Genomic DNA, 72089 nt, shown 5'->3' with positions numbered 1-72089 from the left:
TGTTCTCCATGTGACTCAAGGAGCCTTATCGAAATATGGTTCTAATAATAATAATAATAAATCCTCTCTCAATCAGCTGCATTCATGAGTAACACATTGGAAGAGGAATATCGAGGCTGTGTCTGAAAGGAAAAGAACTCTGGTATTCACAAAATATAATTTAACCGTCAGTCCTAGCATAATGCAGAAACAACTAAATAAGCGTTATGTAACATCAAATGTTAGAATGAGGTATTGGGCAAAGGTATGTGTATAATTTATTTCATGGAACATCAAATGTAGAAACAGAGTTTTTTTTTCCTTCAACCAAACATTTAAAAAAAAATGGAAATTTCCAAAGCATGACATAACTGCCCAAATCTGCGTTGGATATAGATACTTGGATAATGACACTCAAACAGTGACACTAAGAGTGAACAATCACTAATCCTATTGAACACATGTACAATTTGTAAAATAGTCATGTCAGATATTGTGATCATACTCATGTTGAACTATATCAAGTCCAAGTAACATAGACATGGAACAGTTGTAGCACTGACACCATATTCAACCACACAAGCATTATCATACTAGAGATTTAAATGAACATTAGTTATCAAATTTCGTAAACAGTAAGCAGTAGAGTACTAGCCTTGTATGTTAAACTTGTTGAATGTACAATATCTCATAAGAAAGTTTACCTTTAATGTTATCACAATAATCACATCCAGAGAGAATACACAAATCAATGAACTGATCCATAGTGAGTCTTAGCTCTTCAAGAACCTGAAAAATAAGGATGAGAATAAATACAGTAATTCAATTAGCAATAAGCAGAATAAATATACCTTTGAAACGTCAAATTCCATCACAGAGATTTTTTTGGAACTAGGATCCATTAAATGATGGAGAAACCTTGGTACCCCAAAAGTTAAAGTATCCATGTTTTCTGAGGCAACCGCAAACACCTAGAGATTGATAACAAACAAATACGTTTAGGATATTAAAGTTAAAAAAATAAAATAGAATGTGTTACATTGCATCATTTTACCTTGTCACTTTTGCAAAGAGCTGCGCATTGAGTTTCTGCTTCACAGGGTGCCTTTAGATCAGAAAGATGAGTTTAGCTTCTAAAACTAGAGATACAATACTTGTATATTAAGCAATTGCATGCAGCTTTAGGAAATGTTTGCAAGAGAAAGTAAAATTGTGTCATTGTTAGTTCAAATTCTTGTAGCAAGGATAAAGAATTCAATAAGTGAAAGTGGACTAGTTTACCTCAATAGTAGGCACACCCATTAGTCTTAAGAGACGTTTACAATCTTCATTATGTTGCTTGGTTACCTGTGAAAAAACTCTACAGTCATCTACTAGAATCAAATTCTTCAAGAAAGTAATTTGAAAGTTCAAAATATATTTAAAGAAACTCTATGTTACATATGAAGAAAACAAATAATCAGCATGCTAACTTTATGTTGATTGCATCATAATCAATAAGATCCTCATGGTAATTTCCAATAAAATAGCAATATCAAAGATTACCTTGACAGTCCTTTTGCTGTACTTTTCAATTCCCTCCAAATCACCAGTCTACAAACAACAAATGTAACCAAGACAGCAAAATAAATTCTAGCACACTAAGGAGTCCCAATAAAGGTACTTGTTATGCACAAGCAATGACCTCAATTGTTGTGTTCAGATCGTTAGTTGCATCTTTCCTCTTTAAATATCTAAAGAATAAAATAAGCTTAAAGATTATCATTATCTTGCAACAAAAAAAAAAGGAGGGGGACAATGACAAAACTATAAAGACTAGCCTTTTGGCAAGTTCTTGTTTCTTCAACTCTGGAGGTTGACCGTCAAATACATATCTGGCATAAAAAAGATGATAATAAAATATGATGGCTGAATGATAAACAAAATGATATTTAGACATGCAAATGGACTTACACTGGCTCGATACCTGCTTCTAATAATCTGATAGTTCGATTGAACATCCTTTGCAAATGACTTATCGGCCATACAAAATGTCAAGAGTTAGAAGAAGAAATAAAAAAGTCCAACTCATGCATAGATTTTTCAATGAACTCTACAAATTCTTTCCTAATTCCAGGAAGTCCTCGAGAATCACTATATGCACCTGATTGCTCGAAAGAAAGTTGAGATTCTTATCAGAATGACTAAAACAATATTTACTCATCAACATGAAAAAAATAACAAGGCCTGCAGATGATGTTTTGGGTTTGTTACATATAAAGATACAACTAAAAACTGGAATATGACACAAATGTTATGAAAAGGTCAACATAAAAATTGCTTGGGTTACAAATGCACAAACAAGTACAGAATACATTTCTTTTCCAGATCACCGTTAACAAGAGGAAACAAGTTGCAAAGCAGTTTAGCTTGAGAAACAGACTGCATCAAAAAGGAAAAGGTTTAAGTAGACTGCGAGTTGAAAATTGTAGGAATATGTGAATACCTAAACCACCCGAATTCAATGAAAGATAATGTTTAGCTCTTGCAATGACATCTGCTGGGAATAAAAGCCCGACATTAGGGTCATCCAATAGAAATGGAGCTTGGCACAATGCTACCACCTGGAGAATAGTATAGGTAAAAAATTACACCATTAAAAAGAGAAATCTAATGGAAAATGTTTCTTTATCTCAGGGAGCACAGAGAAGGAGAAATTGCTCCATGTACAAGGAATTTTTGACTTGTGAAGATGATTTTTTTCTCACTGAGTTCCTTAAGTCAAGCAATAGAGAAGAATGATCAACACTTTGATACAAGTAGTTTTTAAGAAAGAATAAAGAGAAAATGGAAACCTGACGGGGAAATGTTAATGGCTTCTATCCGAGAGCATGAGGGTTCCTGACATTTGTGAAAATAATCTGCAAACAACAAAAAAAACCAATCTCATGGAAAGTAAGTCCAACTTGTATCTTGTTTCTTAAGAATAAATTGCAAGGGGAGTGCAGTATTATAACCTCAAATTTTAATCTCACAAGTGGCATCCCAACAAGCTAACAATAAAAAGAATCAAAGGCATATGTGCACTTCATATCTTGATACAAGCAATAAAGCAAACATATACAGTGCTAAATAACCCAGGAAGATATCTTCAACCAGATAACAAGAATGGAAAAAAAACAATCAAAGTCAAATCTTTCAGGAATCGAAATAAGAGTCTCTTTCAATAAAATTTATTCTATTTAACTCAAATCATGTTGTGGCACAATCAACAAAAATTGTGTATGAGAAAGTATCATAACCTTCTTCCCCTCCTTCTGCAACTCCGAAGCCCGCAGGTAAAGCTCCCCTTTGACAGCATATGCAACTTTCTTCACATTCACATTCAGCAACTCGTAGTCCAGCTGCTTCGGCGCCATCCTAATACTAATTAATGATTTAAAATCAGAACTTCTTATCTTAATACTGCCTAAACAACAAAAGGAGTATAGAAGAGGTCACATGCTAATTTTATGATGGAAAGCAGATCAAACTTACTTGGACATCAAAGATTCTGCTGCCTTCTCCAGGCATGGAAAAATTAGCCTATTTTGACTGAAACTTGTTGACTCTCTTTGTTAGAAAATGGGCAGTCTTCTTGGAGCATATAATGTAGAAATATGCATCTCCGACTCTGCTGTAGTTCTATAGACATGAACAGAAACAACAATAAACAAGGATGCCATGGCTAAAATCCTGATGCCTTTACAGTCTGCTATAGACCCTGCAGAAGAAGCTTGCTTACATGCGAAACAGACGTATGTTTTTATGTTCTTCTCTGATCTAAGAAGTCATTAAGAAAAACTAGAGGAACAAATCTCATGGAAAATGATCGCCATATTCAATTAATGATACGATTAAGACGATTTGGTGAATTATTTTTTTAAAAAAATGACCCTAATTCGATTGAATCTGAAGCAGAGGAAACCCTAATCGAAGGAAAAAAAAGATCGAGCGCAGACCTGGAACTCGGAGGTGTGGTACAAGCTCATAAACAAGCGGAGGGCACTGGCCTGGAGGAGCATGGGCTGCGGCTTCCCGCCGTCATCCTCCTCGCCTCTTCCCAGCGGTGCGAAGATGTCGTGTGTGTTGCTATATAGGGAAACAGGTTCAAAGAACCCTCTGCCAAGGCCAGACGATGAAGCGACGGCTTGCCTCCCGGAGAAGGTTATGAAGACCGCATCGTCGCTCCTGTCAATGACGAAGTTGGCGCTACCTACATTGGCACGCAGGCAGCCGGTCCAGGCTTGTGCCAGAAGAGGGGAAGATGCAAGGAGCGCACCAAGGACATGGCTCATCTCGAACCTTTAGGAGGCAAAGGTAGACAAATCAAGAGTGAGGGTGAGAATGAGAGAGAGAGGAGAGCACACCGTTGTGGAGGAAGATCCAGTGGTCGACGGGATGGCGTGAAGAGATTGTATGAGGAGAGGGAAAGAAAATTGCCCTAGGTTCGGGAGCGCGAAGGAAAAACACGGCGCCGAAAAGAAAACAGCGAGGGGGGGGGGGAAATGACCAAATTCAATTACAACGGGTTTTTTCAAAACTGTTGTCGTAGACGCTAAAAACGCGGATAAAGACAACGGTTTATAAAACCGTTGTAAAAAGTGTTGTCGTTTTAAAAAAAATTGCTCAATGACAACAGTTTTTCCAAAACCGTTGTCTTTTATATTTAATGGGGAGTTCAAAGACAACGGTTTTGGCAAAAACCGTTGTCTTTGAGCAAATACGCAACGCTTTCTCTTAAAACCGTTGTCGTAGGGGTGTTGTCGTTTGCAGTTTTTGTTGTAGTGCCCCCTGCACACCCACGCGTGAGAGAGTCTCTCCTCATGCATTTGTTCACATCCTCAATACATGTGAATCAATATAAACCAACCAATAAGCCTTGAAGCTTCCAATGTGGGACTAAAGTCTTATTCTCAATGGAGCTTCACTCTTCTTCTCTGGATTTTCCCCCGTGGTTGATTGACACAGTTCTAATCGGGGCGGAGGGGGCCTGCACGTGTTGAGTCTGTTGCACCTCAACATTTCGTTCTGTGGTCATCTCAACAGAATAGAATATGTTTCAAGATTGTTTGATACAAACAATCTGTTGCCGGAGATATACAAGGTATTAGCTGAGTTTAAATTGCTCTGAATTAAATTCAACTTATAGTCGAGATGACCTGAACGGATAATCTTAGGCTGCTAGTAGAGGCTAGTTTATGCTACGAGCCGAAGAATTGCCGAGTAAGAAGATCGGCTGAGGTGCTAATCTGTGTTTTTGAGTGGGTAGGCCGACTGAGTGGAGGGCGGATCGGCCGAGAGGGCAGGTCGGCCAAGCACAAGGTGGATCGGACGAGAGGGCAGGTCAACCGAGTGGATCGGCCGATCGGAGGGAGGATCGACCGAGCGAACGAGCTGACTGAGGCCTGCGGGAGTCGCAATTTCCTTGAAACAGATTCGCCCCCACCTCCGGCTGTGCTTTGAGGCTTACTCGGGTCGTCTGTTTCCCAGGATACAACAGTTTGATCGTGAACCCCACCAAGCACTGGTGGTCACGGCAAACTGAGTGACACCCGATCGCTATCACAGGCACTCTACCGAGCAGGAGTTGCACAACAGAGGAGGGGAATGAGGTGGAGAGTTTCTGCTTGCTTCGCTACGTGTGTGCTCTCTGCCTGTGATCGCAGCCTCCTTATATAGGAGCTCAGATCAACGACAACGTTAATGGTCGATTAATGACCATGACTAGCCGAGCAGTGAAAAGTTTCACTCATTATTACTCGAATGTTTAGATTCTGCATTAATCTCAAACTTAATGCACCCTTTACATAGTAGCAAAAGGTTAGTTGTTCCACTTGGGCGAATTTTACCCCGATCGGTCTGGCATTCGGTGCACGCAGGTCGTGCCCCGCACACGAGTCAACATGGTTTAGTGCAATTCGGGCCCTAGATTTGCACCCCCCCCCCTGCGCACCCACGCGTGAGAGAGAACCTCTTCCCATGCATTTGGTCACATCCTCAATACATGTGAATCAATATAAACCAACCAACAAGCCTTGAAGCTCCCAATGTGAGACTAAAGTCTCATTCACAATGATGCTTCTCTCTTCTTCCACCTCTTATTCATTCATATATTTAACAGATAATCCATCTCAGGAAGAGTCGTAACTTCCATGAGGCCAGAGAGGCAACCGCCTTAGGGCTCGACCCAACGAATGACTCAATTTTTTTTATTATACCCCAAAAAAATGAGAGGCAAGGACCCTAAATGACCGCTAAACCTATTCTCACGACTCCAAGGCACACACCGACACATGACTCTTCTTTGCACGCAATTTCTTCTCACGTGTTGCACTTCTTTGCATGTGATTTCTTCTCTAGTATTCTTTCTACCAAGGCACGGATCCACTGAACAAGAAGTAATCCTAATTTTATTCTTCTACCATCTTATTCATCTTGCAATACGCAACACTAATTGTATCATAATCATGCAACAACAGTCATTTGTGTAACATAATCGTGTTGATTCTATAAAATATCGAAAAATGGCGAATAATGATAAGGGAATTTTTCGAAATTTTTCTGAAATTTTTCAGAGACCGTATGGACAAGTTTACGGGGATACAATTGGGCCCCGGGAAAGCCTGTTTAGGCTACCCATTTAAGCGAGGAAAAGTTGAATTTGTTTTTCATTTTTTTTTTTTTGTTTTCGTCGAATTCTTTCCTTCTCCCTCGCGCACCCGAGCCCGCACCCCGTTCCTAGCCCGACGCCGCCTCCTCCTATGCCCTAACCGTTCCTTTCTCCTAACCAGCGCCGGACGCCTCGCGATTTAAAGCTCTCTTCCTCTTCTCGGCTTCTCTTTCGCCAAACCCGACTCCTCTTTCCTTTCCCTTCCTCGCGTGCCATAGCCGCTGTCATTGCACGGAGCAGCGCTACTCCTCACCGTGCCCTATTTTTCCCTTCTTGCGCCGCCCCACAGCCGACGCCGGCAGATTAGAGCAACCTCAGCTTCTACACGAAGGAGCCGAGCCCTAGTCTCACCTTCCGTGCCCTAGACTCATCATCGGGCCGACCTTTTTCGTCCACCTGTTGTCGACAGAGGGAACGAGGGGCTCCGTTTCAGGTAAGGTCAGTAGGTTGTTGCTTCTGTCTAGTAGGTGTTGATTGGGGATGTTTGACATAGAGAGTAATAGCTTCTTTGCAGTGTCGCCAACAGATTTGTGGCAGCAAGATCTTTCGACTAGCATTGTCCAGCATCTGCATCTCTTGGCCATGTGTCGACGGTGTATTACAGAACTTAGCTAAACTGTACGATTTATTACAGGACTTTGATTCGAGACAGTGTCTCGACGAGAGATCTATTCGGATACGATCCTCTTATCGGAGGCGGATACTTTGAATTTATGTCATTTGATATGCATAGTAATGTTTTTAACAAATAGCAATGATTGTGTTTCTTATTTGCTTCGGTTGATCACTACCCGATCTGTTACATGCTTGTTTGTTTATTTGCTATGCACATCATGTTAGTATTTACCTGATTATACGTACTTATAGAGGTAGTGACACAACATGTTATTTATTTGTTCAGGACCTAGGGTTTTTGATACCTTATCTGATCTGTGTACCTTTGATTTGGTTCATTGTCCTATGGTACACATTTTATATTTATGTATGAATATTGATATGCTGTTCAGGATATTGCCATGTTTAGTGTCATGCATCATCTCGCATGATTGCATGCTGTGCGATAGTTTGCTCCATTTTTGTCGAGCACATCGCCAGTTACATATATCTGTACACCACCACTCATGGGTTAGTGGTATATCAGACAGGTGTGTGGCAGCTCTGCTGTTTGGCTTCATTGGTCTGGTGACTCAGCGTGGTAGTCGGCAGACGGTTCTGCTCTGTTTGGCTCCGCTGGTTTAGTGTAGCAGCGTGGTAGCCGGCAGGCGATTGGACTTTGTTTGGCTCCGTTTGTCCGCTCATGAGTAGTGTGACGCAGCGTGGTAGCCGAAAGAGATTCCTCCCCGTCATCGTGTACCGGGAGATGAGAGCATTGAGCTTCCCCATTTATGATTTCGGGTAGGAGGATAGGTGTACTCCGACAGCATCCCGTCTACTCGGTCACTCATCAGGGGTAGTGATGGCAGAGTACACGGTTGTCACAGCCCTACCCACTAGGTCTCACCATTGTGTGTGAGATGGCTGACTAGTGTCAGGGGTGACCATGACATTAGCATCATATGCATGATGCATTTATTGCTTGTGTTTGCTGCATTTGCTTGCTGCATTTATATGGATGCATGTGATTGACATGCATACAGGATTTATGATACTCTCGGTCTGACGACCCTGTTGTACTTATACCCTGGTCCTGGTTAGTACAGTTTTCTCCTGCTTATTTCAGTTGCATTTATCCTTCTTGTATCAGGAGACTATACGCATGATTAGTGCTGATTGTTATTTTCTTTATTATGCATATCAGTTGATACCCGCTGAGTGTTGGACTCACACCCTCCTCCGTTGTTATTTTCAGGTTGATGATGTCCGGAGAGTTCCAGTCGCTAGTCCCTTGCCATCCACGAGGACGTTTATTGGTCTTTTGTTATGTTTCTTATTGCACTATCTGGACTTATATTAGTTTACTTTATGGATATTGTCGATGAGTTTTATTTGGATTTGTTTTACTACATGCCTGCCTAGACGGCAGAAGAGGTGAGTGGATTTATTCCGTCGGATTTGTGCTTTATGGGTGTAGTGGAGTAGGAAATATGTTTTGAGCTTTATGGGTGTAGTTGAGTAGGGTTATTTTTGAGTCTTCTTATCACTGCTCTAGTTTGTTAATTATTAACTGCGTGGTGATTGCATTATATTATTGTTATGTTTCCGGCCGTGTTGGCCGATGTATATGTAGCCCAGAAGGCATTGTAGAAGTCTCAGATTGTCACCCGTACAGGGGAGGTGCTGTCGAAATTTCTTCGAACAGGGACTTTCCCGGGGCGTGACAGATTCCCACGATGGTTCTCTCACGCGACGCAGGTCGACGATTGGCCTCTTCTCGTGTGACCTAATTGCGCGGTGTGGTGGTTGTCGCACACTACCCTAGTCGCTCGTACGAACTATGACCTAATTGCATGATGACTACTGCTTGTCACCTTGCTACTACCTGCAGCCACCGCATTGGCCTTAATATCACAAGATACACTAAGGTGGCGTTTGGTTCTCTCCTAGGAATCAGAATGGAATGAGTATCATAGTACTATGGAATGAGAATGAGTATGAGCTTGGGTATCATTCTTAAAAATAATGTTTGGTTAGTTGAATATTTTCAATCGAAATGAACTTAAATTTTCTTTTTTACCCTTAGAGGAAAATAAGAGAAAAAATTATATGGAAGATAATTAAAGTTGAATGTGAGAGGAACATATGATGAGAGAGAATGATGAGAGAGAACGTGATAGAAGAGATTGAGAAGAGAAAAAGTATGATGAGAGAGAAAATGTGTTGAGAGGGAAAGAGTGATGGGAAAAATGAAAAGAGAGAAAGTGTGATGAGAGAAAATGAGAGATTGAGAAGAGAAAGTATGATGAGAAAATGTGATGAGAGAGAAAGTGTGATGGGAAAAAATGAAGAGAGGGAAACTGTGATGAGAGAAAATGAGGAGAGAGAGTGTGATAGAAGAGAATGAAGAGAGAGAAAGTGTGATGAGAGAAAATATGGTAAGAGAGATTGAGGAGAGAGAAAGTATGATGAAAAAATTAGAGAATGAAGAGAGAGAAAATAATGAGAGAGAGTGTGTATGATGAAAGAGAATACAGAGAGAAAATGATAGAGAATGTATGATGAGAGAGAATGAGGAGAGAGAGTGTGATGGAAGAGAATGAAGAGAGAGAAAGTGTGATGAGATAAAATATGGAGAGAGAGTATGATAAGAGAGATTGAAGAGAGAGAAAGAATGATGAGAGAAAAAGTATGATGAAAAAATAAGGAGAGAATGAAAAGAGAGAAAGTAATGAGAGAGTGTGTGATGAGAGAGAATACAGAGAGAAAATGATAAAGAATATGTGATGAAAGAGAATAAGGAGAGAGAAAATGTGATGATAGAATGAGGAGAGAGAAAGTATGATGAGAGAGAACAAGGAGAGAGGGTGAAATGAAAGAAAAATTAAACAAATATACTAAGGGTATTTTCGTCCAAAACTTAATTTTTATTCTCATTCCATCAAAATCCAAGGGAGGGGGTGAGTTTTATCCATACCCAAATTTTTAGGTTTCATTCTAAAATCTTGATTCCATTCCCACCAACCAAACATAAAGTTTGGGAATGAATCCATTCCCTCATTCCCAAACCTCTAAACCAAACGCCACCTAAATGGACTAGCAATGTTATCGATTGAGAAAAAAATAGTTCCACAATTTGATTATGTGAATTTGATAAATATTTTTACCTCTAAAACAGTTAAACGAGTAGTGTTTGTATAATTATTTTAAATATTTATTAACTTTTTATGTAATATATTATTTTTAGTTTATTTATGTATTTAGTATATATATATTATTTGTAAATTCAACTTTATCATTATTTATCGCAACGAAAGGTTCATTTTTTACTATGCGCTTCAGGCCTGTCAAATATAGGTATGACTCTTATCTCGAGTCTTATCGTGACTGTGAGGAGGCCGCCCTCACAGGCTTAGCTGAGATGGTAAGTGGTAGCTTTATTGTCGGATGAGATCTTAAGTTCTAATCGTGAGGCTGGCGGGGGTACAATTGTGGGATAGACCGAAGGCCGATGACGACGACAAGCAAGTTGTCCTTGACAGGAGGCCAGATCCTCTGGTCCAGAATCTTCTGGACCAAAGGAAGCCTTGCATATTTATTGGTGGAATGAACTGGACCCTATCTATTTAACAGGTGGGGATACAATTTACTCATCTAATGAATATGTAAAGATTCACGATTGATCCAGAAATCCTAGACCAGAAAATCCCTGCCCCACAACAGTGGTTCATAGTTCACAAAATTATTGGTCGTCGTCCGCAAGGCCTATTCTTTCCCACCTCATCCAATACTTACGCAAAGGATCCTCAATGGCTGACGTGTCTACACCGAAGCATGACGTCTCCCAAACCACAAAATAAAATCTCTTTTTTTATAAAAAAAACAAGGAAAACAAAATTAATTGCAATCGTGACTCATTTAATTGTGGACCCCACACTGTGTCTAGATATTCATTTCATTTAGGTTTTTGAGACAGAGAGATAAATAAATAAAATATTTTACGGACTGCATTAAAATTTGGCGTGCAATTAATATATTAATTTAATTTTGTCGGGCGAATAATTATCCAACCAAGTTAGGTCACATCATGGAGGATTAAGGTTTTTTATTTGGATAAGTATTGTACTAATTAATATATGATTAGACATTGTTTAACTTGGATTGTCAGTTATCAGAATATTATTATTTTTTTAATTTGTATTGATGCTTCCAAATAATTGTGACGATTAGGAAGGAACTCACGTACCCAATAAACGAATCCAATTTATTCATCTAACAAACTGAATTGATAATGTTTGGATAAAAAATTAGAAGGATCGCACTTTTATTGAAATCGTTAAAAGCCGCTCTCTCTTTTATTTATTATCAAAATAGCACTTCAACCCTTCTTAATTACGTATCATTACTCATAATATTAATCAATATTGATTAGAGATTGTCTATATTATTGTAAAATTCAAGATAAAATGCTCTTCCATTATTATTGATGCGGTAGAAATCTAAATGCAGAGCTGTAATTTTTATGAGGTTAGAGAGGCAATTGTCTAAGGACCCAACCCAATAAAGTATCCATTTTTTTATTATATAAAAAAAATAAGAGACATTGATCCTAAATGGCTGCTAAACCTATTCTCACGGCTCTGAGGCACACATTAATGCATGACTCTTCTTTGCACGCAATTTCTTCTCTAGTGTTGCTCTTCTTTGCATGCGATTTCTTCTCGACGTTCTTTCTACCAAGGCACAGATCCATTGAATAAGAGATAATCATAATTTTTTTTCTTTGACCATCTTCTTCGTCTTGCAACACGCGACACCAATTGTATCATAATTGTGCAACAACGGTTGTTTGTGCGACCTAATCGTGTCGATTCTCGCAGTGGCTATCTCATGCGACACGGACTGGCGGTTGGCCTTTGCTTTCGTGACCTAATTGCGTAGTGTGGTAGCTGTCGCACGCTACCTCGGTCTTTTGTGTGAACTGCAACCTAATTGCATGGTGGTTATTGCTTGTCGCCTTGCTACTGACTGCAGTCACCGCATTGGTCTCAGTGTTACGGGATACACTAAATGAACTATCAATGTTATTGATTGAGAAAAAAATAGTCCGATAATTAGATTATGCAGATTTGATTAAATATCTCTAAACAGCTAGATGAGTAGTGTTTATATAATTATTTAAATATTTATTAACTTTTTATTGATATAATATATTTATTTTTAGTTTATTTATGTATTTATTGATATATATTATTTGTAAATTAAATTTTATCATTATTTACTATAGTAAAATGGTCACTTTTTAGTATGTTTTTTAGTATGCGCTTCAAGCTCTGTTGAACACAGGTACGACTCTGTCTAACTGCACCATGTAGCGATAACATGGTGGTAGAAATATACTTTGCACCGTTAAGCGATGGCGTTAAAATTTTCTTTTCACTTTTTTCTCTTAACGTAGTTGACTCAGTGAAGAATTATACGTATTAAAGAGCTCACCGGGAGTTGTCCGATGATGTCCCTTTGATGCTTAAGTTCTCATGGAGCTCCGAATTGTATAATAGAATGAAGTGAAAAAAAAATAGAGTAAAAGAGATGATATCCGATCATGGATAAAAGTTCAAGGGATGCATCTGATGGAGAGAAGCTCAAGGGATATACCTCACTAAAGGGCATCATTGAAATCGTCGTGTCACTTTGCATTATGGTAATTGACGCGTTCATTTGCATTATGGTAATGGTCATGTACCTCAACATAGATTTTTTGGATCATTTTTTGATGGTTTAGAGGATGTGCCACTCTCATTTGCGGTTGGATCACGATTGTAATCCGGTCGCAAATGGTTGCAATCCCTTATAGGATTCACCGTCTCCACCATGTTATAGTTTTTATTCGGAGCGGGTGGCCGGAGATCGCCAGAAGGCCTCCGGCGGTGGATAAGTAGTCAGATTACTGGGCACCGAACGAGGGTGTCCTTCGGGCGACCTCCGGCCGCCCGCTCCGAATAAAAACTATAATCTAGTGAGGACGGTGAACCCAGAAAAGGATCATAACCATTTGCGATCGGATCGCGGTCGTGATCCGACCGCAAATGGGAGTGACACATCCCCTGGATCACAAAAAGTGATCCAGAAGATCCTGCCTCCATGTACCCCTTCACATGCCGAGAGGTTGAAGCAGCGGCAAGTCGAGAGGTCAAACTAGTTCGGCAGGTTGGCAAGTTGAACTGCATGTTACGTACCTCCACCTTCTAATTTGTTGGTCTGACTCGAGCTCAGCTTTGAGTCGGATTAACTTGGATCGATCTTGACTGAGTCATTAACCTATAATAATAATAATAATAATATTATTATTATTATTATTATTATTATTAATTAATTAATTATTTGGTCGACATTTTTTTAATTTTTTTCAAAATATTTTTCGGACTATTTTTTTTTTTTTTTTTTTGATAAAAGAAGGGTGTTAATGATAAATGAGAAAGATTTTTCAAGTGGTTTGTCCAATTATTTTGCGCACGATATACGAAAAGCATATGACAACAAGACCTCCCAAAAGAAAATTTAAAACGAGGCTCCAATCACAATACCATCGACGATATTCATTTATCGCTTGTGAAAAATATGTTATATGCCCGATTATTTTATTCGCCTTATTTCTATTTAGTGAATTTGAGGGGTTTCCGTGAATAAATGCACGTCATCTGCTCATCTTTAGTACGATCAAAAGATTCTACTCTACGCTGCCGGAGCACCTTTGTTTTTTTTTCCTTCGTATTTCTACCCACTCGTCCACCCGCAATGCAGGCCCCGGTCCCCGACTGTGGTCCCATCTGTGCTTATCCAGTGAACCAACCACGAGATGGTGAGAGACTGAGCTCCATTTTCAGGTTGGAAATAAAGGGTCGAGCTCGCCATCTAGTATGCACGTCATCGCGTTCGTGAGACGGCGTTCTGGTGAGCTGTCACTCATAACAGTTGGTAGCTAAGTAGTTTCCTACTCTTATTCGTACCTTCACGGTGATTGGATAGGAATTCACGGGTTCCACCTGATTCCCTCCATTGGAAGCTGGGTATGTTCGTAGTCCATTTTGTCGTTTTACCTGTCTCTTTTTCTCTCTCCCTCTCTGTCTGTCTCTCTCTCAAATTCCAAATCGAAGCTTCTCTCTCTTTTCCTCCCTTTCCTTTTCCCTTTCCGCTTCCCAATTCCTCCTCTTCTCGCGATCACTTCGAATTCTATCGCCAATCGAAGCTCCTCGTCTTGCGAAGATGCCTTCGTGGTGGAAGGGGAAGCACAAATCCAAGTCGAAGTCCGTTCCGAGCCCTCGAACGGAGCCGGAGACGCCGCGGACGCCGCCGGCGATGCTCGAAGATACGTTTTTAGACGCGAGGCACGAGAATAAGGAGAAAGCTAATAGCTTTGACGACTGTATCGTCTCTAGAAGGAGTTCGGAACATCCAATTGTCGGCGGCGGTGGCAGGCGAGGTGGTGGAGTGGGGTCGGGATTCATGTTGGGTCACCCGCTACCGCTTCCATCCATGATCCCTTCACAGAGCATATCGATGGGATCGGCCTTGGCGTCAGCCTCGGCCTCGGCCCCAGCGTCGGCATCGGCGTCTGCTTCAATTTCCAGTGTTAGTTCCTCCGGGTCGTCGGATGAGACGCCGGATCTTGCGTCCTCCAGGTATCCTGTTCGTTTTCAAATATACTTTTCGTCGTGGCCTGTTGGAGGTAGAGTTTTACTCGTTGTCTATGTGAAAAGGATTTAATTGTATTTGAAATCTCTTCTATCTCTGAGTGTTTTTCGTTAAGGACGTTTTTTTAAAGATCTCTAGTGTTCTATCCAAACTCAGAGCTCTGATGTGAGGATTCTCACATATGACCATCAGTCTCAGCCCTATCATTTTGTTAATGCTCCATGTAATCAATCAAACTTTATTTTTCATGAACCATGAATTTGTCGGTTTCGCTCTTGATTTAAGTTTAACGCGAGTGAATTAGTACAAGGAATGCCTCTGTCAAAATCGAGTTTTCCGTTCCTGAACAAATCTCTACTTTTAACGCATAGATCAAGGTTTGTCACCTAATTTGTGTCCTTGAGATTCAATCTGTCTGCTTATTGAAGGTATTCTGACCCGATCATGGGAGGCAAACGTGGAGTATATGATTTGCAAAGGCATGAGCATGTGGCTGAAAGCAGGGAACTTTTCTTATTCACACCAGTCATGGAGCATCCAAATGGCGAAAATGCTTATTCTCATAGCCAAACTTCTCCAGAGACAATATTTAGTAGAAGAACTGCAAATCCTTCCCCTGGTCTGAGTGGAAACCATTTTTCAACTTCACCTATACATCCCAGTTCGTTTGGTACATCCCCGACCTGCTGGCAAAATCATTTACCCAGCCCACCTCATCCGCTACCTCTTCCTCCAAATTCTCCAAGCTGCTCTTCACATTCTCCATCTTCTTCTTCTTCACGCTCTCCTAAGACACAGTGGAAGAAAGGAAAATTACTCGGCAGGGGTACCTTTGGCCATGTATATCTTGGATTCAACAGGTACTATGTGTAAATTTATGTGCATCTCCTAACCTTTATCAACTTTCCACTCATCAAAAGAAATTAAATCCTGTTTTGATGGATGGACTTACATATTATGCCCATTAGGAGTATTATTTATTTACTAAGTTTAGTTCTCTTGCAGTAAAGTCATGCATTATTAGATTGTGATTTGACATTACATTTATCTTCTGTGTGCATGCTCCAGTGAAAGTGGACAGATGTGTGCCATTAAAGAGGTCAAAAACATTTCTGATGATGCAAATTCCAGAGAATCTCTCAAACAGCTAAACCAGGCAAGCTTCTCATCTCTTGTTTTGTCCATTCGTGATTAAAGTTCTGCGATTGTCATTTGCATACAACTTCTAGTCATTATATTTAAGAAATTTACTTGAAAATCACTATTTCAGGAAATAACTTTGCTTAGCCAACTCTCACATCCCAACATTGTGGAGTACTATGGCAGTGAGCTGGTAAGTTCACCATCAGGAAATCATCCCTTACCTGTATGAAATTTGATAATCTTCACAATGATAATGACTAAACAAATTAGATTTATGACTGTTTACTGAGTTTTGGCTAGTTTTACTTAGAAAAATTGCTTAAACACATCATGAATTTTTGTTTAATATGTGTTGCGCAGATGGAAGACTCCTTATCTGTTTTTCTTGAGTATGTTTCTGGGGGTTCTATCCACAAGATACTTCAAGAATATGGTGCTTTTGGGGAAGCATTAATACGTAGCTACACTGCACAAATACTTTCTGGACTTGTTTACTTACATGGGAGGAATACTGTACACAGGTATTTGGCAACTTGTATTTCTAGTTGCAATGAGCCCCTTGTGTGTGTTTTCCCCTTGTATTTTGGCTCAAGATGCAATCTGTTCTGGCAGAGATATCAAAGGAGCAAACATACTGGTAGATCCTAATGGTGTAGTCAAACTGGCTGATTTTGGCATGGCCAAACATGTAAGGTTCTTGCTGCTATTTTGTATGTTGGTTTCTTAAAAATTTCGAGAAGATAACTGATGTGATTCTCCGTTTGCCTGTCCGTTTGCCTCTAATGTTAAAAATTCTGTTTCTGGAAGAATCTTAGGTTCATAGATACAAGGAAAGGGTTTTGTTTAGGAGAAACCATTCTCATCTGATGTCTTGAAAGGAAACATAAGAGAAAGAAAGGTGGACAAAAAATATACATGCTACATATGTTCATTATAAGTCGCAATTCAGTGAATGGAGTCGAAGTGGCTAATTAACAGCTAAATAAACCATAATGATCTTCTGCAATTGATAACTTCAATCTTGGAATACACAAACATGTCATATTATTTAAGTTCAATCTCAGAGGAGCCAGTTACATTGGATTAAAGGAACTAATACTGTTGAGGTCAAACACAAAGCTAGCTAATGCATGGACCACAAATATTTATTCCTAGGGTTGTAACGAGCTGAGTTGAGTCGAACAGTAAGAGGCTCGAGCTCGGGCTCGGTTCGTTATCCTTAAGCTCGAGCTCGGCTCGAGTTCGATACGAGCTTTAGTTCTTAAGCTCGAGTTCGGCTCGTAATAAAATTAAATAGCCTGAGTTCGGCTCGAGCTCGGCTCGAAAAAAAAGTTTGTTTAAAAATTAAATGAGCTTAGTTCGAGCTCATTTAAGATAATTAGCTATTAATTAATAATATATTATTATATTTATTATTTATGTGATATATATATATATATATATATATATATATATATATATATATATATATATATAAACAAGCCTCTTAACGAATAGGTTCGCGAGCCTCTAAACGAATATGTTCGCGAGATTACGAACCAAATACTGTTAAGCTTGAGCTCGACTCAATAATGTTTTCGAGCTCGAAATCAGGCTCGAGCTCGACTCGTTAACTTAATCGAACGAACCTTTTTTTCGAGCCGAGATCTGAATAGCTCACGAACGGTTTGGCTCGTTTACGCCCCTATCTGAAACTATGTTTAACCAGGATGCAATGTATTAACTTCAAGAAGTAGTCTTGGCTATCTTTTATATTATTAGTCATGTACTTAGCATTTTATTTGCGGTGCTTATACTAAAGTTCTCTTTGCTCTGCTCACTTATCTGTTTTTTTTTCTCCCTTTTTTATTCTATTTTTGACATTGTTTATCTGGAAACAGATGAATGCATATACTTCAATACAGTCATTCAAAGGAAGCCCTTACTGGATGGCTCCTGAGGTAAACTTATACATTAATCTTCTTCGTAGCAATAAAGTTTGTACATAGTTATGCACTTACACTTATCTCTTGGAATTTATGTAAACCACTAAATGCTCAAATCCTGATAACTTCTTATTAATTGCAGGTTGTCATGAATAGTAGTGGCTATGACCTCACCGTGGATATATGGAGCCTGGGTTGTACAATTATTGAGATGGCAACTTCCAAGCCCCCATGGAGCCAGTTCGAAGGGGTATGTTATATTTATTCCATGCATTATTTTGAAATAAATAGCCAACTTTGATTTTGTTCCAACCTTTCACGATGTATTAGATATATTTTCCTAATTGTGTTTATGTTCCAATCAACAGGTTGCTGCAATATTTAAAATTGGTAATAGCAAAGATTTACCAGAAATCCCAGGCAACTTTTCTCCTGAAGGAAAGGATTTTTTAAAGCTATGCTTACAGCGTGATCCATCTGCACGTCCCTCGGCTTCTCAGCTGATACTTCACCCTTTTGTTCGAGACCAAGGGACAACCAAGATTATGAAGACGAATATGGTCAATGATGTGTCCCATTCTGTGCCTAATGCAAATCAAGTAAGGGTAATCTTGGAGAAACTTGTTCATCATACTAAAACTTTTCTCATTTTATGCACTTCATGCTATGCACAAATATCCTCTATTTTTGGAATTAGCTCTTAGATTGAGTTAACTTGGTGAACTCGATCAGTACTGCCCTCATATTTCCATTGAAAGGCAAATGTTAAAAACCATGTGTCGGAAACTAATTCCCCGCACAAGCTTCTTGACAATTTTTTCACATAGGCAATATTGACGTTGCTTCCTTGATGCACCAACAGGGCACTGTGGATTTTTATTCAAAAAGAAGTACTTCTCCAATACAGGACAGACATTATAGTACAAGATACCAATTCGGGTTGCACTCGACATTTCCTCAACTGTCCAAGAACTTGAGGTATTCAGGTTCAATGTTGAAGTTGAGATTCATATTTGTTCCACGACTGGTATTTAATGTTTTCTTCTTGCAGGGATTTGCCTAACATGAGAACAAACATGTCATTACCTGTCTCCCCTTGCTCCAGTCCATTAAGGCAATTCAAACAGTCTAATAGAAGTTTCTTACCTTCTCCTCCCCATCCAGCAGCCAACTACAGCCCAGTGAACCCCTTGCTCTATCGAACGAAGCCAAACTATAATCCTTAAGATCCTTGGCTCGACATTTACCCCCCTGTTCAAGGCCCCAATGCCCCACGGTTCGCCTAGATGATCGAACATGGGTTTGTAAATACTGAAGCTGCTAGGTTCAATGAGGACTTCAGGTTTTGGATGGATTAGAAACTTGTTTCATTCCCTGTTCATCCATTCTATGTTGATCAGATTGCTGATTAGGCAGTGCCAAGGGAGGAGATCTTCCATTGTAGTCTTGTAACTGGAGTGCTAAGTTTTGTGCCTAGTCTTCAATTGTGTGCATAGCACATGTAGCGGTCGCACTATTAGAGGTCACCACATTGTATAGAGCAAAGTTGTGTTCATAGCTTGTAACTAATGTTATTGGAGAAAAAAAATGGAAAAAAAAAGAATAGAAACAAAGTTGTGGTCATATTTTTTTTTTCATAAATATAATATAACAATAACTAAGTCTTATCTCACTAAATTTTATTCGACTAAATCATATCTCTTATATGAATCCTCGTACACCATTAAACTCGATGTTCTACTACATTATTATTAATATTTAAATAAATTTTATCTCATTTTATCATTTTTAATCAAGTTTTTTTTTTATCTTTCTCTATTAACCTACATATTTATCTTGGTCTCATATTATTTCATTGAGATATTTATTGAATGCTTAAGTAGGTATGCATACCCTCTTAAGCGTGTTTATTGGAATGGTTCCTTAATAGACATAATTTTGATCCTTCTATATATATATATATATATATATATATATATATATATATATATATATATATATATATAATCCTATTCATTCTTGTATGTCCATATATTCACTTTAACATCTTCATATTTGTAACTCATATTTTGTTAATATGCTCATTTTATAGTCCAAGCTCTATATAATATAATAGTTTTAATTGATGTTTTATAAAACTTTCATTTTAAGATTTAAAAGATATCTTATGATTATAAAAAATATTTGATGTTTTCTTTCATTTCAATCATCCTATCCTCCTCCTTTGAGATAGTAATTAGACATCCATCTCACATTACCTAATTGAGATATATATTGGATACTTAAGTACATGTCCATATCATCTTAAATGTATCTTTTAGAATTTTTCCTCAATAGATGTAATTATGATTTTTTTATAATGTTATTATTTCTTATCTTATTTATCCTAGTATATTCTCACATCTACTTTAACATTTTCACCTTTACAATTCTCACATCTACTTTAACTCAAACATTTAGCTCCCTATAACATAATAAATCTAATCAATATTTTATAACATAAAAAAAATATTCGTCGTCCTCTATTTTAATCATCCATATATAACTCTTCACCTACTATCTTAATAATTCATTAATATAGTAAAACAATAAAAATATATAGGAATAAAAAGACTAATTAGAATGTCAATATAATGAATTTAAGGTTAGTAAAAAATGATTTAAATAAAAATAATTTATTTAAGGTTTAAAATAAATACTCAATTATTTTTGTATTATGATTATATGAATAACAACAAATTGAACGCTCATCGTGGGCTCCACTCGTGTTTTATTTTATAAAAACCCGCGTCGCCTCGCCTCTAAATCACTCTCCCCCTCGCTCTCTGCTTCTTCTAGCTCACTGCGAGAGATGGCGAGCTCACCGATCGCCGTCGCCTTAAAGGCAAGCCTATCTGCGACGGGGCTTGACGGAGGAGGACGCGGGTGAACTGACTGCCTCATTGAGCATGAGGGCTCGTCGTAGACTCCACTCGCGTTAACGACGCGCTCTCGGCAGCCGCCTTCCACAGCTCCGGCTCCGCTGGATTCGCCTCCAGCCTCCCGCCTCAGCAGGCCAGACATCGGACTCTCCACACGCACGTTTTCATCGATCCCGCTCGGATCGTTTTCCTTCACCCCCAAATCTCTTTCTCCTATTACCGGTTTAATTAAGTTCGATTGAATTTTAGATACACCAGAGACGGAAGGTAGCTCGATCAATCTGCGCGGCGGCTCCTAATGTTGCATTCATGGTTGATGCCGGTAATGATCATTCGCCTTCGCCGTCGCCGGTGTTTGTTTTCTCTTTTTCACAGCATTTTTCGAATTTTCTAATTTCAATTATTGACCTTTAATTTCATGTTCTAGTAATTGGACTAACATCTAAAGAACGATCGTCTTGTTTGGATCTAGCTAACTCCATTTCCCTTTTATGAATTAAGAATAATTTTCCATATAGCTTTATTACTTATGGAGTAGTTTTTGGATCTGATCTAGCTAGCAAACATTAAACTAGTAGCACTGTGATTCTATCATGTCGATCTTTCGCACAATGATTCCGATCTGTATCTCAAAATACAAATAAGGATGAATATCTCTATCGGCCACAAATGGTGGATCGCCCTCTCACAGATCCTAGAAGTTTTAAGTAGACGAATGATTTTGAAAGAGACCGATTGTATAAAGTATTCTAATGCTCAAGAAGTTGGTAGATTCCTATTGGTATTAGTCAACCAGTCTCAATCAGTAAGCTTAAATTATACTGATATTTGATGGATTGTAGGTCATAATGATCGAACTTGTCTAATAAAATAATCCGGCTCAATGGTTTTTTTTTTTAAGTTAACATTGTATATTCAATTTACATTGATTAATTTTGAAGATCATCATGAAAGTTTTTCACCGGATATTAAAGTAAATCAAAAAGTGCTCGCAACGGACTGCCAATCAACCCGGCATTCTTAGGTCAATCATCCATTAAAGAAAATTTATCCATTAATTTACCAAAACCGAGACTTGATATTTAGATGTCTGAAAAACTGAAAAGACATTCTACCGCTGTACCATTGCTCTGAAAGTACGTGTTGGTACAATCAACTTCCAGCATTTTAATGTTTGATAATATATTTAAGTTTGGTTAGTTTGACAAAGGGTTGATTCAAACATGACCTAACGTTTGAATGTGAGTGAAGTCTAGCCGGTCAAAATTGACTAGATGATCAGCAAAGATAAATCTAGTCAGGACCATATGACTAGCAAGGGAAAGTCTTAATTGAAGGTTAGGTAGGGTGAGAAGTTTACCGAGTGTCATTTGTGTAACTGGAGGTTACGCAAATGAGAAGTCTACAAAATCACTAGTGTTGGATCGAAAAGAAGCTAGAGGGGGGAGGGGGGAGGGGGGTGAATAACGTTCGTCGCTTTTCAAAAAAGAATCGAGAATACGCAGCGAAAAAGAAACACGAAAGTTCAAACGCTAACACAAATAATTTTTTACTTGGTTCGGAGCCTTCGACGACTCCTACTCCAAGACCCGCACTTGTTGAGTACTTTTATCGGGCAATCAGTATCACTTCGAAAATAAGTTACAATGATTTGAGTACAAGAATTGAAACGTAAATATTACCGACAAACAGAAAGGAAATTTGAAGAAGTCTACGTCACTACAAGAAAATGAGGTTTTAGAGATAGATTTTTAAAATAGAATTGAAATTTATTTTAGATTTTAATAAATTAAACACAGATTTACAACAGAATTACGATTCTATTTTACATAAATAAAATATAATATATGAAATTTAAAATGAAATAAATTTATAAATACTTTTTATAAATAAAAATAAAAAAAATAGATAAAAAATTATATTTGTCTAAAAGATATGTTTTAAAAAAAATTAAACAGATACCATTTCATTTTTAATTTATATAAATCAGAAAGAATTTTATTAGATAATTATAAATTTATTTTATTTTAATAAAATAAAAACCGCTCTCTCCTCAATCCCTAATCATCTTCTCTTCTTCGTTTGACACCTGCCCTGGTACTGCATTAGTTGTTAGTGGTCTTGCACCATGGACGATGCCAGGGGCGTAGCCAAGTGGAGACCTAGGGTGCGACCGCCCCTCTGAGATTTAACCAAAAAAGGAAATACCGACCGTCAATCTAACTTTCCCAATTCCTTCCATCGTGACTTTCCTCATGTGATCTTCTCTCTCGATCTCCGATCTACTCATGCGATTTTTCCTCAGGTAGATAGGCCTCTCCCCTATCCCACTTACCCCCAATCTATCTGCAATGCAGCAGAGGCGCGACCTTGCCGTGCCAGCCGCTGCCTCGCAGTGAGGTCACGAGGTCGGGGCGACCTCAGCCACATGCTCTCAACCTCAACTGCATGCCCTCAACCGGGCCGCGGTACTGATCTTTCAAGTTGCATTCCACTGAGTTAGGGTTTGAAGAATTTCATCAAGACAACTAGAGTCCTTTTGCTCAAAATGCAGAAATATGATGGAGATTACTATCCTGAGGTATTGGACTTTATCCATTTTCATCGTCTTTGTTATTTCTCTCTTCAAATTGTAATATTTTGCTTGTTAAAGTGCAGACTTTTCATGAGATGTTCATTGTCAATGTTGGTACTGACTTTAGGCTCCTTTGGAACACCATTAAAGGTTTTCTTGACCCAAAAACAACTTCAAAGATACATATAAGTTCTCTAATATTGAAAGTGTCTTATTTTATGTTATTTATTGCAATACGTTTTGATTACTATATCATGAAAGTATTGGGAACAAAATTTAAGAGTGCATTGCTTGGACTTATCAACTATTGATAGGGTCATATCTTTCTCTTTGTGATGCTGCTGATATTTGCTCTTTTGATGGTTAAATTACATGCTCTTCGAATTTCAGCAAACTTCCAAATTTCTTGGGTGGCTTATGCACTTACTCTAGTGAAGGTGGATGTTTGAAGTTTAACAAAGGGCCGTGGAATAATCCCAATATTATGGAGGTATATTTATTCACATCTGTATCAATTCATTTCTAAGACCTTTCAAGAATATTTGTGCTTGACAAATATGTTTATGGTGATATTACTCTACATGATTCATTCTTTCATTCCATGTCATATTGTTTCGTTGGTGTTGAAGCAATCACTATTTTATCCTTAAAATAAGTAATGTATTTTTTTAAAAAAAATTTGCTTGTACATAATGCTGAACCAACATTGTTAAGGCATACTAGATGAATGTCAGAAGGAGATGAAGCCTTTGTAGGGTCGTATTTTTTGAAGATAAGATTTTTATCTAGCCTTTTTTTTGCTCCTCATTTTTTTTGGATACATTGTGTAATGCCCTTTATTGAAATTTCTTTTATCCTTCTTTTTTTTTTTTTTTTGATGAAATATCCTTTCTTCTTCATCATTAGGGTAGAAGTAGCAGTACATGGACAATTGAGTCTGGATCAAATATTGATGATCAAGTTCCTAAAACTATTGGACATAGAGGTCTAGCTCTAGTTTATGAAGAAGTGAGTTTCCCTTCACTATATGATTTTCAATTCATCATATTCTGCTTTATTTGTTGGAATTCTAGTTAGCCTTTCACCGCTGATGAAAAATTGCAATGATTTTGTACCACATATGGTTTGAAGCACATCTAATTCCACCTAATCCAATCGAACTATAGAATTCAGATTATTTTGATATTGGATGGGTCCAAGGCTTAAAAAAATAGTGTACCAATAAATAATATTAACATTAACACCTACAACAAAGGTCTATTAAATAGTCAAGAATCATATGGTTTTAGTTTTTGTGACTTTTATTATACATTTTATGTTGTATTAATTTTTTAAATTTATTGAATTCACCCTCCCCAGTTGAAAATCCTAACAACGCCAGTGATATGACGCCACCTTTAATGAAGCTCAACAATGGCATCGCCTACTCCAATACCAGTCGATCCAAGGCTACACCCGTCCCACCGATCTTTCATGCAGTGCATAGCCTCTTTGGATTAATCACCTAGCGTCTCATGTGCCGGCAGTGAGGACATTTGGCATGCTCGATCAAACTACGGTGGGTATGCTTATTTCCCTAATCGCCCAAATCTCTCCTATTTATTTATTCCTCTTTTCTTTTGTGCTGCTTTTGCCTAACCATTTCAAAAATTTTTGTAGGAAATATTCATGTGCCTCTTCTTTATGGCTCATTTTATATTTGTTTAGTTAATGAGGTTTGATAAAATTTAGCATCAATTAGGATGTTTTCTTAACAAAAATAAACAGCTTATTCATTTTATTCTTTGTGTTCCATGTTGGTGATTTTTGACAGCTTGAAAATCGAAACTAAACAAAAATAAAACAATGCGGTAATTATAATCACTCACAGTGATCTCCCGAAGACGCCGACGGTCGAAGAGGGCAATCGGAGTTAGAAGCACAATCACGGGGCAATCGGAAAGTGCTCCAAAGTTCACGAGCCAAATCCCAACCACTGGGTGTTCTCCTCTGCTCGCTGATCACCTCACAAAGCTCTCTGATCACCTCCACTGCGCTCCTCTGATCTGATTGCCTTGGACGTCATCATATATAGCAAGCAAGATATCGGTTACCAATCGATGCCTTGATGATTGCTTTCAATGGAGGAAAATGAAGGTGAATGGACACCCCTTCATCTTCCTGACGTTGCAACTGATGCAACGTCTAACATCTCCCACTCGTCCAAGTCAATCCATATGGTCACATAGACCATGTCAGTCACATAGACTACAAGGTGATCATGTCACGAAAACCAGAGCGAAATTAGTCACAAAGACTAAATAAGTCACGTAGACTTTATGAGGATCAAGTCACGAAGATCAGAGCAAAATTTAGTCACAAAGACCAAATAAGTCATGAAGACTTTATGAGGATCAAGTCACGAAGACCAGAGCAAAATTTAGTCACAAAGACCAAATAAGAACATCCATTCCATACATTAGGAAAATTGGTTCGTGCGACAGCAAGCACAGTGAGCATTCAATTGCTAAGAAAATTGTCACACCTTACTTAGCTGCTCCATAAAACGAATCAGATACATAAATGTCCATAGAACGAATCAAAGACATAATTGGCTTGCTTTTACCCCACATTAAATTATTTACATCATTATGAACATCTCTAATCCCTCATATTGACTCAATGTCAAGAGCATGTTCAACATCTCCAATCAAACAAATTATTCACAATTACATTTTATATACTGAACTAAAAATGTAACTGGTACCAGTGAATAAATGTCACAAATGTAAATCAATCTTAATCTTCCTTTTTAGCTAGAATTTATTCATTTTAATCCGTCGCTTTCCTAGTTATGCTCCATAGACCGAATCATCCATAGCCAATAGGAAACATGCTAAAGTAGCATACACTGATCAAAACTTCAAGTAGACAGCTAAATAGTCACTTAGGGTAAGATTGAGATTAACTTATAATCTCAAGGGTCTCACATAGTAGAAAAGCAGGGATCCATTCTCCTACTACCCTTCTTGTTGCCATAGCACATGTAGTATGAATCACATGCTACGATGTTATTCTCTTTTCCAAAAAGAGCGCATGTTTTTCCCAAAATTTAACATCGTACAGATTTCAATCTAGACATTCCCAATGTCTAATCCTGAATTCAACATATGAATTCTAATCCGGTCTCAAGCAGATTCAGTAAATGGTGGGTGCATTTACTCCAATCATTACACAAATGATCTCTTCTTGATACAAATATCAAGACGACCTTAACTTATGGGTATGTCTCTATTCACAGCTACATAAGTTGTCCCATAAGCAACGGTCTTACCTCTATTTGTACTCAACAAATAGAAATGATTGTCCATGTGAGTGGACCAATCTCAATCCGCCAACATGCTTATCGAGACTTTTATTCGAATGTAACAAAGACATATACACTGAATATATCATGACATTTTTCATTTATCACAATGTCTTTACAATTAGTTACATTCTTCGAAGTCCCAAAGACTTCACATGCTCATGAAATGACTCTTTAGTCAATGACTTAGTAAAAGGATCATCAAGCATATTTCGTGCAGGGATGTACTCAAGAATAATCTTTTTCTTGTCAACAATATTCCTTACAAAATTATACTTAATTTCTATATGTTTGTCTTTGCTGTGATATTTGAGATCCTTTGAAAAAGCTATCGCAGCTTGACTGTCACAGTACACAGTAACAGGACTCCCACTATCCTCAGCAATCTTCAAATGCTTCAGGAACCTTCTTAGCCAGACAACCTCTTGCACAACCGCTGCATAAGCCACATACTCAGCTTCCATTGTCGACAAGGCTACACAAGCCTGCTTCTTGCTGTTCCATGAGATGTCGCCACCATTCAGCAAGAAGACATAGCCAGATGTGGATTTTCTGTCATCAAGGTCCCCTGCCCAATCTGCATCTGTGTAGTCACTTAGGCTCATATCTGATCCTTGGAACCAGAGGCAATAATCAGCTGTTCCTTTAAGATATCTGAATATCCTCTTCACCGCTTTCCAGTGTCTCAATCCTGGGTTTGACTGGAAACGACTAACTAAGTCAACAACATAGCTTATATCGGGACGGGTACACAACATAGTGTACATCAAACTACCAATGGCACTGGCATATGGTTTCTTCTTCATTTCGACTATTTCCTCAGGAGTCTTGGGATACATACTTTTACTCAAGACAGTACCTTTCGCTATAGGCGTCTGTCCAACGTTGCAATCTGACATATTGAAGTGTTGCAGCATCTTAGTGATATAAGCTTCTTAAGACAAACCCAAAAGCCTCTTTGATCGGTCTCTAACGATCTTCACTCCTAGGATGAAAGCCAACTTTTGACTTCTATCACACACTTTATGTCACTTCCAGCTATTAGCATATCATCAACATATAATGATAAAATGATAAACTTTTCTTTTCCTTTCTTAGGTAAACACAATGATCTTCATTGACCATTTCGAAACCATAAGATAATATTACTTCATTAAATCTTATGTTCCATTGTTTTGACGCTTGCTTTAGCCCATATATAGACTTCCGAAGTCTACATACTCTTTTCTCTTGGCCTTTAGCAACATAACCTTCTGGTTGTACCATATAGATTTCTTCGTCAAGATTACCATTAAGGAAATCCGTTTTTACATCCATCTGATGTAATTCCATGTCATATTGTGCTATTATAGATAGGATGACACGTATTGACACAAACTTCACAACTGGGGAGAATGTCTCTTCAAAGTCAATACCCTCCATTTGGGTATATCCCTTTGCAACTAATCGAGCTTTGTATCGATTAATCGATCCATCTGCTTTCCTCTTTACTTTGAGAATCCACTTATTCCCAATAGCCCTTCGGCCTGGAGGAAGATCGACTAAATCCCAAACTTGATTCTTTCTCATTGACTACACTTCTTCATCCATTGCAATTTTCCATTCTTTTCTAACCGAGCTTCTCAAAGCTTCCTCAACTGTTCGAGGTTCCTCATCATCAACTGGGAGAATTATCAATGTCTCATTCTCTATATCAAACCTTCTCCGAGGAATAATCTGACGACTACTTCTTCGAAGGTTAGACTGTTGAGAAACTGACTCATTCAGTGAAAAATTACTCCTACTCGGTTGACTAGATTCAGGCATCTCATGATCTGTTGATAAAGAAACATTATCCTCTTCCTCTATCTCATATAGAGGAATTGTCTTATCAACTTCACCTCGTGTTGGGAACTCAGTTTCTAGAAAAGTAACATCTCTTGACTCTATTTTAGAGATGGTTTCATCTTGTCGCTCACCAATAAAAATATAACCCTTAGAAGTCTCAGAGTACCTTATAAAGATACACTTCTTACTTCTGGATCCTAATTTTCCATATTTGTGAGTCTTATCATGAACGTAAGCAGCTGACCCCCAAGGTCTCAAATTACTCAAATCTAGCTTTTTGCATGCCCAACGTTCATGTGGGGTAGATGGAACTGACTTTGAAGGCACTTTGTTAAGTATATAGGTCGCAACTAATAATACATCTCCCCAATAGGAGATTGGCAAATTAGCCTGCGCCATCATAGACCTAACCATTTCAAAAAGAATCCTATTTCTTCTTTCAGCAACCCCATTTTGCTGTGGAGTTCCAGGGACAGTTAGCTGTCTAATAATCCCTTTCTCATTACATATTGTCTTGAACTGATCAGACAAATATTCTCCTCCACGGTCAGTGCGCAAGGTTTTAACCTTACATTCCAACTTATTCTCAACTTTGTTCAAGTAACGAATAAAACAATCCAATATTTCAGATTTGTGAGAAATCAAATACACATAACCAAAGCATGTGAAGTCATCGATAAATGTAATGAAATAAGAACTCTCATTTCTAGCCTTCATATTCATTGGACCACAAATATCCGAATGAATTACTTGCAATGGTGATTCAACCCTAATAGCCTTACCAAATGGTTTTCTAGTCATTTTTTCAGCAAGATAATGCTCACATATAGACAAGTTAATCTTAGCATGAGTGCCTAAAAGGTCCTCCTTATCTAATCTATTCATTCGTTCTTGTCCTATATGTCCCAATCTAGCATGCCAAATTTCATCATTAACATCAGCATTACTAGTAAGAGCAATGTTTGAAAAACAACTATCATTATTATTTGGTTCTACATCAAGAACTATAAAACTATTTGTTACAAAACTATACCCTATTAACACAGAGTTAAATCGAAGTTCCATACAACGACTATAAAAATTTACATTGTAACCTAAATCAAGAAGACAAATGACAAAAATTAGATTCCGTCGAATCTCAGGAGCATACAGGACATCATGTAGAAACAAGTGCCTCCACCATGTAAGTTGAGCTTGCAAGTGCTAATTTCTTTTACTTCAATTCTTGCATTGTTTTCTACATATATCCATTTGTTGCAGTTGGTACCCGATGGTACTCCACATATGTAGCTCGATCACGAGCTACGTGGTTCGTTGCTCTTGAATCTGCAATCCACAAAGGATACGAATCAGCTAACAACACTGTACTTGTAACATATTGCTCGTGGAAAGAAGACAAAATGGATCTACCTTTTTAGGCTCAGTACAATCCCGAGCAAAATGGCGCTTCTTGCCACAGTTGAAGCAAGTCAACCTGCTCTTAGGTTTTTGTCCATATTTCTTTCCTTTCTTCTTGATTTGGTTTTTCGCAGCAACAACATTAGCCTCCTTTTCTTTCTTAAACCACTTGTTCTTATTCTTGGAACCAGAACCTTCAGTTAGAAAAGCTTGACCCGAAATCCTTGCGGATTCAATCCTTTCTGCCTCAAGTTCCACATAGCGTGAGACATCAGTGAAAGTCTTGATACTCTCACTATAGGCCAGGTTATGTTTCATCGTTTCCCAAGAATCAGGAAGGGAACAGATAACTGCCTGAACCTGTTGTTCATCGGCCAACGCATAACCAGCAGTCTTAAGTTCTCGAATCATGTTACCCATCTCCTTGAGATGTTGGACCATGGTAGCATTCGAGCGCTTTTTACAGCTATCAAACTTGATAGTTAGCTGACGAAGCTTACTCAGACCGACTCCACTATACTTCTCTCTAAGGGCTACCCAGACAGCATGAGCAGATGGTAATGGCTCATACTCAATACCAGGTCATCCACCATTGAACTAATCAATATGCTCTTAGTAATGGAGTCCTTCCTTTTCCATGCCTTATAGGCATCAAGGTCACGTCTGTGCTGTGTTGTAGAACCATCAATCGGTTCCTCCATGATTTGATTTACAACCTCTAGAACTTCTTGTTCCTCAAGAACGTATTGTATCTTGAGGTGACAGATTTTGTAGTTATCCCCATACAATTTCTTACCCTTATTGAGTTCAGCTATGATGTTTTTAGTTGTCATGATCTACATAAATAAACACATTATTTATTATTTAAGTATAATTCATATATGTGTAATTATTTATTGACTCAGTGTAAATTAGAGTTAGTTTACAAAATCAAGTGATAACAATGTTTCCACTCATCATTTATATATTCTAATCTAATCAACACTGATCAATCATATTACACATATCCCATCTAATGAACGAATTATTATTAAAATGAACTAATCATTTTTCATATGAACTAATCATATTGATGTATGAACAAATCATATACACATGAACTAATCATGTCATGAAATGAACTAATCATTTCCAAGTTTGTTAACATATAATATAACTTTTCATTATTTAATTCTGTTCGTACATAACGAGAGAAATTATTACATGACTCAAAAACTAGATGAGCTTACATTGTTCGTACATAACGACAGTAAATAGAACACTAATAAATTAGATAAACTAGCACTACTCCCACTAGGATAAATGCTAGAGCAGTGGGTAATTGCATCCCGTTCATCCCGGATTCTATGATGGGTGGATCAGCCTCAGATGTATCCATCAGATCCATTTCTGGATCTTCTACACATTATTGAGGATCCTCCTCTGATTCTTCTGGATCCATCTCTAGATCCTCCTCGGGATCCATCTCTGGATCCTCCTTAAAATCTTCAGGATCTATTTCTGGATCCTCTTCAAATTGTTCGAGGTTCATTTCTGGATCATCTTCAGATTCTTCGGGATTTGGATCCTCCTCTAAATCTTCAGAATCGATTTCTGGATCCTCCTCAGATTCTTCGAGGTCCATATCTTCGGGATCTGGATTCTCTTCAGATTCATCAGGACCCCATTCCAAATAAAGTAACTGTCTACACATCTCTGAATATGAGATGTGCCCATCCGACTCATCCCAAAGTTGGAATGCTATCTGCCTTAGATGTTCCGATAATGAATAAACCAGAGACCATCTTCTTTCTATTTCCTGGACTGGATACCCTTCTTGCTGGAGATTCCAGAACAATCAATCATGCGACCAATAAGCCTACCGACTCCGTGATCCGGGTCATATTCCTGCTTCTTGATCTCCTCCCATAGCTCATGTTGTCGTTCATAGCGACCAGTCATCGTGTATATCGTTCTTTGTATCTGGAACAGACCAGTAACAAAAACCGGTCTAATTCAATTCCCACATATAGAACAAAATATACAGAATGCACAAGCAATTAAGGAAAACAAATTTCTTTATTTTGGGGAGTCTCATGTGACTGACACATTGGATCGGTCAATCAGGAATCCAGATCTTTAAGCTTAATCTATTATCCTCATTAGAACTAATCTAATTGGACTAATGTTTTGTTATTGTTTAAGCTCATTTGAGTCAATCTCAGACTTATTGATCAAACTTAGGTTCGTTTGATTCATCCAATGCCCATTGGATTAAGTCTGACCCATTAGAACAAATCTAATTTTTTATGATCAAATTTGACACAACAGAACTAATCCAGTCATATTTGATCAGCCCAACTTCTGTAATCAAAGTCACCACAATTAATTTAGTAATAAACGAACTAGTTAAACCAACAAATAATTTGAACTAGATCTTGATATCATTGAATCAATTTGGTCTGCTTAAATTAATTAATAATTTAAACCGGACCTGGATTTGATCGACCAAGTTGGTCTGGTTCCATTTATAGTAAATTAAACCATAAATTAATTAAATATTTATTTATTAATTAATAATACATATCTATATGAATTTAATTAATTAATAAATATATTTAATTAAACTTTAACCATACTGTTCATATACGTGAAAAGAAATTTTTTTTTAAAAAAACACATGCACGGTTTTATACGTTTTTCCTTTTTTTTTTCTTTACAATGCTTCGTCAAAAACACTGTTCATTCCACTTTTTCTTCTCTTCAATCTATTGAAGCAGTTTCTTTTCTCACTGTGCTTCGTTAAAAGCACTGTTCATCTCGCGATTTTGAATCGATTGGAATACAATTTCAATCGATTCAATCCAATTGAATCGATTGGTTAATCGATTCAATTGATGAACAGTATCATCTTCTTCGTGACAGAAGAAGAAAAACACGAGCTTTTTCGCGTCGATTTCCATGCTTTCAAAACTATGCTCTGATACCATTGTTGGTAATTTTTGACAGCATAAAATCGAAACTAAACAAAAATAAAACAATGCGGTAATTATAATCACTCACAGTAATCTCTCGAAGTCGCAACTGAAGACGTCGGTGGTCGAAGGGGGCAGCCGCTGTCGGAAGCACAATCACGGGGCAATCGGAAAGTGCTCCAAAGTTCATGAGCCAAATCCCAATCACTGGGTGTTCTCCTCTGCTCGCTGATCACCTTGCAAAGCTCTATGATCATTTCCGCTGTGCTCCTCTGATATGATTGCCTTGGACGCCATCATATATAGCAAGCAAGACATCGGTTACCAACCGATGCCTTGATGGCTGCTTTCAATGGAGGAAGATGAAGGTGAATGGGCACCCCTTCATCTTCCTGACGTTGCAACTGATGCAACGTCTAACATTCCAAAACTTGATTAAACTTTTGCTAACCTTGTCATTGTTTCATATATTACATAATGTCATGAGATGTTATTTCCCCATAGAAATACCAGGTTTCAATTTGATCGATTCAATAATTTTTCTTTTATTTTGTTTCATGAAATATGTTGACAAAGTGTAGTGTATATGAATAACGAAAGCATATGCAAATCTCAATCACCAAAATGCGTTGACAACGTTGACACTAGTGCTATATCCTATGATATCTTATGATCATTCCAATGTGTTTTATAGTGTGTTGACATTTAGACATTCTTTGTCATGCTTCAACAAATTGAATACTAGTAAACTTTATTTTTTTCATCACCAATTCTTCCATTCATTATCTTGCATTCAACTAATCCAGCTATCATGATTGTCATTTTTACAACTCATACTATCTTGTAAAAGTTATCTTCTATTCATGCGATTGTTAAGTCATAGATTTTAGCCCTGACAACATCGACATGACACAATAACTCATAATTTACCTAAAAATATTTTTTTTCAAATTCTTCAATTTACATATATAATCCAATTTGTATCTCATTTGTTTTATTTTATATTGACATATGTTATATATGATTGTAGAAAAAGGATTTGGGACGAGAAATTTTTAAATGAATGCATAAAAGAATGGTACCGAGTTTATTGACAAAAAATTGGTATTCGTGAAGAAAAGCTTATCAAGGAAGGTAAGAATATTGAAGAAAATCTCAAGAAGATGATTCATAAGATGATTCAAGAGAGGAAATATATAATCATTCATATCCATTCGTCTCCATGCGCATCGTAATAGATGAAATACATATTAAATTATGTACTTGGATTTAAAAACTTATCAGTATTTTACTATTTGATTATGGTGAAATTTATTTGGATGACGTGAATATTTATTCATTTCAATATTTAGTGTATGATACTTTTGGATTAAAAATTAGTTATTTTAAATATTTTTAATTTATTTAAAATGTGTGAGTGCTTCTTGTAAAGGTAATATATAAATAAGAATAAATAAATAAATATAATAAAAAATTAGCTATTGATTTATAAACAGATTAAAATTATATTTGAGATGCTATTTAAGACGGATTAATGACGGATTTAAACTAAAATTTAGGGACGGAATTTGTATCGGAAACTAAATTCATTTGGTCAATTTAAAAACAGATTTATAAACTGGTTTCTAATTTGTTTTAAAATTAGAGACGAAATATTTTCGCCTCCTAAATTAGCAACGATGCTTTAAATAATGGATTTTAAAGATAGAATATTCCGTCTTAAATTTTCTTTAGAGACGGAAACTGGTTGTTAGAGATAGATTTTTTCGTCTCTAAAACCTTGCTTTCTTGTAGTGTGTTCTTCAAACTTTGGAGTAGTCTTTCAGTGTCGTCGGAGCCTTTTCGGAGTAGCGCACGAATATGAAAGTCGTAGCAGATGATTGTCTGAAGCTGTTGGTCGAAGGCCTTTATATAGGTTCATTTCGAGTGCTTGGAACCCCTTCAAGCGCCCGGACTATTGCTGACGGGCGATCTCTCATCGAAACTTGATCCGTCAAGTTTATCCACCTCCGGGCGCCTAGACTGTTGATGTGGGTTTGGCCGGTTGGCACGCTCTAACTCAGCTTCTAGATGATTTTTCTAATCCGTGCGCTTGGACCAACCCCGGGCTCCCGGACCACCCGGGTGCCTGGCCAGGCCACCTTGGCAACGCTAGTCCAGGCGCTCGGACCTAGAGTGCTCTGGGCTCCCGGACCGTCCGGGCACCTAGATCGCTCTAGGCGCTTGGACACCTTCTTTTCCACCTATTTTCCATTTTTTTCTGCAACAAGGTTAGTACACAAGCAATAATAAGGGAAAAGGAAAAAATATCACTTTGACAGTCTCTGGATTGTCCGACCCTGACCTTCGGTTTCGCTGAAACCCATGGGTTGGACCGACGCCTACTATTCCCTAGATCAAAAACACATCCTCACTGGATCTCTCCTCCAGTTGCTTATCTCTTACTCACCAACTGTAGTCGCTTAACTTACCTGTGACCCACCAAGTCTTCCCGTCAGTTGTTAGGTCCCACGAACCCAACTGGACTTCGGCCGGTTGTCAGGTCCTGTGAACCCAACCAGACTTCCCGCCAGATATCGAGTCCCGCGGACCTATCTAGACATCGCACCAGCTAGCGGGTCCCGTAGATTTAGCTGGATTTCAGCCTAGTGTCAGGTCCTCCAGACCTGTCAACTCCTGCACACTTGATAAAATAATTAGACCACAAACACGCTAACTTTAATCTACTTGTCATTCATCAAAACGTTAGTTAGATTATTAGTATAAATTGCACGAACAACTAGTCCTAACTAGATGTTAGGAAGGTGAGAAGTCTACCGAGTGAGTAGTCCTAACTAGAGGTTAGGTAAGGGAAAGTCATAACTAGAAGTTCGGCAGGTGAGAAGTTTACCGAGTGATTAGTCCTAACTGAATATTAGACAATGGTAAGTTGAAGCGAGATTAGAGGACTAAAGGCTTGACAAAGGAGAATCCTAAAGGAGTAAACATTAGGTGGTGAAATCTTAAGGAGTAGACCTTATTGGTAAAGTCTTTGATAAGTTGACTCCAAGAAAAATGCAAGTCTAGTAGGTTACGTTAGACTTACAGTATTAGGTTGAGTTACTTGTTTGTATTTGTATGCTTATCTTGCAGGAGCCTGGAGTTGGAAGTAAGATTGGGGAAGCAGACACACACAAACTAGATGTAGTCAAATCAAGTCCGAAGTGAATTGGACTTTATCAAGCATCCCGGACTGCTTCAGGCACCCCTATCAGATCCAGTCTCTTCAGAAGTCCGGACGCCTCTATCAGATTTGGTCACCTTGGCAATCCAGGTGCCCCTATTAGATTTGGTCATCCGGAGAGGTTTTAGGCGCTTAGACCAAGATACGATCGAGTCAGACAAGGCGCAACTGAATCGGATTGGATGAGGTCGGAATCCAGACCCCCAAAAGACTTCCAGATGCCCGAAAGGACTTTATAAAAGAGCAATGAAAGCATTCAAAACAGCTCTTACTACTACTACTCTTCAGTGTTGAGCTCGCAATTCGCTCAAAATTATACTCATGCGACCAGGAAAGCGCAAGGAGAAGCGCGTGACACTTAGGACTTCCAGACTTATCAACAAGAGAGTTTGTTTGCATTTTATTATAAGCCTTGTTCTTATTGTTTACCTATTTTTGCTTGTATTAAATTTGTATGCGGCTTCTCTACCTCTCAAAAAGTTTCGAAAAGGAGAAGAACTAGTAGACGAGCGTCTTCCGTGATTAGGACTTAGACGTACTAACTCTGGGGTTGAGAACCACATAAACCGTCGGTGTTCCTTTCTTTGTATTTATTTATATTCCGCCATTTATTAACTCTGATAGAAAGACGAACAACAAGGAAATACACGAAAACGATCGAATCGAGATTCACCCCCTCTCTCGACAGTACAAAATCTACAATTGGTATTAGATTTGACTGGCTCTTGATTGGACTAACCCCCAAGGGAGCACAGAGGCTACGGATTTTGGAGAAATAAGGTATAAATTTTAATTATGTTATTTAAGTTCTATATTATATGCTCTCACATGAAGGGAGAGAGGATACTATAAAATTAAGTGTCATACTCGTAAGATTATTAATAATAAAAGAGGAACCATTGATAGAAACTTGAAGGAGTAAAGAGCACATCGTGTACTTCAAGTGCCAAAGATCTGGATATTACAAGAACAAATATCTGGAAAGGAAGATACAGAAAAAAAAAAACCCTACTAATTAGGGGTTGAGATCCCAAATACTTACTTTTCAATTTACGAATATACCCCTAGAATACATAATAGCTGGGATAATGTGCATGATAACTTTAGTATCTCTATAAATGGTCATGACAATTTTTTCTTTAATAATTCTGAAAATATCTGGTAAAAGTAGAGAATAATTTAAAATTAATAATTTAAAAAATTCAAAATTATTTATTAATAAAAATAAATTCAAATTCAAATTCAAATTTAAAAAATTTAGAAACTCTGAATTTAAACCTAACTAATAAAAATCAAACATAAATATTTCAGAAATAAATAATAAATTAATTAATTCAAAATATTAAGATAAGTCAAAATTTAAATCTTAGAAATTTAATATTAAATAATCAAGAAAATGGTCAAATTAATATAGATGTAGATAAGATTATTTATAAATTGGATATAATCTTTTTCAAGATAAAAATAATAATAATAATTTTAAAAATTCAAATCTAATTAAATTAAATAATTATAATTAAATAATAATCAAGATAAATTTAATGACTCAAATTATAATCTTAAAACCTTTAATAACTCTGAAATTAAATAATTAATTAATTAACCAAGATAATCTAAAAATAATTTAGAAAAGTTAAATTCTATTCAGATAAATTTTAAAATTAAATTTTAAAAACTAAGAAAATACATCTACTAATATTAATTCAAATATAAATAATAAAAATTAAAAACTAAATATTAAAATTAATTATAATAAAGTAATATTTAATTAGGAAAGAATGAATAATTCTAAAAATTTAAAATTAAATATAAAAAATTTAAAATTTAATATCAAAAATCAAGAAAATAAATCCATAAATTTTTAAATCAAACCTTTAAAAATCCGAAATTAAAATATTATCATTCCAGTAATTATGGAACAAAAATCAATTAAAATCTAAATTCAATAATCAAATCCGAAAACACGAAATTAATTCCAAAAAATTCTAAAATAAATAACATAACTTAAGAAAATAAATTTACAAATTCTAATAAGTCAAATCCAAATTTAAAATATCCAAATTCAAATTATATAACTAATTAGTATACCTAATGAAATAATTAAATTAATAAAAATTAAAAAGTGTAAAAGTAGATTGATACAAATGTATCAAATTAAAAAATGTGATACATTGGAAATTAATTAATAACTGGTTGACTTGATTGACACCTACATAAATATCATGCTCATGCATATTTTGTCTCATCGGGGCGATGCGATGATTAAGATATAGGGTATTGTTATATGAGGTTTTGAGGTCAAAACTCGACGTGACCGAGTATAACCTCTCCCATGTCTTGGTCATTTGCACTAATGACTAGTAGCCACCCGTGATTTACCTCCTTCGTGTTGGCCTAGGGACGGATTGACGGGGGCGCTGGGGACGAACGAATCACCTTTTGCCACATCCTCATGCATATTTTAATTAAATTTTTTATTTATATCATGCCCATCAAGTCATCATGCTAGCCTTACTTTATTGCTTAATATAGAATGATTAGACAAGAAAAAGATAATTTAATTTTTATCCAACATAATTATAGGTGGGGTGAGATGATAATATATTAGAAAAACTTGATATAGGTAGTGAAGTGGGGTAAGAGTACCCTACTTGATTTACTTAACTAAGTGGAACTAACTAAAGCTATCTCGTTATATTCTAAACTAGTTATATCAGGATTTTATAATAAATAAGTTAATTATATAATTTTTTAAAAATACTTTTCTAAGAAAGTTCTCTAATATCCAAGAAAATATATGTGCCTCACCACGGTATGAAAGTCAATTTTTGAAATATGTATTTAATTGACTAACAGCTAAATCTAAATCTAATACAAGATCAAATAATCTATAAAATTTAAAATTTTAAATCATGTAAAAATTGATTAAGCATCTCACAAAATTCATAAGGGTACTATGATTTATTATACTAAAATACTTAAAACTAGTGAAATGATCTTAAATTAAAAATATTTTTAAAAACTTTCAAAATTTATAGATTATTTTCTAAAAGTTATTTTCAAAATAATGATTCTAACATATTAATATTTTAATAAATGTAATGATTGATTGTGTGTATTCCCTTAATAATTTTGTAAAAAACTTATGTATTTTGAAAATTCTGGATTGTTGACCAATATTTAGAAGTGTATATCTCTAGGTCAATACTAGAACCGTCTCTTAAATATTTAGGTAGATTTTTTTTATAATTAATCAGGATAATCAAAGTGTGTCGTGGAGATACTTTTAAAAATTCTTGATAATGCTCTGAAAAACTTTTTAAACAATATCTGTAATGTTTTTTTGAAAATATTTTGAAAAAAATTTAAAAATGTTTTGAAAAATCATGAAATGTTTTGAAAATTCTTAAACATATTTTAAAAATTCTTACAAATATTTTTGAAAACTCATGAAAATATTTTAAAAAATTCTTTGAAAAAGTTTGAAAAAAAAACTTTTGAAAATTCTTTAAAAAAGTTTGAAAATCTTTAAAAAAATTAATAAATCTTTTGAAAATTCTTTGAAAAAATTATGAAAACTCTTTACAATACTTAACAAAAAATTTATTGAAAAGTATTCCAGTACTTAGCAAAAAAAATTAAAAACCTTAAAGTACTTAAATGTTTTTTTTGAAAACAATGTTTTATTTTAAATATTTTAGGTGTTTTAAAAAATTAATATAAACCTTAATTATATCTTTCAAAAAATTTCCATAAAGTTAAGTTGAAATCTTTTGGAAATAGTTTTTGAAAACTATTCAAAAATAATTGTTGGTGTAAACTTACAGAAAACTTAGGTAAATCTGTTTGATATATGATAAAGAGGGAGAAGAAACCTAAGTGGAAAAATCTAGTAACCCTCCTAGATTGATAAAAAGCTTTAAAATTCAAACTTAATTGAAAAATTAGTAAACATCAAAAAGGGAAAGATTATTGGTACAATCAACCTTTAGGATTTCGCTATTTGAGAATGTACCTATGTCTGGCCAATTTGATCGTCGATCCAAATAAAACCTATTGTTTGGATGTGAGTGAAGTCTAGTTAGGTCAAAATTGACTAGATGACTAATAAAGAGAAGTCTAGTCAAAGACTAGATGACTAGCAAGGGAAAATCCTAATTGATGATAAGTCTGTCAAGTGATTAGTCCTAACTAGAGGTTAAGTAGGTTAGAAATCTATCGAGTGACCAATTCTAACTGGAGATAGGTAAGGAAAATTCCTAACTGGAAATAGGCAAGGGAAAGTCCTAATGGGAGGTTAGGTAAGAGTAAGTCCAAGCGAGTCTGGAGGACTAGAGACTTGACAAAGGAAAATTCTGGGGAGTGAACTCTAGGTGGTGAAACCCTAAGGAGTGGACCTTAAGTGGTAAAGTATTGGAGAAGTTGACTCCAAGCAAAGGTAGGTTAGGTAAACTTATAGTATTAGGCTAGGTTACTTGTTTATATTTGTATGCTTGTCTTGCAGGAACTTGAAGCTGGAAGCAAAACTGGGAACAGATAGGTGCAAACTAGATGCAATCGGATCAAGTTTGAAGTGGACTGGACTTGATTCAAGCATCCTGGATTGCTCTAGGCTCCCCTATAAGATTTAGGCGCCTTGAAAGTCCGATCGCCCCTACCAGATCCAGGCGCCCCGACGGTCCGGGCGCCCCGAGCGGGTCCAAATGCCCGAAGAGGTTCCATGCGCCCAGACCAAGATGTGATTGAGTCGGATAAGACGCGGCTAAATCAGATCAAATGAGGTCGGAATCCAAGCGTCCGAAAAGCTTCCAAGCACCCGAAAGGGCTTTATAAAAAAACCCTTGATCAGAACATTCAAGACAACTCTTACTCCTACTACTACTCTTCAATGTTGTAGTCGCAAATCCGTTTAAAGTTTTGCTCGTGCATCCAAGGAAGCGCAAAGAGAAGTGCATGACACTTAGGACTTCTAGACCGATCAACACGAGAGTTTATTTGCATTTTATTATAAGTCTTGTTCTTATGGCTAGGGATGACCATTTCACCCGAACCCGATGGAGGATCCGACATCTGACCCGAATGGAGGAGGTATGGAGGGGCTATCAATACCCGATACCCGACCCGAATACCCGATTAAATAATATATATACATATATTAAAGAAAATTTTCTTTTTCCAAATCAACTTACTATTTTTGTTAATATTTGGAGGAGACTATATAAATGTTTAATCTATTTTTTTTAATTATATATATATATTTTTTAATAGGTTGTTAATTTTAATATATTTTTGTTGAATGATAATAATTGGATAGAAAGAAAAAAAATTATAATTATAGAAAATATCCGATCATTTAATGAGTATGGGTATACCTATCGGAGATCCTATACCCGATGGGTATGGGGACGGAGGATATAGAACCCGATCCGAACCCGACTCATTACCATCCCTACTTATGGCCTTGGACGTTATAACTCTGAGGGTTAAGAATCAAGTAAATCATTGGTGTTCCTATCTTCGCCTTTATATATATACTTACTAATTTTATTAGAAAGACGAACGATGACGAAATGCACAGAAACCAACGGATCAAATCCCACCACCCGTCCGCCCGCATTGAGCATTGATCCTATTTGAATGATGATCCCACATTCAATCTACTGACATCAGTTGCAATCGAATGTCTAAAGCTTTAGATAGTAGCATGTCCAATGAAACAGTTTGGACGAGACTAAAGGTATTTTAGGAAAAAAATGCCCTCTCTGGTAAATTTAAAATACTTATGAAATTTTGAAAACTAAAGTACACCTTTGTCCTTTGGAAAATTTCCAATATATTTTTATTTGGTTATATTAAGTGATTCTCTCTCTCCCTCTCTCTCTCTCTCTCTCTTTTTAAAAAAAATTGTTTATCTCGTAATTTTGGAGCACGCCCATGTTTGCCTACCCAAGGCATGTTGTGGGACGAGCCCTTGTTCAATGGTTGCTTGTCTCGCTAGCGGTGCATGAATGAACATGGCATTTTCAGGTGGATCCTTCAATGGTTTCCTCATCTTAGTCTTCTCATGGAGTATTTGAGATCCTATAGCCCTATTACCATATTTTTTATTGATGATTCACGTATTCAGTTTTTACAATCCGACTAATCCCAGAGACCAATCTGATCGTGTAAAAATTTTCCACCAACTATCAAAATTAATCGAGATGTGCAAATGGATCATGACAAACGGACCAATGTCATAAGTAATTCGAACTCCTCAACTATAATATATCCTACTATCATATAGATCTAGGAACCTATGGTGAGTGGAAAGGTGGCCAAAGAAGTTGAAAAATCGTTCCGCAAATTCAAGTACCACGAGAGCGAAGCTCGGTGATATTCGGAAACGATGGGAAGAGGATACTGAGTATTGAGGAGATACATCGGCAATTTGTTCATTGCTCCATAAACCAAAGACAATATTGCAAAGCTCTTTGACCCGAATGCCTTAAATGGATGGCAATCGGTGATTTCACTGACAGGTAAACACTCATCCATCCAGGCTGCTTTGGATTATCATATAAAAAAATTCTATTTCGATAACCATTGACGTCCAACTCGGACGAGGTTGAGAAATCAACAAAATTCTAACCAAAAGACAGGTATCTACATAAAACTAAACCTTCTTTTAAGGCTTTCACACAGTACAAAAATCATCTACTTAGTTTCGACTACTGTAGGTCTTATTTTATGAGAAAACTCATTACTTAACAAACTTCTCGTACCAACTTGTATTAGGACGTAAACAACTTGCCCGAAAACAAGTAGAAGACATTAAAATATCTGATTTTCTGATAGCTTTATTGTTGTGAGGATATGTTCAAAGAAAGTAAATTACTTCACTAAATTCATAGATTGACAAAGCATATACAATTTTTCACTCACAGTTTGTCTTCTGATGAAGCTTGATTTTTCCTATTTGCAGGTAATAGAGCAGGGTGGATAAACCGATACAAAGGGAGTCGCCTCGTCACTAGCTCCCTGCCCGATAGCCATTTCTGCCACCTGCATAACTATTTATCCTTCATGTGCTTCTCCTGGACTGCAGCAGTTGTAACCAACAGTTAAGGTACGGCATTAACGTAAAACCATTCAGAAATACAAATCACCAATTTTAATTTTGCCCAAAAGAATGAACCTCCATTTGCATATGCCACCGGAAGGAGCATCTTTGCCTCACACTATTTTACTAGCCCAAAATAACTTCTACAAAAGTGGTTTGAGTCAAAAACACATTTATGAACTAGGACCATTCTAGATCATGAACTAAAAGTATATTTAAATTCTCCAGTCTAAATTCATGACTCTAAACTATTTTGAATCACCAAAAGCTCCAAATCACAAATTAAGTTCAAATTTGATCTCCCCATACTCCCAGTAACACATATTATGTATTGAATAGCCGAGATATTTTGGTTCGAATAATAAATTAAGACTAAATTTGTATTCCTAAAAGTATTGAAGAGCACAAATTTAATCTTGGTTTATGATCTAAAATTGTTTTGATATTGAAATTTTTCCCAGGGCCTTTACGAGTAAAATGAATCGACTTGCCTGGAAAGACAAGACAGACCAACCTAGTTGGTCTGGTTTTGAACATTTGAATGTGTTATGGGAAATATGGAATAGGCAAGGAAGAATTATTCTTAAAATAGAGCAAGAAATGATTATTCCTTATGAGTTTGGAATAAATATTCTGTATGAATAGTAGTCGATGGTGATTTTGCTACCAAATATAGGAACAGTTATTCCATGAAAATTCATAAGAAATAGAATAGTTATTTTATGAGCTAAATGCATGGTAGAAAAACTGAACATTAAGCTATATAAGAAAATGATATGGAAATTATCATCGATCAAAAAGGATATCTGTAATAGTCCCAATCTAGTGGCGCAGCTGCAATTTTGCTAAACTCCACAACGCTACCCTGTATGTCGTTGAATATATATCCATTGCTTTTGTCTATCTGCTTCACAAGATTACCAACACTTTCTTTGTCCTGAAATTGAGAGTTATGTAATGTCTAAGAGTTAAGGAATGAGTACAATGGGGGGAAAACGAATAGGTAACTTGCTTGAATGTCTAATGTTGAGAAGTTGACGAGGCCAAAATCTTCGATGACATCACATAGCTCCTTGGTGAGCTTCCTGCAGAGTAGATAAAAAAAATAACACAAAAATGTGAAAATCGAACCAATGTTCCAATACACCCCACTTGCATTTGTATTCTTGAAAAATATTGTTTCAACCAATGGGAAATTTGTTCAAAATTGAGGGCAGTGAAAATCTCTAAGTTACAAATATTTTCAGGTAAAGAGATGCAAGTGGAATGAGGATTCACACAGTTTCAAATCTTATTGAATGTCAATCAGCATGAGCCAAATGTACCATATCATTCTAGTTATGGAGAAACTGAAACTACGTTGCCATGAAGGAAATTCCTCGTCAATATTATCATTCAGTACCAACCATGTATCTCTTGGTATTGGGAGATATATATGTGCATCCTAAACCTGGCCACAGTCCAGAAAAATGTTTGGAAAATCTCAACTCTTAACCTTAACTGTCGAAGCCGGTTATGGTTCATGGTTCAAAACCATTGGTTTATGATTCAAGTTATGGTTCATCAATGGTTTGACAATTCAAAAAATATCAACCCTTAACCCTAACCTTCTTCTCGCGAGATGAACTCGATTCTTCCATTTGAATTGAAGTTGAAAATGATTGAGATTTGAAAATTGAAAAATGAGAGTAGAGGAGTTTAGGCATAGCAAGCACAAAGAAGAGAAGAACCCAAGATGAGAGTACGTAATGAAGGGCCAAAGGCAATTTCAACTTCATGTTGACTTTGGATCGACCAAACTGATCCGGATAGAACCTACAACCATGCAATCCTAATTAGAGCCATTAGGATTTAGTTAGGCATTAATTGATGCCAGTTGATCTAAATTTAACTCTAAAACCACTCAATGTGACCAAAAAAGTTAGATTCACAAACACCAAGGTGGCACCAGTTCAGGGTTAACACCAAACTTGATACAGAAGAGAAATTTTATACTTTATGCACCAAAATAGTTTATGTTCAGAGACGATACTTTGAGTATAGGGAGGATATGAAATCCAACAAATCATAAAATTTCACCTGCACAAACTTAAAAGGGCGCTTGTAATGAAAGCTGAATCTTGTAATAACAGACTAGTTTGCAATACGAAAACATTTAGGGGGAAGCAAAGAACTATATTCTTGCCTTATAAGTTATAAAGCATTCTAGATTAACAAGTATCTAGATATGCAAATGTATTTTTAAAATATTTCAGAAAAAAAAGGAACAAGGACACTGAAGTTAGCAAAATTACTCAATATAGATACCTGTATTTTGACGAACGAGGGTCCTGATCAAGATGATACTGCAAGTAGGATAGATCTTCAACATCCATATAATATTCCAGGTTATAAGCTGCAGAAGAAGTTAGATAACTCTAACTTAATCATTATAAAGGCTTATGTATTTCACTATAAATGCACAAGACATAATTTTGTACACACCAAGTTCTCCATAGTTCTCGATCAGATCAATTTTGGAAAGTACATTTATGTGTGGCAAATCCAGATGTAACATGGTTGTTAATGAAAGCACCAATGCGCTGACATATTTCCCAGGGTCACAGCATAGATGAGCATCAACTAGATGGACGGCAGTCAACTGAATGGGATGAAGAAATAATAAGTGTTAATAAATGCACTGCAACATAAAACAATTTAAAACGAGAGATGGATGCAATTGATCATCACGTGTGCAAATAATATACCCGAAGATCCAACGTATGTACAAGTTTAGTGATGACATTCTTTGCATTTGAATGAAGAGAGAAAAGCTCAACCTGGCCAGGAAAATCAAATAGAAAGTAGTGGTCTGCAATTAAGAAAAGATAGTTTAGTCTAATGCTGGAAAAACTGATATTTGATGAAGTAATACCAAGATCTTTCCACTTTCAAATATCCTATATATTTAATTAAATTGACTAAGAGAAAAATATTCATCAGCGTCAATGAACATGCTTAAACACCAAGTGAACAAAAGAAAAAAGCAAATGCTTCGATAGATTGAATAGAAAGTAGTGGCCTCAAATTAAGAAAGACAGTTCAGTCTAAATGCTGGAGAAACTGATTATTGATGAAGCAATAATTAGATATTTCCACTTTCAAACATCCTTTTATATTTAATTAAATTGACTAGAAACAAGATATTTATTGATGTCAATGAACACGCTTAAACATCAAGAACCTAAAAGAATAAACAAATGCTTGGATACTTCTTAAGACAACCAAAGGATCCACTGTACCTCTAGCATGGTGAAAGAGAATCATAGCCCATGATAGTCAACCATTACTTTAGTAACATGCAGACATATTTTTGCTCAGTATAGCATTGACTTATATGATTACTTCATTTCCCCGGGAGAAAAGTTGTTAAAACAATTTCAGCTTTTTACCAAACCACATAGCTAATTTTGCCAAATATCCAAATCAAGTCCCTACTTTCAAAATTACCAAATCACATACTCAATATCCATTTTACCCCTTCGTATTTATCCCAATCGATTGCTACAATATAACAATCGATGGGTTTTTTTTGTTAAATACACAATTATTTTTAAAGGATCGATTTGTGTTCAAAAAAATACTGCTCTCAATATATTGTGTCAAATTAATGTTTGAGAGCATATATATAATCATGAGAGCTAGATGAATACATAAAACTTTGGTTTCATGTCATTCCGAGCTCTCTAGGTCGTTTCGATCGAAATTTGGGATAATATATTAAGAGTAGTGATTTTTTGAACACGAATCGAAGTTTTAATCGTTTTTTTTTTAAAAAAAGGTTTTAATTGATTATTACAGTGTAGCAATCGATTCAAGTTATTGTTCATGATTACAAAAATAGCTTTAATCGATTGCTACATGGTAGCAATCGATTAAAACCCTTTTTCTTTTTAAAAATAATTAAAAATTTGATTCGTATATTATGCCAAATTGATGTTTGAGGGTATGAATATAATCAAGAGAACTAGATGAACACATAAGACTTTGTTTCATGTTATTCCGATCTGTCTAGGTTCATCATTCGATTTTGGCCCTCAAACATCAATTTGGCATAATATCTTGAGAGCATTGATTTTTTGAACACGAATGTGTCCAAAAAATCTAATTCGTATTAAAAAAATCAATGCACTTAATATATTTGGTCAAATTGATATTTGAGAACGTGGATATTGTAGAAGAGAAAGAGACCATATATTTTACATAACAATAATCCACTTACATGTAGGTATTTATATACATAAAGAGGAAAAGAGGATCCTATAATTATGGTATGTCTATTAGTTACAGTCAATCACAGTCTCAATAATCAAGCTAATCTAAATCAATCATGATCCCTACAATTAAGGGAACCTTCGGAAGTATTTAACACTCCTCCTCAAGCTGAAGCATATATGCCAATCATATCCAACTTGTCATAAAGTTCCGAGAATCGTTTTTCTCCTAATGCTTTCCAACTTGGTTGGATGATGATGTGAATGGAGTGACAATTTTCTGACTCATTACATACTCATAAATAAAGTGATAGTCAACCTTAATATGCTTAGTCCTCTCATGAAAAACTGGGTTACTTGCAATGTGAATAGTTGCTTGGTTATCAAGTACATTGGTAGTGGATCATTGTATGTGAACCCTAATTCTTCAAGTAAATTCTTCAACCATAACATCTCGGTTACAGTGTGAGCCATGCTTTGTACTCAACTTCGGCAATTGACCTAGCAACAACAGTTTGTTTCTTACTTCACCACGTTACTAGATTTTTCCTGCAATACCCAGAAGCGGATTGTCTGTTGATCTTAGATCCAGCATAATCATCATCAGAAAAGCTTCGATCTATATGTGCTCATTTCTCATGATAACCCTTTTCCTAGAGATTTCTTAATGTACTTAAGAATCCTGATAGTGACATCCTAGTAAACTTGCTTCACCTTATCTATAAAACGACTGGCTATTCCAATTACAAAAGAGATGTCATGTCTCGTTACTGCTAAGTAGATGAGTTTCCTAACAAGCTGACTATATTTTGCCTTATCCTCAAAGAACTCTCCGGCATCATCCCAAACAATTGAATTGATATCCATAGGCATATCAACTAGCTTCATTCCAAGCAATCCAGTTTCTTTGACTAAATCTGTAGTATACATCCGTTAACATAATGAAACTCCAGATTTGTTATGAGCAATTTCAATTCCAAAGAAATACTTAGGATGTCTCATACCCCTCGTCACACAGTATTGTTGCAAATACTTCTTAGTTTTGTCTATCCCACGTATATCACTGTCGGATATTAGGATGTCATCAACATAAACAATAAGAACGATAATCTCATTCGTGCTCTATCGTACAAACACAGAATGATCCAATTAGCACTGTTTAAAGCCAACAACATTGATTATATTACTAAATTTATAAAACCAGGCTCTAGGGCTTTGTTCAAGACCATAAAAAGTCTTTTTAAGTCAGCAAGCCATAGTAGCATTCTCCCCCTAAGCAACATACCCTGGAGGTTGCTCTATAAACACGGTCTCGTGCAAATCGCCAAAAGAAAGGCATTCTTCACATCTAGCTGATACATTGGCCAAGATTGATTGACAGCTAAGGAGAATAGAACTCTAATAGAATTAAGACGAGTAGGAGAGAACGTCTTAAAGTAATCAACATCATAAGTTTGTATAAATCCTTTGGCCACCAGACAAGCTTTGTATCAATCAATAGAAACGTCAGCTTTAAATTTTAGAGTAAATATCCAACGGCAAGCAACAATATCAACATAAGGTGGTGCATCCATCAACTCCTAAATACCATGAGAGATAAGGGCAGACATTTCCTCATCCATTGCAGTTCGCTAAGCTGAGAGTTGATAAGCCTTAGAGTAGGAAGTTGGAACTTTTGTAGATGATAGAGAAACAACAAAAGCGCAGAATACACAACCAAGGTAATCAAACGAAATATGATTAGACAAAAGATGAGTAGTGCAAGATTGAATATATTTACGAAGACCAATAGGTAGATCAATATCGAAGGGGCAAGGAGCATCAAAATCTATAGGAAGAGGAGGTGAGGGATATGAATCTGGTTATGGCAGAGCATACCTCATGTACATCTGCATTGATTTAGGAGACGGAGCATCTACAGTGGGAGATAGGGATGGTGGAATAGGTAATGGAAGAGATGTTAATGTATCATGTGACTAAGCTACATGGGGGAAAAGTATGGTTGAGACTCAAAAAAACGTAACATCAGCATAGGTGTAACTGCGTTTTGTCAGTGGGTCAAGACAACGATATCTTTTTTTTGTGTGTGAGAATATCTAAGCAGGATGCATTTAATAGAGCGAGGAGACAATTTATCCAAATCAGAAGTAAAATCATAAACAAAACAAGCACAACCAAATATGCGAGGATAAAAGAGATTCGTCAGGTTAAAGACAAGAGAAGGGGATATTCCCATGTAATACAATAGAAGGCATCCTATTTATGAGAAAGTAAGCTGTGAGTGCAGCATCACCCCACAAAAACTTAGGAACATGCATGTGACAAAGAATAGGACGAGTTACGTTTAAAATATGACGGTGTTTGCGTTCTATTTTGTTGGGATGTGTATGAACAAGAGGATTGAGGAATTAGGCCATGAGAATTACAAAATATAGACACTGTCTTCAAGTGCATTATCGATACGAAGAATGTGCAAGACAACAAAATATTGTGTTTTTATTTCGTTATAAAACGATATTAACACCTTAGGAACCTCACTCCTATTTTTGAATAAATATAACCCAGTCATGCGAGAATAAGAACAACAAAAATTACAAACTACTGAAAACCTCCTCTCGACTCAATTCTACTAAGTCCCCAAACATCACAATGAACAAGTTCAAAAGCAGAAGAACTACGTTTATCAACTCTAGAAGGAAAAGAAGTACAATTGTGTTTGCTAAACTCACAGGACTCGCACTGGAAATCAGTAGACGAAATGGGAACTAAACTTTTGAGAGTGGAAGAAGATGGGTGACCTAGACAATAATACTACTGATAAGGAAACATAATTGTTGAGAGTGCCCGGAAACTTACAAGTGTAACCGAATCCAGATGGTATAGGCCATCACTCTCATGTCCTCCACCAATTATCCTCTTCATGTGCAGATCCTAAATAATACAATAGGATGGATAAAAAGATACATAATAGTGGTGAGCTTTTGTTAGCTGGCTTATGGACCGTAAACTAATAGAAAATTTAGGTGCAAAGAGAACATTATCAAGAGTGATATTTGTCTAACAACACCTCTTCCCGTAATCGAAGAATAGGTACCATTGGCTAGACGGACTAGGGATAAAGATGAGGAAATAAAAGAGGAAGAGAAAACAGACTTGTTACCAACAATATGAGCAGAGACACCGAAATCTAGCATCCAAGACTTATCACGAAACACAGCAAACACATCTGAAGAGGATGAGGTGGTAGTGACAAAGGAAATGCTAGCAGAAGAGAGAAGCAATTTCTTATAATTAGTACAAGAAACAGATACCATATCATCATAACTAACAAGGTATGGTGATGGAGTCGATAGTTCGGCAGATGCATTATTAGCCAGGCTTATCAAACTTCGTCCAACACTTCGCGGAGGCATGGTTGGAACGACCACAGTGAACACGAACAACTACTCCTGGTGCTATTGACTCCATAACCACGACCGCAACTACACCCCGAAAGAATCCACAACCGCGTGCAGCCATAGCCGAAGTGTCGAAAGATAAGGAAAAACTGGTGTCAAGAAAGTCGTGGTCCCACGAAGAACCCGAGGCGGAAAAGGACGTCGGCGTAGAAATCAGCAACACGAGGCGTCGGTGCCAAAAACGATAGGAAAGGACGTCGGTGCCAAAATCGACAGCATAGGGCGTTGGCACCGAAATCAGCAGAAAAGGGCGTCGGCGCCGAAATTGGAAGAAAATGACGTCAGCATCGAAATCGGCAAAAAAGTACATCGGCGCCGAAATCGACAACGATAGTAGGAGGCGGCGACAGCAATAGGAAGCGACAACAAGAGGCGGTAGAAAAATTAGGTCAGAGAAAGAGAACCTCGCTCTAATAGCATGTAGAAGAGAAAGAGACCATATATTTCGCATAACAATAATCCGCTTACATGTAAGTATTTATATACATAAGGAGGGAAAGAGGATCCTATAATTATGTATGTCTATTAATTACAATCAATCACAATCTCTATAATCAAGTTAATTTAAATTAATCATAATCCCTACAATTAAGGACATCTTCAAAAGTATTCAACAGATATAATTAGGAGAACTAGAGAAACACATAGAACATGATTTCATGTCATTTCAAACTCTCTATATCCATCTACCGATTTTGCCCGAAATATGTGAAAATCGGTCGATGTACCTAGAGAGCTCGGAATGACATGGAACTAATTCCTATGTGTTCGTCTAATTCTCCTGATTATATGCATGCCCTCAATCATCAATTTACCCAATATATTAAATGCAATGATTTTTTAACACAAATTAAAATTTTCAAATACATTCATGTAAAAAAACACTACTCTCAACAGATATAATTATGTATGTCTATTAATTACAATCAATCACAATCTCTATAATCAAGTTAATTTAAATTAATCATAATCCCTACAATTAAGGACATCTTCAAAAGTATTCAACAGATATAATTAGGAGAACTAGAGAAACACATAGAACATGATTTCATGTCATTTCAAACTCTCTATATCCATCTACCGATTTTGCCCGAAATATGTGAAAATCGGTCGATGTACCTAGAGAGCTCGGAATGACATGGAACTAAGTCCTATGTGTTCATCTAATTCTCCTGATTATATACATGCCCTCAATCATCAATTTACGCAATATATTAAATGCAATGATTTTTTAACACAAATTAAAATTTTCAAATACATTCATGTAAAAAAACACTGCTCTCAATATATTGTGCCAAATTGATGTTTGAAGGCATAGATATAATCAGGAGAACTAGACGAACACATAGAACCTAGTTCCATATCATTCCAAGCTCTAGTTGCATCAGCTGGCTTTAACTGATTTTGGGCAAAATCAATAGATGGACCTAAAACTCGGAATGACATGAAATCAAGTTATATGTGTTGCTGTAATTCTCCTGATTATATCCATGCTCTCGAATATTAATTTGACTCAATATATTGAGTGTAATGATTTTTCTAATACAAATTAAATTTTTCGGGCATATTCATGTCAGACAAAATCGGTAGATGAACCTAGAAAGTTCGAAATGACATAATCAGGTTCTATGTGTTGCTCTAGTTCTCCTAATTATATATCCATGCTCTCGAATATTAATTTGACCAAATATAGTGAGTGCAATGATTTTTGCAATATGAATTAGATTTTTTGGATACATTTGTATTAAAAAAATCATTATTCTCAATATATTATGTCAAATTAATGTTTGAGGGCATATATATATAATTAAGAGAACTAGATAAAGAAACTTGCTAATAGACCTATAGAGCTCGGAATGACATGAAATCAAGTCATGTGTTCGCCTAGTTCTCCTAATTATATATATGCCCTCAAGCATCAATTTGACACAATATATTAAGAACAATGAATTTTTTAACATAAATTGATCGTTAAAAAAAATCTATGTATTTAAAAAAAAATAAGTAAAATGGGTACTGGGTACGTGATTTGGTAATTTTGAAAGTAGGGTACGTGATTTGGGTATTTGCCAAAGTTAGCTACTTGGTTCAGTAAAAAGCTGAAATAATTTTGTTTAATTTAATAAAATGAAAATTTTGGGCAGATAGAAATTGTAGATGACTGAACAAGGTTGGACAAGAAAAAAAGAACATCAGGAGATGACTACAACCCAAACGAGCTCAAAAGGAGACATTGTTAAAGAAAGTCTAATCTGATATGATGGCATTTTACACTATTTAGAACACGACAGACTCATAAAATTTACTTAAATAATAAAGAAGACAAACATAAAAAAGTACACCAAAGTTCTTTCCTAAGCAAATCCAAGATAGTCGCATTTCAATATGCCAGCTTAAAAGATAGGGCAATATTCTTATTTTAGATTCTGTATACAATCAACCAGCCATTATCAGTGTCCATAATAGCTAAGTCTCTTCCTTGATCTATCTTGTTTGAAACATAGACACTAATTATTGGTGCAGTTAGCATCAATGGTCAAACTTAGGTTTTGATGAATAATAATTGGATTAAAATTAGATGTTGTGTCATCTAACGTTGTTACCAAGTGTGCAGGACTTGATGGGTCTGGAGGACCTGATACCAGGCTGAAATCCAACTAGGTCTGTTAGACCTAATAGCTTATGGGAAGTCCAGATAGGTCAAGGAGTGACTTGATATCTGGCGGGAAGTCCAGCTAGGTTTGCAGGACCTGACAACTGGCCGAAGTCTAGTTGGATATGCGGACCTGGCAACTAGCAGAAAGGCCTGGTGGGTCAAAGGAGAATCAAGTGATTTTGCATGGTAAGTGAGGTAAGTCACTAGATGAAAGTGATCCAGTGAGGACGAGTCTCAATTAGGGACTTTAGGCGCTGGTCCAACTTAGATCCATTTTGGAAGGCTAAACTGAGACCATGACTAAATCCTAGTTTCGAAGAGACAAAATCTAATTAATAATCTTATTGAATTGCACTAACTCTGTTTTACAAGTTAACTACCTAACATGTTTTTGCAGGAGCAAAAACAAAGTAAAGCCTCATATGAACAGCGTTCGAGGCGCCTCGAGAGGGTCAAGGAGGTGCCTCGGAGTGGCGTGGAGGCACCTTGGATCCAGCGAAGGCGCTCTCGCGTGGATAAACTTTTGAGGATAAAATTCTCATGGTGGGAAGGTGCCCTAGAGTATGCTGGAGGCACCCCGGAGTACGCTGGAGGCGCCTTAGAGTGCATTGGAGACACATCGGAGCGCCTGGAACTGGAAGGCGCCCTCGAGTGGATAGAAGTCGCAGTCCGTGTGACTTATCGCAACCAAAGCTTAAGGGATCAAATTTACAGCTGGAGGCGCCTCATATGAGGTTGGAAGCACCCTCAATGCTCAATAAAAGAGATGTTCGGCCTGCAGAAGGGGCGCAACTCATACACAAGCTCTTACGACTATTCTATGACCTTGCATTGCTGCCACATTCAAGCTTCAACGACGCAAGAACAACACGACGCCGCTACGTGCTCAAACGAGCCTAGACTATGGTAATGTATAGTTATTGCGTAATTTTTCTATTGTTTTTTTCTTGTATATTAAATTCTAAGGTTGGCAGTTTTGTTACCAGCCCAATTTTTGTAAAGAAGCAATTTGATAGTGAATTACACATCAGAAAGGTCCAAAGGACATGAATCTTGGAGTAGGAGTCGACGAAGGCTCCACCAAGTAAAAACCGACCTTGTGTTCTTTCGCTTGTTTTTATCGTTTCTATTTTCCGCTGCACTTTATTTTAAATCTTAAAAAGACTATTTAAAAAAAAACACGCGTGATTCACCACCATCTCACGTGCGCATAGATCCTACACTAATAGCTACTAGTCCAATAAATCAACCCTAATTTTCATAGAATCATGCTCCTCAACTAACTACAATTTCCAAACCTAAAGGCAGACAGAAAGTAGATATCATTTCCCTAAACCCTAAACTAATGTTCTTTTTCCTAAACCATGTTTCTATATATCAACTAAAGAGATGACAATTGAAGTCAAGATATCATAAAAGTCATGTTATTTGTGATTCATAAATCATTTAGATAACACGAACTTGCCATATTTATCGGTGACAAGATAACCTGTCGAATGCATTTAATATCTGATATCGGCCCTCTAGACCAAAGTATTATATAATGACCATCAACCAATTCATCTTAATAAGTACATATTAAATAGTGTTGTGAGAAGCAAAGAAAGAATTTATAGTCTTACAGTCAGCTTTGTTTCTATACTAATTTTTCTTAGCTAAATATAACAACCACAATCATAAGACAAGGAATTATCAGCACATCATGTAGGTTGAACATGCATAACCAAAACATTTGTGTACTATAAAGGGGTAGAAATGTTTTGTGACTTGTACACAACTACGCTCATGTGCATCCATAAAATGTGTATCTAGTCAGGTTGAAATCTCCCCCACCCTCCTTTAAAAATAAACAATAGAAGAGGGGTCACTCATTTTATATTTTTAGATTTCATGTTATCTAACTCCTACCTCATGTAAGAGGATTTCACTTTATATAACTTAGATGTGGAGCAGTATATTTTCAATGAGTCTTCCAGACTCAAACTCAAGCATTCATGAACTTCTAGTTGGAATCAAGTTTCACTACTTGAGAGCCTAGTTGGCCTTTCTAAACTCAAGCATAAGCACAAATGATATTAGTCTGAACTGAAATTATTTAGCTACATAAAGAAGTTGAATGCAAACTTTAGAATTCTCAAGCTTGAATCCACTAGCAAAACCAAGTTTGAGCTTGAAATCAATCTCCAAATTTATATACCAAACAAAGCCTGTGGCAAAATTCATTCTATCTCGACCCTTTTGCATACTTGCTTCTAATACCATTGCGGTGTTTCACTTACATAGTACGGTTCATCAATTATGCAAACAGGGAATACTAGGCTAAAAGGTATGGATACTTTTGGATATCCATTTTAACGATTTCTTGGACAGGTATATTTGGACACCATGACAGGCATGGGATGGATTGGAATTTTATGGCTATGGGTAGTTGGTACTCGAATAAATTTATTAATATTATATAAAAATAAATGTTATTAGAATCACTAATTTCTTATTTTTCTTCTTTCATGCACAAACAAGTTGGATGCTAGGTGATACCTATGATACATTACCCATTTAATCAGGTATGGATACCCAAGTTCATTATATGGAATGGGCATGGATTTGCATAGATAGAATAATTGATAACTTCATAAACAAATTTGGGAATTTTTGTGCTCACCATCAAGAAAAGGTTTCAGCTTGGACTCTAACCAATCAATGTTCTTCTCCAAGTAATCCATGCAGTAGACAAGACCTAAAGGCACATCAAAAATAGTTTTAAAAAAAAACAGTATCTACATACAATTGTTGCAAAAGTGTGTAAAGGAGTTGTTTCACTGATCTTACCTCCATTTGGACCAAGAGAATGCTCCGACATTACATCACTGAGTTTTATTAGATCATCAATATTCACGGCACATTCATATCTGTTTTAACTAGTCAAAAGAAAACATTCAAGCCACAGAACTTGCAACGCTGATGTAAATAAGTAGAATAAGATTGAATTCAAAGGATACGGTAACAAATCATTTGCAGGATCCAAATTGACAACAACCACTTTTCTGCAAGCCAAAGGTTAACTTTTCTTAATAGCTCAAAAGGTAGAGTAACTCACAATCTTATAAAGGAATGAATAACATAAACCGTGTGCAAACCAAGCAAGATCTCAAGATATTCGAAGCAAATTAATGCAGCTTGAAGAAGCAGGCAAAACTATGGGGTGGAGAGAAACGTTTCTTAGAGGAAGCTAAGTGTCGCAGCTTAACGACCACAAACACCACCCAAAATCATGATTTTACCACGCAAAAAGAAAATGATTCATGCATACCTCCCAATAAGTTTGAGAAATTGAGACATGCCATTGCAGTAGGTGGTCTTTCCAGACCCTGGAGGTCCGATCACAACTTGCCCAAAACCCATCTGATATCCCCGCTTTTTTGCTTCGGATCTAATCCCAACCAGTGCAACGAAGGCTAATTGGCAAAGACGATCCGACCGACAAAAGGGGGAACTGGCCGCGATCCCACGAGGTTCGCAGGTGAATTGGAATGGTGACTCGGCGAAGATAAAACGGGTGCGTGTGGAACTCAACTATGTCTGTGATGCTGACGACGGCGTATTGGCGAATCCCGACGCGGGTGCGGACTCGACCAGGAGATCCGGCGAAGGCGCGGTAGCACGCCGGCGGAGAGCCGTCCAAGGAAGCGGAAGCCGGCCAGGCGCTACAAGCCTACGAGACTCGCCAGGTGGAGCAGCTCTGTGGTCTACACGCGAAGAGAACAACCGCGGCTCTGCTCGACGGGTGAGGAGCGTTCGCTAGCGCCGCCGCTGGCCAGCAGGAGAACCGAAGTTAAACCTGCCCCTCTTCTACTATATTTATTAGAAAATATCTTATATTAATTACATAATAACTTTTTTAAATTTTTATTCATTAAATTTCATTTTGTATATATCCTCTAAAATAATGATAAGTATTTTTTTTTTAATTTCATTTTAAAAAAAAACAAGCAAGAGTTACAAAAAGAAGATAAATCAGAGTTTCGAGTAACAGACAGCGGAATTCTTTATTAGGGGAGTCGCATTTGCGTGCCCAATGATGAAGAACTGAGGAAGAAGATCTCAGAAGAAGCTCACAGCACACCATACTCCATGCATCCTGGTTCTTCCAAGATGTACCAAGATGTGAAACAGAGGTTCTGGTGGTCAGGACTCAAAAGAGACGTTGCCAAATATGTCAGTACCTGCTTGACATGCCAAAGAGTCAAAGCAGAACACCAGACACCAGGAGGAGTTCTTCAGCCTCTTCCAATGCCAGAATGGAAATGGGAAGATATATCCATGGACTTCATAACAGGTCTTCCAAGAACCACCAATGGATATGATGCGATATGGGTAATAGTAGACCGATTGACCAAGTCTGCTCACTTCCTAGCCATCAAGGTGTCCCACTCTATAGAGCAGTTGGCCCAGCTATATGTTAAAGAGGTAGTCAGACTTCATGGAGTTCCTAAATCTATCATTTCTGATAGAGATGTGCACTTCACCTCTCACTTCTGGGAGTGTGTTCAGAATGCACTAGGCACCAAACTCAAGTTCAGCACAGCTTTCCATCCTCAGACTGATGGACAGACAGAGCGAGTAAATCAGATTTTGGAAGATATGCTCAGAGCTTGTGCGCTGGATTTCAAGGGAAGTTGGTGCAAGTATCTATGCTTAGCTGAGTTTGCCTACAACAATAGCTATCAAGCCACCATCAAGATGACACCTTATGAGGCGTTGTATGGTAGAAAGTGCAGATCACCTATTTGCTGGCAAGAAGTAGGTGAAAGAAAAGAAATGAAAGTAGAACTGGGCATTCAGACAGAACTGATAGATGAGACTACTCAGGCTATCCAGAAGATCAGACAGAGGATTGAGACTGCCCAGAGTAGACAGAAGAGTTATGCTGACACACGCCGTAGGCCACTTGAGTTCCAAGTAGGGGATTCAGTTTTTCTCAAGGTTGCTCCGATGAAGGGAGTGATGAGATTTGGCAAGAAGGGCAAGTTAAGTCCTCGCTATGTAGGACCCTACCCGGTTACAGAGAGGATTGGGAAGGTAGCTTACAAGCTGGATTTACCACAAGACATGTCAACAATACACAATGTATTTCATGCCTCTATGCTAAAGAAGTGCAATCACGACCCTAGCCAAGTGATTCAGCCTCAGACAGTGCAGATCCAAGAGGATCTTAGCTACGAGAGCAGACCTACACAGATAGTGGACAGAGCAGTCAAGAAACTAAGAAACAAAGAAGTGCCACTAGTGAAGGTCAACTGGCAGAACCAGAAGCACGAGGAAATCACTTGGGAGCGGGAGGACAGTATGAGACAGAAGTATCCCGAGCTATTCTAAGTTCGAGGACGAACTTTTTATAAGGTATGGGGGATTGTAACGACCCAATTTTCTCTATTTAGAGTTCTAAAAGTCCATAAAAATATTTGGGAATGCTTTAAAAATATTCTAGAGATTTTTAAGAATTTTTTAGAGTATTTTTACGTAATTTTTGGAGGTCGTTTAGTAGGTTTACAAAAAGAAAGAAGTTTTGACAAAAACCGTTGAAGGTGAGACTCGAACCCACGACCTCGACCCGAACCTCAGCCGAACCCAGCCAACCAACTGGGCTGCGGTTGATTTGTGATTAAGAAGGGGAGCGAATTTAATTAAGTTGTAGTTGGAGCAGAATTTAAATCTAGGTTATAAAGGGTTAAGTGTTTTTCCCGAACCCTAATTTCCTTTCCCCTTTCCTCTCCCGACGGCGATTTCGCCTTCTCGTCTCGGACGAAAACGCAGCAGCAAGCGAAGGATGTATGTAGAGTTTCTTCACCCCGTCCCGGAGGGTTAGCAGGGAGGGCGGGCGTTACACGAACCCTAGAGTCTTCCTCTTCTCGGTTGTAAGTCCAAGCAATCAAGGGTAAGTACTACTCACCTGCGGTAGGAGTTGCTCCGAGCTTTCGGTTTTCGTTACCTTGCTTCCGGATCTTGTTGTGCCGAGTAGAAGAATATGCTAGGGTTTTCTTCCTTGCTTTGTTGAGATGCCATCTTCGGTTTCTGTTAATTGAACACCAGTAGCTACCATTTGCTATTAGATATGCATGCAAGTTTCCTAAATTTCACTAGTTCTAAGTTGGGCACGAACAGCCCTTAATTTAGGTACATAGTGTTAGTTTTCCTTGCTAATGCCATGCACCTGATTAGTTTTAAGTTGGTATTTCAGCCTATGGTTGTCTTTTAAGCGTGCCTTTAATTCTTAAATGTGGTACCCGTGTAAGTCTAATTGCTGCCATAAATTCCAGCAAAAAGGGATTCTTTGCCCTATTTTTTTACAGCATGATAGAAAGTGTAAAGTTGCATTCTTTTGCTTTTATTACAGCATACTTAGAAAGCCCCAAAATTAGCTTCCTTTTGCTTTTATCACAGCATGTTTAGGAAATCTAAATAAGCCCTTTTGGTTTATTTTACAGCATGTTTAGCAAGTCTAAGTTAGCTTTCTTTTGCTCTATTTTATAGCATGTTTAGAAAGTCCAAGTTAGCTTTCTTTTGCTCTATTTTGTAGCATGATTAGTAAGATTAGATTTGCTTCTTTTGCTTTATTTATAGCATGTTTAGAAAGTTTGAAGTAGCATTCTGTTGCCTATTTTATAGCACGTTAAAGAAGCCTGAAGTTGTATTCTTTTGTTTTATTTATAGCATGTTTAGGAAGTTTAAAGTAGCATTCAGTTGTCTATTTCACAGCATGTTTAGGAAATCTAAATAAGCTCTCTTTTGGTTTATTTTACAGCATGTTTAGTAAGTCCAAGTTAGCTTTCTTTTGCTCTATTTTACAGCATGTTTAGAAAGTCCAAGTTAGCTTTCTTTTGCTCTATTTTACAGCATGTTTAGAAAGTCCAAGTTAGCTTTCGTTTGCTCTTATCACAGCATGTTTAGATAGTCCAAATTAGTTCTCTTTTGCTCTACTTTGTAGCATGATTAGTAAGATTAGATTTGCTTATTTTGCTCTTATCACAGCATGTTTAGAAGGTTCAAATTAGCTTTCTTTTGCTCTTATCATAGCATGTTTAGATAGTCCAAATTAGTTCTCTTTTGCTCTATTTTGTAGCATGATTAGTAAGATTAGATTTGCTTCTTTTTGCCTTATTTTATAGCATGTTTAGAAGGCCCAAAGTTACTTTCTTTTGCCCTATTCTATAGCGTGATTAGTAAGTTCAGATGTGCTTTCTTTTCCTTTATTTACAGCATGTTAGAAGTTCAGATTTTGCTTTTCTCTTGCCTTGTTGATAACATGCTTAGAGAGAGTTCAGATTTGATTTCCTTTATGTTATTTTTATATAGCATGCTTGGTTAGTTGTAATCCTATACTTGTTAGATATATCTATAGGATTCTAATAGGCTCCAATAAAGAATTATAAGAAGCATGAGTAAAGAAGAAGGCTAAAGTCTAGTTAAAAAGAGATAACAAGTAAATTAAAGTAAGAGGCTAGTACCCGACTTCCGAGGTTGTCGTTAAACAAATCCAGGTGACCAATTCCGAGGTCTTGGCCCTGGTAAGACCGAGGTCTTTATACTCATAGGGCTGGAGGCTCGCTACCCCAGTCACTATTAGAGAGCGCGCAAAACAAAGATGGTACTAAGCCTGGGCCCAAAGAAGAAAAGAAAAGAAAAAAAGAAAGAAAAGAAGAACAAGAAGAAGAAAGTGAAAGAGAAATTAAAAGATTAATTTCTAGTATAAGTAAAGTAAGAAGAAAAGAAGAAGAAGGTAAAAGAGAAATTAAAAGATTAATTTCTGGTATAAAGATATAAGAAAATGAAACAAGTTTTATGCTTAGAATCAATAAAAGTTTAGTTCTTTAATTCTAAGCTTACAGTAGTTGTTTCATTACTTTCCTGTCAGTTAGTGAGCATGTTTAGTATTCAGTTTTATTTCTGTATACCATGAGTACATGCAGCTTTGCTTTTAGCATTTCAGTTTTAGTATTGTTGCATTCTTTTTATGCACTTCGATGTTTTTGTGAGATAGATTAGTACTTACTAAGCGTTTTCGCTTATAGATCTTTTGTTTTTTTTCCTCCTACCGCAGATAAAGGAAAAGCTAAGATATGAAAGGAAGGCGACAGGATGGTGGTGGTGATGAAGGTGTGTGATGTCTGGACTGTGGAGAGATCCAGAAGTAGCTGGCAAAATTGTCTAGACTTTCTTTTAGTCCTCTGTTAATGTTGTATTACATTTGGGATTGTAGTTGAGTTTATTTCCGCATGTCTAGCTAGTCTCTTTTATTATTTGTGGAGTGCTGTAGTCATTGCTATTGCTAGAGTAGTTTCTTTGTTTTTATTGTGATTTTTATTACTGTGTGATTGTGGAAAATATGTTCCAGCCGTCTGTGGCTGCGTATACTATGTTTGTATTATAGATTTGGTCACCGGTACAGGGGAGATTCTGTCGAAATTTTTCGGTAGGGTTTCCATGTGATATTTAATCATACCGGTTAAGTAGAGTTAGTAGTTAAGTAACGGTCATCTTTAGAGAGTAGTAGTAGTAAGAAGGGTGGTCGTTACACACCAAGTCAGGTAAGTCAGGTGCGTAATCTAACCCCTACTCAATCGTTTCAGTTTATCAAGTCTCTTTCTAAAGATTTATTTAAATTAGAAAAAGAGAATGCTGACTTAAATAGAATCTTAGATAAATTGAAATCAGAAAATGATAACTTAAAATTAGAAATTCAAAAATTGAAATTTAATGCATGTTTAAAAACAAATCTTTTTCAGAAATCAAAACTTAAAATTTATGGAAAATTAAACTGGTATGTTAAACATCATCAAGGTCAACTTAGGAAAATTCACAAAAATCATATATTCCCCCTAAGTTTCTTATTGATCCAGAAGGAAGGAACCTCTATTGGGTTCCAAAATCTGTGCTAAATTAATTTTTTTAAATTAAGGCTTTCAGAAGAAAAATTAAGGGAGCGTTTGGTTTAGGGGAATAGGAGTGGGGAATGGGAATGAGAATCATTGATTGTCATTGTTAATGTTTGGATTATGAGAATAGGAATACAAATAAGGGAATGAATCCTTGAAATTAGGTAATAGCTCATTCCCATGTACCTCCCCTTCAATGAGTCATTACCCCATTTTCATCAATCAAAATATTCCCTTATTCCAAAAATACTCTTGACCTAAAATTAAAATTTTCTCCCTTAATATCAAATATCAAAATATATTTATTTATTTATTCTTTCGTATCACTTCTCTCTCCTTGTTCTCTCTCATCATATTTTCTCTCTCATCACATTTTCTCTCTAGTCATTTTATCACACACTTTCTCTCTCCTTAATCTCTCCTATCACACTCTTTTTTCTCATTACACTTTCTCTCTCCTCAATCTCTTCCATCGCACTCTCTTCCTTCTTTTTTTCTCATCATACTTTCTCTCTCATCATACTTTCTCACTCCTCAATCTCTCCCATCACATTCTCTTCTCTTTTTTTCTTATCACACTTTCACTCTCATCACATTTTCTCTCTCCTCAATCTCTCTTGTCACACTCCCTTCTTTTTTTCCTCAACACACTTTTTCTCTCATCATATTTTCTCTCTCCTCAATCTCTCTCATCACACTCACTGTTCTCTTTTTTCTCATCACACTTTCTCTCTCATCTTACTTTCTCTCTCCTCAATCTCTCTCATCACACTCTCTCTCCTCATTTTTTTCTCATTATATTTTCTCTCTCTTCATCCTCACCCATCACTTTCTCTCACATCATATTTTCTCTCTCATCTTTTCTCATCATGCTCTCTCCTATCACACTCTCTTTTCTCATTTTTTTCATCACACTTTCTCTCTCTTCATTCATTGGCATCACACTTTCTCTCTCATCATTCTCTTTCATCATATTTTTCTCTCACATTCATCTTTTTCTCATATATAATTTTTTATCTTATTTTCCTTTAAGGGTAAAAAAGGAAATTTTGATTTGTTCCGATAGAAAATATGCAACTAACCAAACATTGCTTTTAAGAGTGATATTCATGCTCATACCCATTCCCATTCCACAATACAATGATTCCCATTTCGATTCCTATTCCTATGAATGAACCAAACGCCCCCTAAACGTTAAAATTTCTTTATGAAGTTTTGTCTAAGGAAGTGGTTGTTGCTCCAATAACCAAGAAGGCCTAGTGCCTCGCCACGACCTAGAAGCTGAAATATTAAAATAAAATGTTTAATTAACTTTCTGAAAAAACATTAAACTAGAATTAAATAATGCTTTGAAAGTTTTTTAAACATTTTTAAAAAATTCTAAAAATTCATTTTTACTTAGAAATTATTTTGAAAAATTCTAAAAAAATTCAGTTTACTTAGAAAATTTTTTCTGGAAAACTCTAAAAATTCATCTTCCTCAAAAAATTTTCTAAAAATTTGCTAAATATTTTTTAAAATATCATGTTCTTACCCCCTTTTTGTTGTGATCAAAGGGAGAGAGAAATGTACAAGTTTAGGGGGAGAGAATTTTGAATTTTTTTTTATTTGTTTTCAAAACTCTGAGTTTTAAAAATATTTTTTAAAAAATTCTGTTTAAACTCTTAATTAAATAGTTACAATTTTATTTATTGCAAATTTATGCTTAACATGTTAGTTAGTAATTTTCTTTAAAATTGTTGTTTGTTTACTTTTACCCTAACTTGAACTTGGGTTGATGCACATCAAAAAGTGAGAGATTGTTGGATCCCGTGGTTGTTTTGATGTGATCAACTAAGTTGGTTAGATCCTGCTTTGTGTTTGATCCCTATGTCTAAGTGTGCAGGAGCTTAGGAGCGCAGGAAGTCGAGCGAAAGACGCAGCTAGCGAGAAGGACGGCACGGGAAGAGAGCCGACGGGATCGGTGCGTCCGAAGGACGAGAGAGCTGCAGAAGAGTACACCGGTGGGCGAGAAGAACGTGCGCAGCGTTCGAGGGATGTAAAGTCGAGACGGAAGATTGCTCGAGGAGAAGGCCGGAAATTGGGTTCGGATGAGCCCTATTTTGGTTGGCCGGAATCACCCAAAAGAACGGAACTTCGGAAGTCGAAGCAAAGAAGCAAAAGCTGCCAGCTTGGAGGCACCTCCATCAGGCATTGGAAGCGCCTCCAGCTTAAAGGCGCCTTTAGTCCTTGTTGAAGGCGCCTTCAACCAGGTCAAATTGACCGTTTGCATTCGGATAGAGTTCTATCCGATCACTCACTTGGAGGCGCCTTGGACCTCTGTTGGAGGCACATTGGACCTTTGGGATAGACTTTCCAGAAGCTATAAAAGGACCCCTGGACCTAGGAATTAATCATCAATTGTTCTTTCAACTCTGTAGTCATTCCTAGCAACTTGTCTGAGCTTTCCATTGTGTAAAATGCTTCTCCACCTTCAGATAAGGAGATCTTTTCAGAGCGCTTTTCTTCTGCCTTGGATTAACAACTGTCTTGGTTGTAACCAAGTAAATTGCTGAGTTCTTTTTCTTTATTTCTGTTAAGTTTACTTTTTAATTATTGCTATCTTTTTGAGTTGAAAGACGAGGAGGGTATACTTTATTTTTTTTTCAGCAATTCACTCCCCTCTTACCGGCCTCCGCTGCACCTACATATGATTCCAAAAGGAATCTATATCATATTTACAAACATCAAATGCTAAACAGTAGTGGTAAATATGATATCATAGTCAAAGTGTCAAACAAACATATAAATTTCCATTAATATTTTGAACTTTAAGTACGTACAATAATCAAAACAAAATGTTTGTCTTTATTATTAAATGTAGAGCAAAATAAATAAATACAGACTCCCACTAGATGAGTTCTTCTTCCATAAGAAGGACTCTCATATCCACAACATGCGCATGAAACACCTTAGGCACCAAGCCTTTGGTGAGTGGATCGACCAACATGGAATTTGTTCTAATGTGCTCTACCATAATTTGACAACTCTGAACTCTTTCTTTAACCGCTAGAAACTTGATGTCGATATGTTTAGACTTCGATGAACTGCGGTTGTTCTTGGCATAAAGTTCTGCGGCTTTATTATCACAGTAGATCCTCAGTGGTCTGTCAATGCCATCAACGATCTGTAATGCTGTGATGATGTTCCGTAGCCAAATCCCGTGATTAGATGCTTCATAGCATGCTATCAACTTTGCCTCCATAGTAGAAGTGACTATTAGCGTCTGCTTGACGCTCTTCCAAGATATAGCCCCTCCAACAAGCATAAAAATATAGTCTGAAGTAGATCTTCTGCTATCCAAGCATCCAGCAAAATCGGAGTCTGAATATCTAATCATCTCCAGATGATATGATCTCCGATACGTGAGCATATGTCCTTTAGTTCTTTGCAAATACCGCATCACTCTTTTTACCGCTTTCCAGTGTGATGGTCCTGGGTTACTAACATATCTGCCTAACATCCCCACTATAAATGTTATATCTAGTCGAGTACATACATGAGACTTCCCACTACTGACACATATGGGAATTGCTCCATCTCCTTTATTTCAAGTTCAAGCCGTGGACATTGCTGAAAGCTGAACTTGTCACCTCTTGACACAAGTGTGTCACCGGGTATACAGTTCTGCATACCATACCTTATAAGCACCTTTTCAATATAAGCATGTTGTGAAAGTCCAAGAATACCTCTTGAACGATCACGATAGATCTGTATGCCTAAAACAAAGGATGTTTCACCAAGATCTTTCAGTTCAAAATTGCCAAATAGAAATGACTTGGTTTGATGCAGCATACCCTTATTATTGTTCGCAAGCAATATATCGTCCACATACAAAACAAGTATAACAAACTTGGCATATATGCACTGATCAACAGGGTTCTCTTTAAATCCAAATGAGGTAACCACTTGATCAAATTTTCGGTACCACTGACGGGATGTATGTTTTAAACCATAAATGGATTTCTTTAATCTACATACTAGGTGCTTTGAGTCGTTAGACTCAAAATTCTCTGGTTGCACCATATATATAGACTCCTCTATGTCTCCATTGAGGAAGCAGTCTTTACAGCCATTTGATGTAGCTCCAAATCATAATGAGCTACAAGTGCCATGATTACCCTAAGGGAGTCTTTTGTCGACACAGGTGAGAAAGTCTCCTTGTAATCAATGTCTTCTTTCTTAGTGGATCCCTTGGCAACAAGACGAGCCTTATACTTTTCGACATTACCTCTTGAATCTCACTTGGTTTAAATATCCATTTACAACCAACGGACTTCTTTCCTTCAGGCAATTCGACAAGTTCTCAAACGTCATTGTCCGTCATAGACTTCAACTCTTCTTGCATGGCGTTTGATCCTGTCCGAATGCTGAATCAACGGACGCTGGGCACGTGGCGCTCCTCGGATGCTGACGTGGATCTTCGACTGGTCGCAAGAAACTCCGGCGAACCTGCACAGAAGTCGGGCCGGGAAGGGGTTCCCGGCGGCGACCCTCCGATGCTCAAGTCAGGCAAGCAGATGAAAAAAGTGGCTTCCAAGATGTTAAACGCGTACCTCCGGCGAAAGGTGAAGGCCTTTATATAGGGCAGCGGAGAAGCGAGTGTACACCTACCGAGGTGTACACGTGTCAGCGGCCCATACCCCAGTAAGGACTTGTCAGTGGGCTTACCTGACCCATACTGCTACAGTCCAAGCATGTCCTCGATGGGACAGTGGAACCCCGTCATAAGATTTGAAGTATGGCCTACATGTGGACCATACCCGCTGTCAGAAAAAGATGTCACTTGTCCTTTTGCCCTTACTCCCTGGAGAGAGTCCGGCCGGCCGACTTCCGCGACATCCGGCCGGACGTATGTGGTGCTTTACTTGGGGAGATTCTTACTCACGTGCTTTGTGGAGACTATTAGCAGTGTTACCTGATGGCTTTGGCCGAGCATGAAATCCGATTGGCCCTGCGATCTTATCCGCTGAGCGCCGGAACACTGACTTTCGACGATACACCAACCATCACCTAGACACCGGCCAGCCGCCCGGCCGGTCGAACCCGCCCCTCTCCGCCCAGCCATCTGCTACTTTGGCTTCCACGTGGTGTTGACTCCTCCGGACGGGGGTGTTAGGATCGATGATCGCGGCTAGAGAGGGGGGGTGTGAATAGCCGACCCCAAATTGGGGTTAGCGCAGCGGAAATAACTAAATAGAAACGAAAAGAGGAAAGATCAAACCTCAAACTCGAACTCGACGATGTAACGAGGTTCGGAGATGAAACTCCTACTCCTCGGCGTGTCCGTAAGGTGGACGAAACCTATCAATCCGTCGGTGGATGAGTCCCCGAAAAACCGGCTAATATAAACTCCTTATGGGTGGAGAAACCTCGCCACAAGAACTTTGCAACAGCAATATGGAGTACAACAGTAGAGAAAGCAAACAAGAACAATTTGTTAGGCCCAAAAGTAGCTAGAGCGGGGGGGGTGAATAGCTCGTCGCGTGCTCGTCGCTTGGCGTTGCTTGTTTCTTCAAGGATATGCAGCGGAAAATACAGAAACAAATACAACCACGCTAACACTAGGATTTTACTTGGTATCCACCTCCAAAGGAGGTGACTAATCCAAGGATCCACACCACGCACGCACCCTCCACTATGAAACACTCCTTTTCGGTAACTACCGAGGGCGGAGAAGCCCTACAAGACTCTCAGTACAAGAAGAAGAAAGGGTAGTAAAGATTAAGTAAAAGCTTACAAGAAATGCAGTGAAAACCCTAACCCTAACTTCTTCCTCTTGCAATGGATCCGCCTCTTGACTTGGAAAGCCTCCAAGAACCTTCAAGAACTGGCGATCACGTGCTTGTAGAGAGCTGTGGAGAAGCTGGTGAAGAGCTGAAATGAATCGGTGAAGATCTACCCGCAGCCATCGCACGCCTGCAGCTATAAACGACGCCAACGGTCGGATCCGATCGATTCAAATGTTCCAATCGATCGGGAGGCTTTGGATCGATCCGGAGCGCCTCCGTGCTGAAGCGCGCTGGATCGATCCACGGATCGATCCGGCGCTTATCGCGGCGGCATCGTCCGTCGATCGGTGATCGATCGGGACCTGGATCGATCACGGATCGATCGAAGCTTTGTTCGGGAAGAATCGGATCGATTGGGATCGAGCTGGATCGATCCACGGATCGATCCGACCAGATTTTGTCCAAAACCAAGTCCCAAACCTCCCTAACCAACATCCGGTCAACCTTGACTGTTGGTACATCATGCCTAGCATCTGGTCACTCCCTTGACTGCCGGGACTCCCCACCAGTGTCGGTCAATCCCTTTGACCCACTTGGACTTTTACTCGTCGTGCCAAGTATCCGGTCACTCCCTTGACCTACTTGGACTTCCCAACACCAGATGTCCGATCATCCTTGATCCATCTGGATTTCCTTCCTTGCCAAGTATCCAGCCAATCCTTTGACCTACTTGGACTTCCACCAGATGTCTGGTCAACCTTGACCCATCTGGATTTCCTTCCTTGCCAAGTATCCAGCCAATCCTTTGACCTACTTGGACTTCCACCAGATGTCTGGTCAACCTTGACCCATCTGGATTTCCTTCCTTGCCAAGTATCCAGTCAATCCTTTGACCTACTCGGACTTCCCAACACCAGATGTCCGATCATCCTTGATCCATCTGGATTTCCTTTGTCTGGCTTCACTCACCAGGACTTTCACCTAGCTTCACTCACTAGGGTTTTCCATCTGCCTAGCTTCACTCACTAGGACTTTCACCTGGCTTCACTCACCAGGATTTCCTTCTGCCTAGCTTCACTCACTAGGACTTTCACCTGGCTTCACTCACCAGGATTTCCTTCTGCCTAGCTTCACTCACTAGGACTTTCACCTGGCTTCACTCACCAGGATTTCCTTCTGCCTAGCTTCACTCACTAGGACTTCCTTCTGCCTAACATGCCAGTTAGGACTTCCCAGTCAAGTATCCGGTCAACCTTGACCTACTTGACTCTTCTTCGATCAATATCTTATTGTCAAACATCTAAACTCAAACCAAGACTCAGCTTGGTTAACCAGGTCAACCTTGACCTGAGGGATGTTGCACCAACACAATTGAAATGTAAAACCCTTTGCTTGCCTTCTCGTTGTCGACTGGAATCCTGATGAAGCAGCAACTTCTCGGATCCAAGCTCAGCTAGAAAACCAGCAGGAAGCTCACCCGAAGCTTCGGCAGTGAGAGCTCAACAAAGCTCGCAGAAGGAACCAGGAAGAACTTGCAAGAAGCAAGAAGAAATAGAGAGGAAGAAGAAGAAACAGTAGTAGCCCTCGATCTCTTCTTATAACCTCTGATATCCTGAGCCAACCTGCGAACCTGCAAGCAAAGAGAGCAAAAGCCTAACAGGTTGTTGCGATTCTCTGACAATGTTGTCCCCTGAAGTGCTCGACTGAGTTTTAGCTGACTGAGGTACCTGACCGAATCTTCAGCCGACCACCTATATACTGTGGTGCTTGTCTAAAAAGTGGGTATCCAAGTCCCAGAAGATCCGATCGGTCTTGGACCGATCGGCCATAGATTATAGACTTGCCTTTGAACTGTTCTGGGATCTAGAGGTCCGACCATATCGATCCCGACTGAGTTTATAATGAGAACTGACATACATCAACCTTGACTGTTGGTACATCATGCTTAGCATCCGGTCACTCCCTTGACCTGCTAAGACTCCCCACCAAGTGTCCGGTCAATCCCTTTGACCCACTTGGACTTTTCTCTTCGTGTCAAGTATCCGGTCACTCCCTTGACCTACTTGACCTTCTCAACACCAGATGTCCGATCACCCTTGATCCATCTGGATTTTCCCTTGCCCGGCTTCACTCACCAGGACTTTCACCTAGTTTCACTCACTAGGGTTTTCACCTGGCTTCACTCACCAGGATTTCCAATCTGCCCGGTTTCACTCACCAGGACTTTTCCGTCTGCCTGGCTTCACTCACCAGGACTTTCCACATCCGGTCCAGAGAACGAGCTCCCGAGCCCTCTCTGACCACAGGTCGGAGAACGAGCTACCGAGCCCTCTCCGACTTCCCATGTGCCAAGCTTCCATACTTGGACTTCTCCGTGCCAAGTCTCTATACTTGGACTTTTCCCGTGCCAAGCTCCCTGTTTGGACTTTTCACCATGCCAAACTCCCTGCTTGGACTTCTCCCATGCCAAGCTCCCTGCTTGGACTTTTCCCGTGCCAAGCTCCCTGCTTGGACTTTTCCGAGTCAAGTCAACTCACCTCGGGTCAACCAGGTCAACCTTGACCACGGGTTGCACCCACAATCTCCCAAGCTTGTATCCTTGTCAAACATCAAGATACAACTTTTCTGTTCACGTCAAACATAACTCGTCAAACATCAAAACATAACTCGAGTCAAGTCAACTCGAGTCTGGTCAACCAAGTCAATCTTGACCTAAGGTTGCACCAACAGGGGGGCCCTGTTCTTACAACCGGATCAGCGTTAATCCACCTTTCAGGATCAGAGCATTGTTTGACTTCTTGGAAAAATGTAGGATCACCTTCCAACCATATGTAAAAGTCATGCTCTTTGAGATAAACATAATCACGAGAATTTGTGCTTCTCCGTTCCCTTGTGGATTGCCTTAAAGGCACTTGTATTTGAGGTGGTAAAGGTATTTGCTCTTCAATATGAGGCAATACTTCAATTTCAGTGGCAGGTTCCTCCAATTGCATTGGAGATGTCATGGGAATATCTTGATTCACTACGCTTACTAGATGTGTGATACCCATAATGTGCGGTATGGTAACCATACTGCTATTGATCACACTAGTAGTAACCACAGGAGGATTGTCATCACATTCATCAAAAGATATTTTCCTGATTTTATCACTCTCACTGTCCTCAATGAACTTGACATTTTTCGTTTCGAAGAAGGATCTATTAGAGGGATCATAAAATTTATATCCTCTTGACTTTTCAGAGTATCCTATAAAATTACAGCTAACCGTTCTTGAGTTCAGTTTCCTTTCATCAGGCTTGTAAGGCCTAGCTTCAGCTGGACAACCCCAGACGTATAAGTGTCTAATGCTAGGCTTCTTACCTGTCCACATCTCGAATGAGGTTTTAGTTACTGCTTTACTAGGTACTCTATTGAGTAGGTAAACTGCAGTCTTGAGTGCTTCACCCCACAATAACTCTGGTAGAGAAGTGAAAGTCATTATACTTCTTACCATGTCATTTAGGGTTCGATTGCGACGCTAAGCTACACCACTCTAACTGGGTATACCAGGCATGGTATATTGAGGCACAATTCCACACTCAGCAAGGTAATTCGCAAAAGGTCCTGGACGTTGTTCACCTGATCCATCATATCGACCATAATAT

The 72089-nt window shown here is 37.7% G+C and overlaps 3 protein-coding genes and 2 long non-coding RNA genes across 5 annotated transcripts; 2 read left to right on the top strand and 3 right to left on the bottom strand.

Annotated features, from left to right (window-relative positions):
* Nucleotides 1–1066: 1066 nt before the first annotated feature.
* LOC121987748 lies at nucleotides 1067–1574 on the bottom strand. Its single transcript, XR_006113714.1, has 3 exons — nucleotides 1525–1574; nucleotides 1261–1326; nucleotides 1067–1084 (listed from the first exon to the last, which is right to left on the bottom strand). It is a non-coding gene; the product is annotated as an uncharacterized LOC121987748 (long non-coding RNA).
* Nucleotides 1575–2078: 504 nt separating this feature from the next.
* Nucleotides 2079–2846, bottom strand: LOC121987747. Its single transcript, XR_006113713.1, has 3 exons — nucleotides 2814–2846; nucleotides 2465–2582; nucleotides 2079–2122 (listed from the first exon to the last, which is right to left on the bottom strand). It is a non-coding gene; the product is annotated as an uncharacterized LOC121987747 (long non-coding RNA).
* Nucleotides 2847–14402: 11556 nt separating this feature from the next.
* LOC121985411 (mitogen-activated protein kinase kinase kinase 3-like) lies at nucleotides 14403–19667 on the top strand. The gene is made up of 11 exons (XM_042538849.1): nucleotides 14403–14946; nucleotides 15388–15819; nucleotides 16028–16115; nucleotides 16230–16292; nucleotides 16463–16623; nucleotides 16715–16790; nucleotides 17983–18042; nucleotides 18170–18277; nucleotides 18396–18626; nucleotides 18890–19005; nucleotides 19079–19667. The coding sequence occupies exons 1-11, from the start codon at nucleotides 14531–14533 to the stop codon at nucleotides 19251–19253; spliced, it is 1926 nt and encodes a 641-aa protein (XP_042394783.1). The 5' UTR covers nucleotides 14403–14530; the 3' UTR covers nucleotides 19254–19667.
* Nucleotides 19668–23067: 3400 nt separating this feature from the next.
* Nucleotides 23068–25081, top strand: LOC121985410 (phosphatidylinositol/phosphatidylcholine transfer protein SFH12-like). The gene is made up of 4 exons (XM_042538848.1): nucleotides 23068–23529; nucleotides 23914–24013; nucleotides 24430–24531; nucleotides 24883–25081. Exons 1-4 carry the CDS (start codon nucleotides 23507–23509, stop codon nucleotides 24910–24912), a joined length of 255 nt encoding a protein of 84 aa, XP_042394782.1. The 5' UTR covers nucleotides 23068–23506; the 3' UTR covers nucleotides 24913–25081.
* Nucleotides 25082–43017: 17936 nt separating this feature from the next.
* On the bottom strand, nucleotides 43018–57585 carry LOC121985408 (GPN-loop GTPase QQT1-like). Its single transcript, XM_042538847.1, has 10 exons — nucleotides 57051–57585; nucleotides 56740–56784; nucleotides 56570–56649; nucleotides 56403–56477; nucleotides 46121–46224; nucleotides 45858–46014; nucleotides 45681–45768; nucleotides 44386–44458; nucleotides 44180–44310; nucleotides 43018–43363 (listed from the first exon to the last, which is right to left on the bottom strand). Exons 1-10 carry the CDS (start codon nucleotides 57140–57142, stop codon nucleotides 43324–43326), a joined length of 885 nt encoding a protein of 294 aa, XP_042394781.1. The 5' UTR covers nucleotides 57143–57585; the 3' UTR covers nucleotides 43018–43323.
* Nucleotides 57586–72089: the final 14504 nt, after the last annotated feature.

The sequence above is a fragment of the Zingiber officinale genome, chromosome 5B (assembly GCF_018446385.1).
Source record: "Zingiber officinale cultivar Zhangliang chromosome 5B, Zo_v1.1, whole genome shotgun sequence".
NCBI lineage: Eukaryota > Viridiplantae > Streptophyta > Magnoliopsida > Zingiberales > Zingiberaceae > Zingiber > Zingiber officinale.
The sequence above is the reverse complement of the archived record's forward strand: the minus strand, read 5'-3'. Positions and strand labels throughout refer to the sequence as shown.

Excerpts from the sequence above, each read along its gene's own strand:
- LOC121985411 (XM_042538849.1), top strand. The coding sequence starts at position 14,531 with ATGCCTTCGTGGTGGAAGGGGAAGCACAAATCCAAGTCGAAGTCCGTT. Across the intron at positions 16,116-16,229 it reads CTCTCAAACAGCTAAACCAG|GAAATAACTTTGCTTAGCCA; the intron begins GCAAGCTTCTCA and ends TCACTATTTCAG. Across the intron at positions 18,278-18,395 it reads CATGGAGCCAGTTCGAAGGG|GTTGCTGCAATATTTAAAAT; the intron begins GTATGTTATATT and ends TCCAATCAACAG.
- LOC121985410 (XM_042538848.1), top strand. The coding sequence starts at position 23,507 with ATGATGGAGATTACTATCCTGAG. Across the intron at positions 23,530-23,913 it reads ATGGAGATTACTATCCTGAG|CAAACTTCCAAATTTCTTGG; the intron begins GTATTGGACTTT and ends TTCGAATTTCAG. Across the intron at positions 24,014-24,429 it reads ATAATCCCAATATTATGGAG|GGTAGAAGTAGCAGTACATG; the intron begins GTATATTTATTC and ends CTTCATCATTAG.
- LOC121985408 (XM_042538847.1), bottom strand. The coding sequence starts at position 57,142 with ATGGGTTTTGGGCAAGTTGTGATCGGACCTCCAGGGTCTGGAAAGACC. Across the intron at positions 56,785-57,050 it reads TTTCTCAAACTTATTGGGAG|AAAAGTGGTTGTTGTCAATT; the intron begins GTATGCATGAAT and ends TTTGGCTTGCAG. Across the intron at positions 43,364-44,179 it reads CTAGATTGGGACTATTACAG|AACTGCTGCAGTCCAGGAGA; the intron begins ATATCCTTTTTG and ends ACTGTTGGTTAC.